Genomic DNA, 72089 nt, shown 5'->3' on the forward strand with positions numbered 1-72089 from the left:
TTGCCTTTGTTGGTATTTTCTTTCTTCCGCTGGAGATATGTGAACGAGGTAAGCGTTTGTCCACTGGTGTGCTGTTGTGGTAGACTCTGCTTGGAGGTACACGCGAGCACGATTGTGTGACTGTTAGCATTACTCAGACTTTTTGTTGTTGACTTGGAATTTAGTTGGTATCGTGAAGCGTTCGAAGCCGGTCGTCGGTTGGCGGCACTTGCAGCGTACATATTGAGACTTCATTCGGTACGAAATCTTGAAACATTGCAGCCACATATCGGCTGGACGCTCGCTTCGCGGTTAATATTTGTAGTGCAAGCGAAATTGTTGTTGCCGTCATCTTCGTCGTCGTGAAAGTTGTGTCTACTATTTAGCTTTATTATTTGGTGGTGTTGTTGCCATCTGCAAGAAATTATTCACCAAAGTGACACACATGCATATGTGTAGTTGTTGTTATCATAATTGTTGTTGTCATTCCAGAATTCGTGTGCGTGCGTGTGCGTGCGTGTATTTGATCGCCTCCTGAAGCGCTCCTGATGACGCATAGCGCCGTACGGTCGTAAACTCTTTAAGGAATACCTTCAAAATCGACGCGAACACACTTACAACTACATGCATGCGTCCGCACCAATACAAACGCAAGTGCTGCGTGCATTCCGCATTACGGCCCACGGTGAAGTGTGTCACTTGTGAAGCAGTGAAAAGTACGAAAATGCATTTGATTCGGCAAGCGCCGAACGCGAGCTCCTATCGGGAAATAAAAATGCGCAAAGTTCATGGTCAACTGTTGTCACAGAACGCGTCTACGCGCCGCTACAGCGGCAGCCGTGGTGGCATACGCCCACGCGTGCAATTTCGTGATTGAGCCGAATCGTGTTCATAATATTTTCGACTAGTGCAACGCGTCCACTTCGAAGAAAAGTAGTTTCGCTTTATCAAGCGCTGTGCGATAGTGATGAAAAACTCGTTCGCGGCCGCAGAGCGCGAAAACGATAAAAAGTAAGCGCCATTTATAGATTAAGCAAAATGCACACACATCGTAAATCGCCTTCCTTTTCGACTTTATAGCTTGTTTATTGCTTTGTAATGCCAAATATTTACGAATAATCAATTCACGTGTAAATGTTTGTATGTGTGTCTGTGTGTGTTGTGTTTGTGTAGACATGTTTTGGTTTTAAATTTATTCTCCACCGTTTCGGACACCTTGCATGCCAACGTGCAAAATAAGCTCATCGCAAGTAGGCAATGGGTGCACACATATGTACATACACACGTATGTATGTACATGCGTATTGCATACGACATGCCAACAGCAACTAGCGCAGTGGAATTGGGCACATTCTCGGAATATTTAGATCGTTGCTTGCACTTTTCACCGCGCTTTGGCTTGCGCTTGATAGATAACACCTCTTGCACTCAAATAAGTTCGCTTGTCACACATTTCCATGACATATGCACCTACATACATTTAAGTATATGTATGTATGTTGGAGAAAGCCAAGCAAGTTTTTTTATTGTTGGTTGGTTGGTAGTTTCTGTTATCCGAATATCCAGGTATTACGAGTATATTGGAATCTCCATTCTTACCACAGTCGGGTTTAAGTAAGCGGAATTGATCCGGATTTTTATCCGACCAAGTATTGTCAACCTGGCACCATTCCTCGAAATTACCTTAGAAATTTTTTGTGTCGTTACAACAACAACAGTATATTGGAATGTCATAATAACCAAGGTTTTTCCTTCGGTAACTGTGGCGGTAATATCTACACACAAATGTGTGCTATCTTGGAAGTAAAATTCAACTGTGATATTTACATATGAAAGTGACGTATTGTCGGTCTTCGGTCACCAAATCAACAAACCCCGGGCGGAAAGTGTGAAAATTGCTGTTATCTGGGTACAGCTGTTAATGGGTTGTACACATCTTTTTCCTTTTCTCACGTAAGGTTCATCAATGCTTTGGCCATCAGGCCGCATTACTATAAAGACACTAAATAACGTGAATCGATTAACATGACCCGGACTGACAAGCGTGCAAATCATCTAGTTTATGTCCCACAAAGGAGGCTCCTGAGCCAATACAAGCTGGCTAACGCTTAATCCAATTTTCAATAAGCTTGTTATAAGCCTCGGGCCGTGTCTCGTCACAAGTAATGCTGCGTTTATGGATGTAGGGTTCTCAGCTACGTAACAGAATTTGAGATCCTCTGCTATCTCTCTAATGCCAACTGGACTTTCTCGACGTTATCGCAGAAGTAAATTTCTCTCTCAACGAAAAAAAAGCAAACGCTATAAGTTACTCATTATTCCCGCCCTGCTATAATGATGAGTTGACGTTGGGAGTTTTCGAGAGAAAAGTTCTGCAAAAGATATACGGTCCTTTGCGCGTTGGTCACGGTGAATATCGCATTCGATGGAACGATTATCTGTATGAGATATACGACGGCATTGATATTGTTCAGGGAGTTAAAAGACAGCGGCTATGTTGGCTAGGTCATATTGTCCGAATGGTATTCGACGCTCCTACCCGCCGGGGGATGCAGAGGAAGACCTCCAAGTTTAGGAAGACTGCAACTTTAAACACATTTTATTCGAAACTGTCCCTTTCAAAACGATGTCCAAGATTTTTCAGGAAATTTACTGATTTGACTTCTCTATGTCTGGAACTAACCATATCGCCAAATTTCAGTTTTTACTATTTAAAAAAAATCGTACACAAATGTTCTACTATTTTGCCAGACATTGGCGATTTAGATCAAATATTCATCAAACTAGTCCTGAAATATACAGTATTTCCACCAAAAGTAGTAGTAGTTGGTTTATTTTGACAAAAGACTGGTCATTAAAATCATGTTATGACTGACATTGAAAATAGAATTTGAAGAGGCTTCAGCGTAACTGCTTGCCTGATTTTCATTAATTCCCATAAGAATTGCAATGTTATTATTAGTAGTTGAGAACGAATCGCTCAACTATTACAAAAAAGAACACGTTAATTTATCTGCAGTCATCTATACAACTTATGTATATACATGAGTATGTACTCCAGCTCTACTGTTTCGCTTGAAACAACTGAATTACGAGTATGCGAGTGCATTAACGTTGGGCAACATTTTCCCATCCATATTGACCAACATTCTACTCTGTTTACCTATTCTCCTCCTAAAAGATCCCATCACATGTAACAATGCTCATCAAACGCTTGAGGCGTCTCAAAAAACCAGTGCTCGTCTCATATAAACGTTGCAACACAACCCACAACCGGTGGAAGATACGAATATAAAGAAACAACAATAACAACGGCAACATACAATGTGAAATCAGTAAACAAAAACTTAATTTATGCAACATTATATGATTACTTGTATACTGTTACCGTTACGTTAACGTTCTCTACTAACTCACTGTTACGGTTAGAGTTAGTGCGGACAGGTTGCTGTTAACAGTTTCGGACGACTTTTGTCGTTGTTTATTTGTTGTTGGGAAAATTTGTGGCACTTTTCGAGATTATAAAATTGTATACCCTTCGCTCGAAATGGACTACAGACTATTCCATAAAAATGTGGAGTGAAAACTCGTAAGCCAATGGCTTTTGTAATATTTTTCTTTGTCATTTTCTGTTTTTTTTTTGTCTAAGCTTCAATGGGTATTAACTATTGTTGCAGACTGTTATGGAATTTGCATATGAATTAGTAGTGTGTTTTTAGTATTTTTAGTTTGATTTCATTTCGCCAAGTAAATTATAATAAACAAAGTTATAAGAGGAACCTTTGTTGTAGCATAATGTAAAATCCGCCAAAATGTTCGCTTGGGCTTTACAAAGATATTTCGATTGAAACTTAACTTGAAATAAAAAACTAGGCACAAAATATCCTTTTGTCCCCTAAAAACTGATCGTTTATCGGTACGGCCGATATCGGTCAACTAAGGGATATAGTAGCTGCCATACAAACTGACCGATCAAAACCAAGTCCTTGTGTGGAAAACTTTTTTATTTAACAAGCTGCCTTCACAAAACTTGGCATGGATTATTGCCCAAGTCAACGGTACATTTTCCGAAGGAATTGTTCAGATCGGATAACTATGGCAATACAAACTGACCGATCAAAATCAAGATAATGATCTTTTTATATCCTTTTATGCTATAAGAAATACGCTTGTGAAGGATATTAGAGCATATGTGAACATTTTTTCTTGTTTTTTTATCATTGAAATTCAGCTTAATAATCATTTTTATTTACTTACTAAAATACAATTTTTCTGTTTTCTTTCAGGTTTGTATTTTGGTGTTCTCAAGAGATGAAAAATGTGACAAAATGTACTAACAACCTTCTGGGACCAACTATGATTCTCAGCCGTATAATACTTCGAGAGTGTAATGACTTGCATGGATTCTTTCCTCACACTTGTGTTAATATTAGACTCCATATGTAAAAAGAAAATCTTATTTTTAATATGACAAAAATTATAGATATTATTAGGTGTATAGTATTCAATACGCTCGATATTTGTCGCGTTTGATTTTTATTATAATTTTTCTATTTTAATCACGTCCACATGTTCGCCTTTCCAATGTGTCTTTTTTCTTGTTATTATTTGTATTTGTTTTCTTGTTTTTCGGCTGGTGAATTCGCCAATTTGTCCGCGAAGTGCGCGTATAGCTTTAAGACTCAATGTCGCCCGAAAATTTTTCCTACCAAATCGACACTTTACGAACGTCAATAGATTTGTTTATGTTTTATTTTCCTTAATTTCGCCTTTTCTGCGCTGTTAAATTCGTCAATTGGGTTTTTCTCAATATTTTTGTATTTTTTTGTTTTTTTCTTTCAATATGTTGTTCGTACTTTCGCCACTGAATTTCAATATTTCAGTACATTCGAGTATTATTTTGGGCGTCTACCCACGCCATTATTACAATTTGCGCTTCGTAAGCGTTTTCACACTTCGTTTTGTGTACTTTTTCGAAGCTGGCGGAATCATTGTTGCGCGTAATTTGCCATTTAGTATTTGCTTTGGACAATTCTTATTACAACTTTATGGTCAAATCAAAATAATGAAGCGTTCAAATACGTCATTTGTTGTAGTTTTACCTCTTAGCACGTACGTTACTGTACAGTTTGTCAATTTGTGGCGACAACAACACTTGCGATTGGCGAAAATTCGTGTTGCGGAAGACTTTGAAAAACCTCAAGTGGTCAGTGTATTTAATTTACGCACAAACATACTAGTGTATATGTACATAGAAATGTGAGAAGTTAAAAAAATTACTATCAGTGCTGGAAAGTTAAGTCAAATTATATTTTTATATTTAAAATTGTTTATTTCGTTTAGAAAATGTAAGGAAATTTACTAACCAAAAATAAAAATATAAAAAATCCTCAAAAGCTACAGTTGAACCATACAATTATGTCCAAAGTGCTGTGTTTATTACGTTTAAAGCTAAAAATAATTTTTACAATACCAATTGCTGTGATTAAGTTTGAATTATGACGTCCATTACAATGAATATGGTTTTCTTAAAGGATTTACGAACGCGCATCAGAGGATATATACACGTACGTACAGATATTAGTTCCACTACCACTACTATTTTTAGGTTATTTCGTATGTGTATGAATATATCAAAAAAAATTTTTACAGCATTTTCGAAACTTGCTCAAATTTTTGCTTGCTCACACATTTTTTTGGAACAATTCTTTGTGAGGCACCAATATATCTCTAATACTGGAAGGAGTGTTGGATTTGTGAAAATGCGATTTGTATAGGCATTAGGAGTAAAGCCTCCTCTCAGGCAATACTGTGTTAAGATAAAATGACAATATGACACAAGACATTAAAAATCCGAATTTAAGGCAGGTATAGTTTGATTGTCCCTTAGTTTCGATATTCTTGATCAAGGTCTCCATATTTGAGTTATGCGAGAGTGAGTTTCCTTCCAAACCGTTGACAGATTCTAAGAGTATCTCTTTCATGGTACGAATATGCGCGAAGGTGTCATGTCGCCTGTGGACAGTTATCGCAATACATAATATTAACGATGAACCGCGACGGGAGAGTACCAAGTTTAAATAATTTTGAAGTTTTTTGATAACTTCCGGTTGTCCTATTTAAGTGCAATTAGTAAGTCTCATGGTGAGCATTCACACTTGGAACTCGACTTTCCTAAGATACCGAACTTTTTCTGTAATAAAATGAATAGGAAACCTGTTTGGTTTAATTATGCTTTTTTTCATAGTCCAAATTGTGCAATAATAATAACGGTCACACGTAATATGGTGCCACAGCTGTTATTGCAACCGTGTACAAAAACATGTGTCCAGACACATGTTGCATTGTGGACTGCCACATCCGTAAATGTTGTTTTTGTTACCCATCGTAAAAAGTGAAAAACAATATTTCGTTTTATTGCTGTCATTTTCTTTGCAAACATAAAAAAATGTTTTACACTTTAAAAAGTTTGAACAGAAATATTTCTATATGTACCTACTATTACCATAGCAGTCGAAAAAGTATTTTCGTATTTTGTCAATAGATGTCGTTGCAGTCGCATATCTCCAGTACTACCAATTACATACATTGTGAGATTGTATGTAATTTATAAATTTTAAATGAATACATGTAACGAATCATTCTCATTTAAAAATGTTTATACCGTTACATGCAAACATTTCCGTTGCACGGGCGCACCACTAATTGGAGCAGAAGCTCAGTGAAGCCCCAAGCGAAGGTGTAAATGTCAGTTATTTGTAACGCCAATGTAAAAATGAACCACCCTAACGCATATGCACAAATTCATACATACCTATTCACATTTCCAGACACGTGTTTAATCAACATTTCGCTTCAAAAAAGTCTTAACTTCTGGAATAAGCAATTGTAGAAAAATTAATACGAAAGTAACAAGCAAAATGTTGAAAAAATTACTTGAATGCATGTACACACATACATATGAATGGGCTCGTACATTGTACAAGTATGTTTGTGTTGAGGAAAAACGCGCACTGCATCAGGCACGCTTTCGTGTGTGTGTGTGTGTCATCATCGCATTTGCATAAGTGTCTGCGCATGAGTGGGAATTTATCACAACACTTCCTCCAAAAGCTGATAGAGGGCAATACAGAGCTGCATTCATGTACCCCATGAATGTGCATATGTACGTATGTGTGTATGTTTGTATATACAGAGTGTTTGAGTCATGTAATGCGGATGGTAAACAGTGGAAGCTATAAAAGTGGCAGCCCCATCGGGGAGCTTAGAAGCACTGCGCCAACATCACTAGTTTACAATGTGTAAATATGTGAATGCAATGGTATTAGGGTTGTACTTTTTTGTTGACATAATTGAACTGTACATATAATAAAGTAGACGTTGCAAATAGTGCATTAAAAAATAATTGAATTAACAACAACAAGTTGCTACAGCGTATTATAGTTTTGTTCACTTAACGGTTGTACGTATCGCCAAAAACTAAGCGAGATAGATATAGGGTTGGAAATGAACAGGATGACGAGAAAAGTTGAAATCCGGTTAACTGTCTGTCTGTCCGTCTGTCCATGCAAGCTGTAACTTGTGTAAACATTGAGATATCATGATGAAATTTGGTATGCAGATTTCTTAGTACAAAAAAAGTTCGAGTTCGTAAATGGGCGTAATCGGACCACTGCCACGCCCACAAATCGCCATTAATTGAGAACATGTAAAGTGCCGTAACTAAATACTAAATTAAGGCATAAAGCTTTAATTTGGTACAAATGATCCCAGTAGCAATGGGCACCTATGGGCAATTTTTTTTGAAAAAGTGGGAGTTGCCAGGCCCTCCAACAAGTTTAATCTACATATCTCCTAAACCACTTAAGCTACAATAACCAAATTTGCTTATAACAAATCTTATAAGAATTTCTACCGACAGTGTGAAAATGGATGAAATCGGAGGATAACCCCGCTCACTCCCTATATAACGGTACTGTTAAAGCAACTAAAAGCGCGATTAATCATTAACTAAATACGCTAGAGACATTAAATTTTACTACCGCGATGGTATAAGCGAGTTTTATGGGAGCCGGTGTGAAAAGTAGACGAAATCCCATATCTCGTGATCCGACCAACCGATTTAGTACGAGGCCTTTCTCTTACTTTCTTATGTTACAGTGTGAAAATGGGAAAAAATGGATAACAACCACGCCTACTTCCCATGTAGCACAATTTTAAATTCTACTTGATTCTTTTCAAGACCTTATGTACCGAATATTTGTACCCCAGTAGCTATAGTTGACTTTTGTTAGAAAATGTCAGTCAATGTGTAATATATATAACTGAAATTAAGGGATAATTTTTCTCTTACAATGGTATGTTTGTATGTCAAAAATGGGTTGAATCGGACCAATAATTTCCTTAGCCTCCCATATCGATATACTTAATGTAAAGAATTTCCAACTTCCGGTTGACTTTGTAGCGCACATATCGGCCAATATGTGAGTTATCCCAATGAAAATAAGAGAGCGTATTTTATTCATAACAGTGCATCTTTTTGCATAAAATAGACGAATTTGAGCGAAAACTTGGCCTAGCCCCTATATAACTAATATCAAGATTTTCGAACATCCGGCTGACTTTATTCTATATGATTGGTTTTATACCTTAAAGTAGCTAAAGCTAGGGAGCTTTGAAGTTTCAAGAGTATAAAATGTTCGGTTGCACCCGAACTTAGCCCTTCCTTACTTGTTATTGATCGAAATTTGGTTCATGTTTTGCGAAAAGCTTAACATTTAAGGATTACCCTATCATAAGTATGTATGTGTGGAAAAGTACATACATATTAAAAGTGCCATATGTAATTTCGCAGTGTTTTCAACTATTGTTACATGCAATAATCGAGCTACTGCAATTTCGTTCATAGTCTTACTTATCGTCTTTTGCTTTTGCCTTTCTTCTATGATAATTACGATTCTGTTTGTGTGCGGGCTTTTAGTTGGGCGAATAATGATCATAATTATTTGGTTTATGGGAGATTTTACTGATGATTTCAGGAAAAATATATATAATAGCATATTCTCAGAAGCAATTGACATGCTAAACTTTGATTAAATTAGTCACTTGCCATTTCGTAATGTGAATGTACATTCACAGACACATACTAAAAATACCATATGTGTCCGTCCGAGTATGTGGGTTCACACATTTTAATTTAATTTTCCCAAACTTATATATCTTTAATAATTTCCTATTTCCTATATAATTCCATTACAACTTTGATGTTGTTGTAAATGAACTGAATAACAATTAGTTTTGCTTAGATTACAATGAATTGGGTGCAGTGCAAGCCATCACCAGCAGTTTTCCCTTGCAAGTGCAGTCATTGTTGACAAATTCAGACTAAAGTACCTCCGCACAAACATACATACATATATACGCGGAGTAATCCCATTACAAACAAATTTTCACTTAAATATAAGCATATTTACCTCTCTAATAAGAGCACCGACTGCACTGCTGTCGTTGTGGCGTCTCGGCTCATATTTCTTGCTGCCTCTTGTTTTCATTCATCTGTTTTGGTGCATCGAAATTAACCTAAATTGTGACAGCAGCAATTGCACCACGACGGGTAAATATTAAATTTCTCACTACAACGTTAAACACTCTTTTGTTTCGTCTCTTAAAGCTTGGCTGATTGATTGCTTAAGACGCAGTTGTAGACTAGAAGATTACATACTTATGCGTTTAACCCAATTGAAGCACTCGCTTAATTTGCAAGTGTGCAGGTGCATTACTCTAGTACAGGGTGATACAAAAGCATTATTTTCCAATGTAGACAAATTACCGTGCCGCGATGGAAGAGTTTGGAACAGTACAACATTGAAGTACTTAAACTTCGAAATCGTTGAACTTAAAGAAGTTACGAAGAATTGTTGAAGTAGCTTGTGGTCGCCTAAATATATTTATGAATCTGGGAAGTGTTGTAGTTTACTTTCAATATGGCATCTTCACGTATTTGAACACAAAATTTTTTTATCACCTTCAAAATAGGATTCCGAGGCAAGTAAGCATACTAAAGCTTAATTAAGTTTTAAGTGTCAGTATGTTTGTGTTATCGGTGCGAAATTGAGCTTCGAATAAAAAGCCAACATTAAATTTTGTTTTAAAATTCGTAAAACTTTTACCGAAACGTTTCAATTGATAAAACAAGTTTATGGCGATCATTGCCTATCCCGTAGCAGAGGGCACGAGTGGTTTCAACGAAGGGCGATTATTTGACCAAAAATCACATTTTAACCATTGCTGGCTGAATGGCTATTCCCCGTATTCACCTGATTTGACACCTTCTTCCTTTCGGGAAAAATGCATTTGCACATGAAAGGAAAGCGTTATGTAGACGTAGAGGCCATTCAAAATGCTTGTACTGGTGTACGAACTAAAACACACGTTCGACATGCTTTTGGACCGTGCAAAAGGCTATATTTTGAATAAAATAAATTGATTTTGCCGAAAAAGCCATTTGCTCTGTTTTTTTTAAGACCTATTTACTTTGGAACACACCTTGTAGACCGAACACAGTCTGTCTGCTTTTTTTTGGATAATGATTTTAAAATAATTATAATATTAGTACAAAGCTTACAATTTTTCTATGAGTTTTACTGAACCTCTGTTTTGCTTTCACATAGTTACTTCGATCAAAATTCGTACCAAAACTTTTTATGCATCCATTGATACGTTGAACCTCTAATGAGCTTATTTATTGATTATCCAACTGATTCTTATCCTGAACTAGTATATCAATGGTATTAATTTGTATAAAAACTAACCAAGAATTCATCGGTTTACTCAGTAGCTTCCACTAACCAAACTTTAATCACTCTAGTAAGCACGCCTGATGACCAGAGCAAGGAAGCGTATTTATGCGGAATGTTGTTTATTTATATAAATATATATAATATATATATATATGTATGTATATATAAATTTACAGCCGTGTTCATTAAAATAGCAGTTTTAGTGGGTTCTAAGTAGAAAACAAAACATAATCAAGTTGCCAATGCAATAACATTTAAAAGTCATTTTTCCCGGAAATAGAAAAATATGTGGTTAACAATTAAAATTGCATATTGTTAATGTTTTCGTATGACTAATAATTGGTTATAAAGCGTTTATTTCTGTTATATATCCATACACTGACGTTCTATAGTCTATTTGATCCTGACAACCATTGCTGGGGATTTGAGCCCATGGCTCCTTGACAACTAGCAAAACTTTTGTTCTACTTGATGGATTTGCTGTTGCTGTAGCTCGTATAATATATCCCCTTAAATTTTCAATTGACTTCAGGTCCAGTGATTGCGCTGGTTAAGACATTACATAGATCCTTTCTGAAACAAACCACTCATTTGTTAGTGTGTTCGTATGTTATCCTGCCCAAACGTCTTTTTAAGAAGCATTTCCCAGCTGGCAAATGGTAGCATAAGATCCTTGAATATACTTATACTGCACTATCTATGATGCCATTGATCAGATCTGATGCCGTGGTACGAAAATCAATACCGACCATATTATGTGCTCGCTAGTGGACGGAAGCAAATGTGCTTTCATCATGAAATGACCTTTTGCGAACTTTGTTCTTGTAGACACATCTTTTTTCGTCTAAAGAGGTATTTTCCGGGGATGCTTCAAATGGTTTTCAAATAGTCTTCCTCATTGCATATCATTATGGTGCTGTATCCCCCACATAGATTCGATTCCATGTAGGTTCTGTCGTGTTTCCTTAGCTTCCCTACCAATTCATGCTTCTTGATGGAACAAGGTGTTATTCGAACCAATAAAAGGGAAAAGCGCTGGGATTTCATAAAACTTTTATCAAAAAATATTTAAATTCCTTAAATATATGTACTTGCTTATCGTAACTATCTTTTCATAATGATTTATCGCCCTCTTAACGGCCTTGTTTTTGTAGAAATTACAAAGATGAGTCATAGGAAAGACCGCGTAGGCAAAAGCAATATGATTTTTTCCGTTCTATATTTTGAAGTGTCAATTCTACCAAAATAATCCCGCTTGCTGACTTGGCAAGTCAGTTTATGTTAGAAAAAATCTTGAAATATAGCAATGCGTTGCACTACTATTTTTATGAACATTACTGTATATAAGCTGCCTGTGTGGTTATGAAAGTATCCTGCTAAGTGGGTGGTTTTTTGCACTGATTGTGTCAGTTTGCGTTTTCCTCATATGACGACTTTCACCCAGCTCACTGGCATAAAGGCAATGTTCCCCACAAGAAAAGAATGGCTTAGCTGAGCTGTGAATCCAAAGTGTAGTGTATCTCCTCGAACTCATTCACAAAAATCAGTTGTATTAATTTATCACTAATTGTTATGATTGGAATGATTTTACAACTTACAATTAAAAATTCCAAAAACCGAACAAAGTTTTTGGGTTGTAACTAACAAACGATGACTTCCCTTAAATATTCTATACTCAACAATATTAGTTTTTTTCTGACATTGAGAAGAGGTTTCTGCTCTGTTAATTTATGTCGCCGATGTATTGCTGGAATCCTACATCTTAGTCCTATTAGATGAGAATTGGGAAGGGATCCTGCCTTCGCCTACTTTGCCGTTAATTTTCCTGCAGGGCAGAGACAAGTATTCCACTTATGAATGTGCCAGTGTGTGCACATTTATAAATTCTCCTTTTCCTACACATTAACGAGAAGGTGTTTGCCTGCCGCTAATGGCGATTTCATATTCTTTACGTGCGAACTAACGGCAGTTAGAATGTCGTTCAAAGGAAACGATTGACACAGCGCGCACAGTCATATGGAGATTCACTGGCATATCGGACGTATCGCCGCACTTCGCGTCGTCAGAAGTATCATTTGATACCTGTCAGCGGGCAAAAGTCAACAAATACTACTACAAATACCATTTTAGACAGCAATGGCAGGCTTAATTAATAAGCAAATAAAAATATATCAAACTTAATGCGAGTTAAATTATTTGTGCTGCCGGAAAGTGCGAAAAAGGTGAATATTTTCACTTGTGTTGTTGTTGGCGCCGCCAGTGTATGCCTGCTGACGGCAAATAGAGCACTTGATTTGTTTGCTATTTTTGTTGCGTTGCCTTATCGCTTCACCATTGCTTATACATACATACATATATACCTACATATATGGATAGTAAATGAAATATTTACCCAAACGCGATTACAATAAATGAAAATATTGTGCAAGTGGAAGAATATGAATAAACGAAAAAACACATTGAACAGTGGAAAAACAAAAATGCAAAATATTATCGCAAACGTTTGAAGTGAACAAAATACACCGACTGGCGCAAGACGGTGATGAGACGCTGCGAGAGAGGAGGCTTTTCGCGCTTCGTAATCTGAATATTACGATTACGATAACGATTTTTTGCTTGCGGTTTGTCGGTCGCCGCGTTTTGGTTAATTGAATTTGCTGCGCCTACACTATCGAGCGAGAATTGTGGTAATACGGACACGCCGCTAAACAGAATCTCGTAGTGTCGCCGCGTAGTGCCAAGTGTTGTTTACTACTTTGACAGTTGGCTAGTGGCATCGTGGCGTCCAGTTTTCAGTGTGTAACCGGCAGGCGCAGGTGAAGCGGTTCGCAGTGGTTTCGTCGGCCTCTCGCTCTTGGACGTGTCGCGATCGCTAGTGATAAGCGCAAATACAGTGATAAATGTAATTAAATAGAATAATAAGAAATTTATAGATAGTTCGGGTGCCTTTCTTTGTGTCGGTGGCAGTGAAACTAATTAAGCAATTGTGTATAATTCAACGTAATAGTGCTTTTTAAAACAGTTATGTGTAAAATATCACTACCGGCTCAATAATTAGTTGCCTGCGACCTGCTAACGGTCCATGCGCACACATAGAGCGTGTGTGTGCTTTAATTATGTCAAGTTTTCATTGATTATTTTATAAATACACATTTTAGTCGATGTTTTATAAATAACTGTAACCAACAACAACACACTTGAGCACAAAACGCAAAAACTGCTAACTTGCTAAGAGCTTGCTGCCAACAAATCTTGCTTCCGCCCTTGTTGGCGTCCCTTCCGGCTTTGCCTGCAGAGCCAAGTGCTGAATGGGGCGATGCGATGGCGTGAGTGTGCATAAAATGTTTGTGAGTACGCCTGACAGGCCACTGAAGCCACGTCCGTCCAGCGCCCACCGCCTCTCCGCCATCCACACCCTGTTGAGTCGACCTGCTGTCCTTTGCTTTAAATTACTGTCGGAAATTTAATTGTTGAGCCCATGAAGATGACGCTGATGCCGGGTTGCCTGCATTATCAGTCGCCTTTGATGTGAGAAATCGAATGTTGTCGGGAAAGTGTTGTGGGCGCGTTGCCCGATTGTAGATGAAAATAGTGCGCAAACACATACATACATACCTTAATAATCATCGAAATATAATTAAATTGGAAATGAAAAAATAAGCTGATTTTGTATGTGTGTATATGCGAATTCCTTTGTCAGTGGCAGAGTGTCAGAGTTAAAGACATGAGTAACACTTTTTCATGTTGTTTCGCTTTATGAGCGTTTCGTAGTCGAAAGTGATAAATAGTGACAAGCTTTATCGGCTATAGATAAACTTGGGTGTGTGTTCAAGTACAAGCATACATATTTGAATAAGCACTAATTTATTTGTATACAGCTACATAAATATCTTGTGACAATTGCTTTATTTGTGTACTGAGTACCGTTACTGATGAATATGCAACAAGTGGCTGAATTTCTAAACGCACTCTACCAAATAATTAGTTTAACAGGCTCGTGAGTAAATTTTTGGCGGAATAATAATAAACATGAATTATTTCTGTTGATCGGTTCTGGCCGTTTTTTTCGATTGCTTGCTTCAATGTCATCAGTTGTTGACAGTCTCCTTTACCATTCGCTTCAGAAAGAATCGGAAATGTTAATTCGATCCATTACAAACATTCAAAATCGTTTGAAGATGAATATTAAGTTCTTTAGCGATGTCATGGCTGCTTATGTGACGATCCTGGTCAATCTTTTCCATAATTTCATCGACTTTTTCAACGATAGGTCGACCAGAGCGAGGTGCATCTTTCACATCGAAAAACGGAAACGGGCGAACCATTGTGCTACACGAACTGATACAGCATCGTCTCCGTAAACTTCACAAATTTCATTGGTGGCTTGCGTGGCATTCTTCCCTTTTTTATACAATATTCTTCATTAATTTCACTCATTTTTGAACAGCTGTAACTTTTTTTGAACTTCCCCGAATTTATTTATTTTTTGGTTAAATGAAGCTTAAAATTAACCATATTTCTAGACAAAATACGAAAAGCCGACTGCACGATATATTATTTTATGTTCTCCCACGTTTTCTTCTGGGTGTCACAAACTTCGTGGCAAACTTAATATATCCTGTTTAGGGTATAAAAACATAAGAAAATAATTTACGACATACATACATAGCAATATACATTGTACTTGAAATATCTCACACAAAACCGTATCTTATCGGACGCGCCTTTCCGGGGGAATGTTGCCGTTCGTGTTTCTGTTTTATTATTATTTATTTTGTCCGACATTTTCAAGGGAATTAGTTTGCATGAAGAATTAGTTGTATGACTCACTGCAACTATTGTTGCCATAAATAGAAAAATTGTGCTATTTGTTCGCTTAAATTACTTAAAAATACAATGATGTATTGTATTATTTCTGACAAAAAGGAAATTTTTAAATGTTTTCATTGGGGATATTTTTGTATCATGTGTTGCTTGCCTTACTTTCTTCAGCCATAGTTAACCAGTTGTGCTGACAAAAGCTGCGAAATATTTTAATTAATCATTAATTAAAACCAATTGAGTCTACCTTTTTCGCGGAAGGTATATTTACACACACATGGAAAGATACAAACCTTAATAAACATACATAAATAAGCATTCATACCAGGTATCTATGTATGTATGTATGTGCGAATTTTTACACATAAATACCATTGAACTCGCCTCAATTCGCCGAGATGAAATTTGTGCGCACCCAGCAACAACAACGATTCAGCAATTTAAAATGTCAAGAGATCCGAGTTAATTAATTCGAAAAGCCAAATTAAAAATGAAGAACAATAGAGTGAGAAAAAACGCAAAAAACACGACAAAATAGAAGAGAAATTTCGAATAGTTTAGAAAGTGAAATCAAAATCAAAAGAATGCTAATAAAAATGCGCACGTAGACCTACTTACATACATACGTACATACACGTGCACAGGTATTCATATTAAAATGAAATTGCGTTGATAGTGACGCCGCACGAATGTCATAGAAAGGGAAACGCAACAATAATTGAAATGAAGTTTTAGCGCCATAAATTGAGAGTGAAAAGGTTCCATTTATAAATCGAAGCATTGTGCACAAATGTTGACAGCGCATGTTTACAGTTACATACATGCAAACATATGTACATATGTACATTCTGTATGTATATATATTTACATATGTTCAGAGGGACACAGAGGTAAACGTGTTAACCGAGGTTTTACACGATTCACTGGGCGACCGTTTGCTTCCATGCAAAACTAAGGTGGCACACCTGTCAACATGTACATATGTATGCAGTGTCGAATAATGAGGATGACATGTGCCTCAGGGGTGTAAATCATGTTTAGAATGGCGAAATATCTGCATTAGAAAGTTATTGTTTGCCTCAAATTAGAAATAGACAGAATGGAAAACCCCAAAAAGCGAAATTCAGAGGTGAAAAAAGTATTGAGCGGTCCGAAACGCTCTTTGATGAAACAATATATAAAATTATTTGGTTTTTCATTAAACTTTTGGTTGTAAATATATTTAAATGTAGGTGAAATCTAGCATTTTAATACTATAAATCTTGTTTTTCGAAAATGAAAGTCAATTCCAAGACCACACATGGCAGTAGTTGCGATATTCTATTCGAGAAAGAGTTTATTTTACTTTTAGAAATGCGTAAATGTCTGCTTATTTGTTGTAGATTTTTTTTTTACGAATTCCAAAGAAAAATCGTTTTTGCTATTTTCTTTATCCATATACAACATTTCTAACAACAAACGTTGTTTTTGATAAGATAGCAGGTTCACCAGATAACAGACCCTTATTGACTTAAAAAACGTAACTCAAGTCGCTCCGACTTAGCAGCCGCAGTAAATGCCACTTCTGCCATGATATGCTATTAGATTTGGAAAAAATGTTCTCATTTGTCTCTTGTTGTAAAATTAGCACTCTAAATTTACATTCGTATAGGCTGTGCATTGCAATGTTTTAAGCGGCTGAGAAAGCTTTAGAAAATGTTCCACTTTGGGCGTTCCCACAAAGCAAATTGCAGCTCAGTGCTTTATTTTAGCAAAATAGCGTTGCCAAGCACATTATTAACGGCGCAGGGTTTGGGGGGAAACACCAAACGTTTGCTGAGGTGCGCGTCAAATAAGTAGTCTGACACCTGTTTCATGGTGTGGTGTCAAGTTCAACTTGAATGGAGTGCAAGGCAACTCATTTAATGAATTTCACTCACAATTCGGTTTATCTGCTTGCTAATTGTGTAAGTAGAAGTACTTCGCATTGCTACCACGCGCAGATTTCCATTTCCATTTCATACTGTTAGGCCCCGGAGTAAGCACTCATATGTCTCGAGCAGGGTTTGTGGCTGAAACACACTTAAACTTGCATTCATTGCCTCGTCGCTTCGTTTGTTTTTGCATTCGTTAACTTCTTCATACTTTTTCACAGGAGTATGCTTATTTTAATTCTACTTCTCAGCAATATTTTAATTTACACTCATTGTTTTCTTCAGTTCAAGTTCTTGCAATTTACATCATATATGTATGTTTACATATTTACATAAATGACAACGAAAGGGTTGCCACACCTTATCACAAAACAAACTACAAATAGTCCTATTGTATGAAGTGCATCTTTGGACTTTTGTTTGCATTCAACGGAAAACGTTTTGTTTCTCCAAGGCCCTATGTTTGTAAAAACAACCTTTAGGTGAAATTAAGGTCTGCTTAATATTGTAAAAGAGATCTTGTATCCCGATATATATGCTCTAGTGATCCAATAACGACGGTTCTAACAAATAAGCAGTTTCTCGAGGAAGGATGTATGCAACGTTTCAGATCAATATCTCAAAAACTTAGAAACATACAGACGGACCTTGTTAAATCAGCTCAAGTCGTCATGTTGATCATTCACATACATACATATATACATATGTATTTATAGTCTCCGACGTTCTGTTCCGGTTATTATAAACTTCGTGGCAACTTTATACACTCAGCGCACCCTAATGTTCTGGTATAAGTATACAGTATACTCTCGAAAAGTAAATCGATTGGTATTTTGGGTAATTTACTTTTTCGAATAATTTACTTTTCCAAATATATACATAAATTATCTGTTTTTATAATATTAAATGCATTTTTAAACTTAAAAAATTCATTCATTTATTTGCTTCAATAAAACATATGGATTTACATGAAAAACATATGTATTTATTATGAAGAGAAAAAATTTTGAATATTCTTTTGTTTTTTTAGTTGCAATATATTTTCTGACCATTTACATATGTACATATCTCAAAGTTTATTTACTAAACAGACGCGATAAACAAGAGAGTAAGTGTTTTTGCAACATCGTAAAAAATGCTGCTTGCTTCGTTTCGAATTTTTTATCACACTCTCTGAAAAGTAAATTAAAAAATTTACTTTTTCGAGGTGCATGTGTAATCTTAAAGGTGATTTACTTTTCCGCGATTATTTACTTTCTGAGAATTTACTTTTCGAGAGTATACTGTACTGTATTATACTTAGGTGCATACATAAGTTCGAATTAATGTTGCAAATAGTAGCAAAAAGCAATATTGCGGAGTACAACAAACTCATTAAAGTATAGGAACTAAAGAAAGCAACAGAAATAGCAAAACAAACAAGAGATGTATACAAACGTGCTTGGCAAATGCCCACAGTACACTAAGTGACAATTGGAAGTTGACCCAGTTTTTATCTGCAATGCCAAGTGTTTTTTACTAAAGGTAGCTCATCTTTAGTGGATTATATTCTAAATAGTCTAAATACACATTTCGTGAATACTGTAAGCACTGTAATAAGAATCTATCTACGGAATTATGGTTGGAGTTGGTAACAGAGTTGAAGGTTGATAAGTTGTTCCATTGGCTTGTTGCTTTTATGTCAAATATTAAGTCTAATTTTAATATTCTTAATAGCTTTTTTACCTTAAAAAGTTATTGAACTTTTGTCAACAATAAATAAAGGCAAAATCTGTGTGAACCTGAATAACTTTTGAGCTAGGCGACTTTTCATTTTCACTATACAATAATTTGCTCAAGTGTATTATGGGATCTCAGTGTGACCCTAAGAAAAATCTCTGATTTTCGCCATTTTTTTGAGAAATACAAAATAATTTTTTTTTTTTATTTGTTTATTGGGTGTATAATAGCTAAATAAATTGTTGAAATGATACGTAAAAAAAGGTTCTGTACGATGTTCAAAAAGATGATTAATCTGAATCTAATTTTGAACAAAAAGTATCGAATTTGGCTCTTTTTTTAGTATATTAACCATAGTCAGACAGAACAAAAACTTAAGTGCATAATTATTTCTTTTTAGATGTGAACTTTCCTTTGTCGCTTAGTGTATATTTACTAGCCATATCATTGTAGCTTTGTAAAGGAAAACGAAAACAGAAAAACATTAAAGAAGAAGAAGAATATGTTTCTTTCAGTGGCAATTTTTGCAGTTGATTAATGAGCATTGTCTTGACTCGCTTCCTCTGCTGGTGATTGTTATTCCTTACTCAGGTCGAGCAAGATTTTCTTAACCGCACAAATACGTAAATATGTATGTATAGACATGTATTCGCAAGCAGCTTTAACAATTAAAGGCATTGTGTTGTGTTGTTATTGATAAGAAACCGTATTAGGCACGCTCAAATTTCACAGGAAAAATCTTCCACTTTTTTTTGCCGATAAAACCATTATTTTTCAAAAATTCCATTGTTAGTCACTTTTTTTGGGAAAGCTCCCAACTAGACCCACTGCATTGACACATTAAAAGTGTGCCCTTTGGTCGACAGGTGGAACGAATGCCGTGCGAGTTAACAGAAAATGTTCTCGTAAATTTATAGTACAAAAATCCAAAATAAATTCTGCAAAATTTAATGAATACAAAATTTGTAAAACATCGACATCTTGAAAACCAAAAGCAAAATAAAATAATCGCTAAAATTCGTCACTCACCAATAATTGCAGCAACACATACCGGCAGCCGATCCTTGAAGTAGCCTAGCCTAGGCAGCACGCACGCGAAATTAAACGCGAAATTCTGCCACATGCATGCCTTCTTTCTGCGCGTCAAGGCCCACCTCAGTCTGCATGGACCGTCGGCGACGACGGCATCGAATACACCGCGCTCCACCCCACCCGCCACACCTGAGCCAACGTACACGCCGCCGCCCATGGAGCTGCAACGCTCGAAATCGCTCAAATCCATACGCGTGCGCAAAGTGTCCAAAGGATCGCTGAAGTCGCTGCGTCGCGGCACCATTTGCGTCACGGTCAGCTCGCATGCCTCCTCGGTATTTTACAGTGACGAGGTAAAGACATATTTCTAGACCACTTTTACTTTTGTTGGCGTGAGCCTGCTTGTTTTGGGGTATGTGAATGGAATGAGAGTCTCCTTCACCCAACGCACCCATTGCAAAAACTCAGAAAATTTAGTGAATAATCGTGTGTTTAGGCCGTTGGAAACCTTTGAAGTGAAACTAAAGCGCATAAAACGGCATTTGGCTTCGTTGCACTTGTGTATGTGTTTGTGTATGCACCTAGTTATATGTTGCTAAGGATTTTTGTTTTTGTTCATATATGTATGTACATATGTATCTGTGCGTGTTCAGCAATGTGCCGTTTCTGTTTGTGCGTTTTCATTGCATATTTTGTTTTAATGTTAATTTATTGCAAAGTATTTTCTTGGCCGTGAAAATTAATTCAATTATTCCACCGTTTTTGTTGTTGTCGATGTTGCTCATTGGCAAAGGTTTTACGTCCATTCGCCTTCTATTCATTCCACCGCCAGCTCATCTGACCATTTGCAAACATTCATAAGCACGCGCACACGTACACCTACACATATATGAACATATCTGTATATGTGTGTGTGTGCTTAACTATTGTATTTGGTTTTTATTACATTTATTCCCATTTCCATTTTATTAACTACATCGCGTTGGAAATTACATTAGCTTGTTTGTACGTGTTCATGTATTCAAGCGTTTATGTGTGTGGGTGTTTAAGTGTGTTTGTGCTTATTTACGTTTGTTATTAATGCCAAGTGCATGTTACCGTTTTGCTGTTTTATGGTTCAAGTGCCTCTGCGATTACGTGTACACCTTCGCCTAGCGCTGTGTCTGTGTCTGTGTCTGATCGATCGCCTTTAAAAATATTTTTATGCGTTTACGTATACTTACGATACATACATACATATGTACATAACATAATATTCACATGTCCGTATGAATTTCATAAGAAATAATTTCATCAGCTATTTATGGGTTTGTGTAAAATGTAATTTATGTTCTCCAAACGAAATAAATTCACGAAATTAATCGTTAAATTATAGGTATTTAACAATAGCATAATTTAATAGATCGTCGAACTTTCGATTATGTTTATTGAGTTGTACATACATACCATGTTGTTCAATAAGTTTTCCCGTTTGATAAGAAAAACATAATTTTATGATTCAAAATACACTTTATTATTCAGCATAATCTCTCTGAACATTAATACAGTTGCTCCAACGATCCTCCAATCTGTGGATCCCATCGCTGAGATTAGAAACCGGAGGGTCTTCAAAATACACTTCAAAAGTTATGACCTCTTCATTTGATGAAAATGTAGCAACGCCCTCTCTTATCGAACGACAAAGCTTATTGATTAACCTGGTATATGGGTAACAGTTTCTGGCTCTCTAAGTTGTTTAAAGGGCCTTTGGGGCATCATGGCTAAGGGAATGTCCTGCTAAAATGTTGAAAAAGAGTTTTCAGTTGGAATTCAATATTTTTAATGCTAGCCAACCGTGAAGGGATTATCTGGTTAAATTGCGATTTCAAGCCAGAAAGAGCTTTTACAGAATCAGAACCTTTAAATTTGTGCGACTACGTTCTATTGCACCTGCGTAATAATTATGATTTTTTAATAATTTTTTTTTTTGCAGTTTTGGCAAAATAACTTTTCAATAATTCAGTTACTAACATTTAAGCGTTACATTTATTAAAACACGCACATTACCGCATACTGAAAATACATAAAATAATTTTGTTTCACTGAAAATAAAAATTAAGTTTCTCTTTTGTTTGCTCTTTTCTCTTCTAGGGTGACTACATTAAACATCCCGTCCTTTACGAGCTCAGCCATAAATATGGCTTCACCGATAATCTTCCCGAGAGTGCACTGCCTAACCGCCTCGAGGAAATCAAAGAGGCGATACGGCGTGAGATTCGCAAAGAGCTGAAAATTAAAGAGGGTGCCGAGAAATTGCGCGAGGTAGCCAAAGATCGACGCTCCTTGAACGACGTGGCTTCAATTGTGAAGAAAAGCAATAGCAAATTAGCCGAGTTGAAATCGGAGTTGCAAGAATTGGAGAGTCACATTCTCCTAACGCAAGGCAACTCCGTGAGCAATGGCAGAGGTACGTACATTGAGAATTTAAAATTATAATACTACATAGATAAAATTATAGCAATGTAGGCCTTGTGCAATTTCAAATGAAAATATTTTCGTAGTTCACAAAAATATGTCTAAAAATTACCCATGGATTCAATCTCAGAACAAAAAAATAAACAAATAAACAATATTTTTGTTGATCTGTCGAACTGTTTAAAAATCAATTTTGCATGAGGATCCTTTATATATTTATCAAATAAAGGCAACACAATAACAAAAAACAAATAAACTTTTCCAAATCTATAAAACACCAAACAATGCGCCATTGGCTGCTCATTCATGAAAATGAACTCTATGCTGCGTAAGGGCCAACCAAGTACACATATTGGAATTCTCTCTTCATACTCATATCTTTCTAGGCATTTTTATGAATTGGAGCAGCAGTTGGCAAATGGCCAAGCATAATTTAAAATAGTCCATTGTTGCTGTGACCTCGGATGTGAAAAGGCCTCACATATGTGTCCGCCTATTCATGATTTGTATGAATAAAAAATTAATTGAAGCAATGAATGACTGGACGTAGGGCTGGCTGAAATACTGCATAACACGGCACAGTGTTGTATTTGCATGCGGGTATTATGTAATTCATATTTCGTCATCGCTGCTGCTATTCTCAACATGTGCGCACTGGTAATTGTAATGGCTTTTACATTCTCGCACACAAATGCCGAGGTATTGTCATTCTTCTGAGATACGAAACTTTCAAGCGGTAAACACGAAAATGGCTTTGCGCAACATAACATATTTACTCTTAAAACAATCGGTCTGTGTACTATTTCGACTAAAAACTGTTCAGAAGTAAGAAAAATGGTATTGGAACGTTTAAACAAAAATTCCAATCGTCTACAATATATACGGGGTTTGTTCGAAAAGTAATGCGACTGAGTCGATTTAAAAATTGAACCAATCGTTACAATTCCTTAAAAACTTTCAAAATAGGCTTCTGCGATTTCCACGCATTGAAGGCGTTCTGCGCAATAGTCTTAAGAGCTGAGGTGCTTGCTGCTTCGATCTCCTTTCATCGGCCTTTTCAGCCAAGGAAACAAAAAAGACCGGGGGGGCCACATCTGGGTTGTAGGCCGGCTGCGGAAGCGTTGAGGTCCCAGCGTTGGTTAGGTTGCTGTTCCCAAGAAATGCGGAGTGAGCCGGGTCGTTGTCGTGGTGCAACTTTCCATCGGCTGCGATGTCTTGTCGGACCCGATTGACCCTTCGTTTGAGTCTCTTGAGGAAGGACTTCCACGTAAAACTTGGCGTTGACGGTTTGTCCAAGAAGTACAAATTCATGGTGGACGGTGCCTTTGATGTCAAAAAAGACAATGAGCATCGTTTTCTCCATGGATTTACTCATTCTTCTGGTCTTCATCAGCGACCTCTTCCCGGCCCTCAAAAAAGGCCTGGTTCCACCGAAACACACCACTTTTTGCTAAAGCAATACTTGGGTAAACCTGTTTGATCATATTAAACGTCTCCGTCGCAGATTTACCGAGTTTCACACAGAATTTAATCGCACAACTCTGCTGTAACGAATGCTGCATCTTCGGCTTAAACCACTCACAGAAACACGTCGCTTGAAAATGTTTGTCTTGACTCTCCAGGTGCTCGTTCTTTAGCTATCAACGTCCTCTCCGAATCCCGTCGGTGCGCGCACGTTTCGAAGCACAGTCGCGGCAGAAGAAAATCAGTTCTATTACTTTCTGAACAAACCGTGTATTTCGCAGAAACAGGGCGACTAATTGGCATAATCCCTTAAAATAAGAAAATGAATTGGAATCAGAAGATCGAAAGATACTTGCTACGTATAATTATTTACTTTTCAATAGAGTTTGTTACATACGAGGTTTGACAATTAAGTAATGAGACTGATTTTATTGCCGCGCTTGTGGTAAACCTGTGACCTTGAAATTCCCTTTCTCTTTTTCCGGCATCCCTCCCCTCTCCATTGATATATGTATCATCGCTCAATCGTAAGTTTCAAAGTTCGGTCCAAAACATTACGGATGAGGTTCCTAAAACTGTCAACTCCATATTGATGATAAGGCAGGCAGTTATGGCCTTAACTAAATCATGATGTTAAGTGCTCAAATTTTGTTTCTATAAACAATATACAACATCAAGTTATTACTGGAATCTTGTCGAAAGCAAGATTGCCTTTACGCTACTCTAAGAATTTGTAACTTAGTTAAAATTTGCCGGAGTTATTTTAAACTAGAAGTACAATCCATTTTGCATTTTCTTTCAGATGGCTATTCTTCGAATTTATCCACGCCAACGTCAACATTGGGCGGCAGCGTCAGCAGCTTGGGCGGTGGCAATGGCGGCCTTATTGGCGGCGGTCACGAACAGCTTTCGACGAACGACAAAATGCTCATCTCACTCGAGAAGCAACTGAATATCGAAATGAAAGTGAAGAATGGCGCTGAGAATATGATACAGTCATTAGCGAGTGGCCATCATGGGCGTGACAAAAAGCTCTTGGCTGAGGCGCAACAAATGTTGGCCGATTCGAAGGCGAAAATTGAGTTCTTGCGGTTACGCATCCTCAAAGTAAAGCAGAACAAGGAACACGCTCACAAATTGTCCGCGCAGGCAGCCATAGCGGCCAGCGGCGATGGCGAGAATGGTGGACAGCCGCAACGGCTGGAGACAACGCTCGAGGAGCGCATCGAAGAGTTGCGGCATCGCTTACGCATCGAGGCCGCCGTCGTGGATGGAGCAAAGAATGTGATACGTACCCTACAGAATAACAAAGTGCCCGATAAGAAGGCGTTGCAAGAGGTGAGTGGGCCTTGTTTTTCTTTCTTAGTATTATTTTAAATATTTTATTGATGTGAGATGTTTTTGGATTGGTTATATGTATCTCTAGAATTATAGAATTTAGCATTATAATATTGCTTATGATCGGTGATAAATTTTATCATGTGCTGGAGCGAACCGGTTTATTGCAGGTGCAAAGTTCAAAATCTGTGGAATTTTGCATTTTTCAAACTTATAACTAAAAATATGGACGAAAATTCATTCCGGGTATTGTTTATAATTAAAGTCTCTGTTTGTAGAATGTTTTCGCCGAAATTGAGAAAATAAATTTTCGCCTTATTTTCCTCATTGCAATGAGATGTTTTTAATGAGAAAGTGATTCATAATCATACTATTTTGTAAAAGTAATTCCATGTGCAAAAACATAACACAAAATAAACCCCGAATCTATATTTCACTCTGCTCTCCGTAGTTGGCACCGACAGAGAATTGGGCTAATTGCTCTGCTCCATTTTTAATCGTGCGATCGCCAACAATTGCACGTCACTCGAGAGTAGATCATGTCGTCCGCCGCAGCAAACGAACCTTGGCTATTTATCTCGGCGATTTGCTACGTTGGGGAAGACGCATAAATTATGCACACGCCTTTGTGTGTGTTCCAACATATACATACGTATCGCTTGGCTTTATTTTCCTCACTGCTATTTATATATATTTCGGCCAATTGACGATTTCTTTTAAAAAGAGAGAAAAAGTGGTAGAGCAAAGAAAAAAACATTTTAAATTAAAAATATTGAGCTTCAAAATGATTGTATGTACTTTGTGTATATATAACTATGTATATACTTAATACATGCAGAGATATGAAATATTTGGCACTTGAATTCGACTCTGGCACTCTAATTAGATGACGACAAATTGGCTATGCTTTCGGTGCAACAGATAATCAGACAGAATATCGGGTAGTTTTTGTATGTAATAGACAGATCACTAGATCTTTTAGGAATTAAAAAAAAAACTATTGTAGCGATTGTTTTAAAATTTCCAGGGTAAAGTTAAACACAAAGAAATTTTTGAAAAAAAAAGAATTAAATATTTTTGAAAAAGGTCCTTACTTTCGGTAAATTAAAAAATATTTTCCGTACAGTTACTTGCAATAAAAAATTGTCAAAACGGCCACGTTTTAAAAATAATTCAATTTTACACCAAATGTTCATCGTTTTTAACCTGCCTCCATTGTTGATAAGTTTAAAAGCCGATAGGCTGCTTTGCTGTTAACCAGACCCTTGATTAAGTTTTAGAATTGATTAAAAGTAGCAAGTCTCGACAAAGATCGGGACTAATGCTAAGGATCAATTTTTTTCGTGAGATATGATGGTTTCCGTTTCGTTATGTACACACAAACATAGCTCTATGCCAACTGACGTTGCCTTGTGTGGCGCATTTGATATTCTCTCTGGGTTGCAGTATCGATTGCAAGAGCTCGACTAATCTATTTATTAAATGTAGACGCGTAAATATGCTTCTGTTTATGGCATCTGGCGAACCGTTCATTGATTTCGATGCCGCTAGTTGTGAGGTATTCACCTTTCGTTACACGTTCACATTGGCAGTGTGGGCTTTGTAACACCTAGAACAGTTGTGGCACAGTTGCTCGCAATTGTATATAAGAAGTTGTGTTCGTGCACTTTACGTGTCGTGTTTATTGTTATGACCCACTGTGTTTAGCTTGTTATTTGTTGTAGGCTTTCTTTTAACTCCGTTCTATCGACCACATTGCGGTGGCGGTTACACGCCCTCTACAACCATTCGCCTGCACCAAGTGACCTACATATATATATATATATAATTAAGTGAGTGCACTTATGAGTTTATGTTTCAAGCAATTTGTTGTTTGTGTGAATAATGAGGCAAGCATTTTATTTTGCTCATAAAACTTAAGTAAAAGTTCTCCAGAGCTATTTACTAGCTCTTCGCAAGATGCACTTCTTTGTGCAGTTTTCATTGCCTCATTGAGTTCGCCGTGCCAACCATACTCGTAGCAGTACGGCTGTTAGTAGCTCTGAAAGATGCACTTTGATGCCGAGACTCCATGCTTCTATGTTTTATTACCTTCGCATTGTAATAAAGCAGGCACTTGTGAACTTAGAACAACAACTTAAATTCACTTTGTGTAAATATATTAGAGTAGGCAATCAAAGAAAGATCCATATAAAAGTAGTGTAATCAATAAGATCTAAGTAAAGAGAAAGCCACAACAGTCATGCTGCACTTAAGTAGTTTTCCAGCTGATAAAAGTGCCGTAGTTATTGGATTATTACCTATACTTTTAGTACTGAGTTAATATTAAACAGAAAAATCATTTAGTGGCAGATTTATCAGATTTTTCGAAAGGCATTTTCAAACACTGCGTGTCTGCTGAAAACACAAACGTTTTGATTACCAAACTTTGTATAACAATATTCTGGACGATATGGACGATAACACTCTAGCTCTGAAAGTTTTCGACGCAGTACCCACCAGGGAAACAGAGGAAGAGAAAGACCTCCACTCCGTTGGAAAGACCTGGTGGAGAAGGACCTGGCTTTGCTTGGAATTTCCAATTTGCGCCACATTGCGAAAGGAAGAAACGATTGGCGTGCTGCTGTTAACCCGGCTATAACGGCGTAATCGGTGTCTACGCTTGTAAAGAAGAAGAGGCATTTAATATCATGGAAGAAGTCAAAATAAAACATTTGCCGTATCTGAAGAATTAAAATTTGTATATTTGTTAACATTGAGATACTTTAATTATATTATATTAATTTGTATTATCTCTCATAGTTCGCGGGTGTTCTTCTACCCTCTCACTAACGATCTACAAGCTAAACTCTCTATTTCCTTTTCTCTATGCTTATATACGATTTTCCTATTCACATCTCACGAAAATGAGAGGAAAATTCCTAGCAAACACAGATTTTCACGGCGCTTTTCGCTAACCAGCCGCCTGTTTGACGTTTTTTCACTTGTGAAGCCGATCGAGCGGACAGTTGGCTGGTTAGTTGTGTTCGTGCCGTGGTGTTGTTGAGAACGTTTTCATGTCCGTGCTGTGCGCCGTCTTGCGTGTTTATGCGTTTTGTGCGTAATGTTGTTGTTAACATCAACTATATATATATATATAAATTTAAATAAAAATTCTCAACACAACAACACATAGCTTTGGGAAAAAAGGAGCAGCAAGCATCACATGCCTGCGAAAAACTAATGTTGAAACGCCTTAGTAACCGTTACCGGCAGCTACTTCAAAGTGAAATGCGAATAATCGAGTGTTTATTTAAGCTTTTTATATATTTTTTTACTGTGTGTAAAAGAAAAAGTGATAATTTCTCATGCTGAAGAAGACGTTTATTTAACATTAATATCTGCTCTTAATTATTTTGCTAAAAATTTGATTCAAAGTTGCGCAATCGGCTGTGGTGTGCGCATTATGTAGGCGATATGAACGTATCGTTGAAGTGACCTAAAAGGTGTGGAAGGGTTCTTTCGTTCTTATATAATGCATTAATATATGTCTGTACAGGATGTGGCACCGTCATTTCCTACAACACGCTCAAGCTCTCGGTCGATCGCTTGCAAAGTTGCCAGTTTTTATAAATTTACATGCGTTGTTGGCGATTTATTTTCGTTTGCGACCTCAAAAGTCTTCTTACCGCCCATCCACTGTGCCGCGAATTCGAAACATTTGCACCTGTAATGTAAATATGTAATTGTGCGAGGCATAAATGCAATGCCGTTGACTTGACTGCGCATAAAAGATATTTTCCGTCGACTATACTGGCTAATAAAAATGTTTCTTCGCCGCTTTATTTATACATATGTATGTATGTATGTATGTATGTATGTATGCAGATGTGGCGTATGTGTGTGCCCATTTTGCTTGCCAGCGTCACAATGTGTCGGTCGAAAACTTAAAAATAAAAATCTTAAATTGTAATAAATTTATAAAAGAAAAGTATTTAAAAACGAGAGTGTTTTTTGCACCACGAAGATTCAGGCGAACGCCGTGTGTGCGTCTGTGTCAGCTGTCGGACGTTGTAAAATGTGTAAAGAATAAATAAATTCGTATTTTTAAACGCATTATTTTAGACGCACAAACAAAAGTAGTTGGCAAATATTTGACGCACATATTCCGTGTAATTTAGGATGCGTGCTGCCTGTAGTTACTCATAAGTTGCATGTAAAAATACACCAGTCTCAGCTCAATAGATCGGTTATGTGGGTGACGAGAGGCGATTATCATGATTTTTTTTATGATAATTAATATTTTGCTCCACAAATTCAACATTACTTGATATGCAACAGTTTTGTACTACACTGCACTGCTACAGTACAGACATATAAGTTTATCTAAGTTACGATTGAACAGAACAATTTTTCCTTACGTTTAAATCCCATTCACTCCCTAAAAGTCCTGTGATCGCCTCAATTCGCTCCAAGTTCTTGCAATTAATTCCAAATTAATTGAAGGCCGGGCAGATAATGTGAACGCTAAGTCCAAAATGCATTAAGTTTTTGCATTGAAATTTGGAGCTTCTTCTAGTCCACCTTAAGGACACCGCTTCATTGTCTTTTTCATAATCATAACGTGGTTTTCAATAAGGGAGCTTGCTTATTTAAGTAAAACAAAAACGGTTTGGGATATCAATGAAATTCTTTATCACTCCGAAAGTACATTCGATGCTGTACGGAGCTCGATTTTTTTGCATGGCTGCCACTGGTACGCTTGCAGAAGTCCAGACGCTGAACCCAATTTTCGTCGGGTTTCAAGCATAAATCGGCCGATACTGCTCCAATTTCAAGTTCGATATTCTTACGAATCTCATCAATCGTTGCTGGCTTGTTTGCATAGGCTATAGACTTAACATAGCCGCACAGGAAACCGTCTAACGGCGTCAAAATGCCCGACCGAGGCGGCCACTTGACTGGACTATTTCGTGAGATAAGACATTCACCAAACTTGATTTTCAATAAATCGATTGTGACGTTCGCTGTGTGGCTTGTGCCGCCGTCGTGTTGGATACACATATTGTCAAAGTCCAGATCATCCAATTCGGGCCAAAAATATTTGGTTATCTTTGAGCGGTAGTGATTCCCATTCACAGTAACTTGTTGGTCTTGATCATCACGACAGAAGTACGACCCAATGACGCCGCCGGCTCATAAACCGCACCAAACCGTAATTTTTTCGGGATGCAATACTGACTAAGGGAGTATGTGTGGATTGCTGTCTGAACAATAACGCATATTTTGCTTATTGACGAATCCATTCAGTCAGAAATGAGCCTCCTCGCTGAAGACGATTTTTTGATGAAAATCTGGTGGTCAAGCAGCTTCAGTTCTTGCGTCAATTTGATCTTATAAGGATGTAGGCCTGATCCTTTCGCACTTTTCTGTCTCACTGGCACGGGAACATTTTGTACTAGGCCTGTGGATTCAAATTTTTTTGATTTAACACGACCATAAATTAGACGTAGCGCTTTTAAAGTTGAAGCCACTGACTCCGAATTTCGGTAGCAAATTTTAATAACTTCGACTCGCTGTTGGATCCTATATCTTTCCATGATGAAATGGCAGACCTTACTAAAGAGAAATCTCAAGAAATCGGGAAAAATATATTGGCATCGTTTTCCGCCCCTATCGGTCTACTTTTGCAGCGTCCCTATAAATATATATATGTATATCGATTTTTTTGCTGCAAAATGTATCAACCGGTAAATACAAAGTTGATACCTAAGTAAATCTATAATGAATGTTTGAAAAATTTCCGGGAATTATAGACACTACCATAACAGCACCTCTCAAAGCAAATAGAATTGATTACGAAAAATGAAGAAAAGTTAAAAATATAAATTTTTTTTGTAATAAACATGATAAATTTTATAATAAATGTTTAGGATCTCAAATCAAAAATCTTTATTATAACTATATATCCTTTTATGAATGTGAATAAATGTGGTTCCGAAACGGTTTTAAGAAACCTTTGAAACAACGACAAAATTCGTGAGTGAACGTGAATCAATGTTATTCAAACGAAATTTGAAAAGAGTGAAAGTAGAAGTCACATGCTGACTGAAATAACGGACAAAGTTCAATATACAAATGTGTGATAGCCGTGGACCACCTGTGATTTTCCTCCCGCAATCATGAGTGATACCGGTGATCGCGATCCGCCGGGTAAAACACCACCCGAAACAGCTAGCAACGGTAAACCACAAAGTGGTGAAACGCAAGATCCGTCTCGACAATATCAACGGCGTCCGCAAGCCGCAGTTAATCCTCCAGCTGCGACTGTATTGCCACCACAACCGCACGAGTTGACTGCCGAGTGGACGGTTCGTGCGCAGCTAACTTTCGCTCGTGCCGGCGAAAAAGTGCAGCGCGAATTCAGCTCAAACGATCCAGTGAATCCTGTGCGTGTGGTGTACAAATGGTCTGCGTTTGACTCACCACTGCCGCCGGACGATGATGCCGACGTTGACCTCATGGACGATTCTTCGTCTTCAACCTTGCACAAGCGAAACTCATTTGCCAGTCGTGGATCACGTCAATCTACACCGCTAAAGGTGAGCCACACACACACATCGGCGCGTACATACACAAATACATAAACATTTTTGTACTCATAGACCGCACAACACACCCGTCGTTGGCAACAGCAGCCACACGAAAGCTTCCGTTCGACAACCTCATCAACCAATGCCGACCTAGGTGGAGGCGATTCGGCATTCAGCGGCTCCAATACTTCTAAACAACGCCAACGACCCTACCAGCGACAAACTCCAACCGCAAGCGCCACTGGTCCGAATACAATGGGCGCTATTTACGGTACGCGCTGCCGCAGTACGTGCAACATTGTCGTCTCGGCCGTTGCGGACTTTCTGCCCACAAATCAGGCGACTAGCGAAGGCGCGACGTCCACACAAACAACGACAAATGAAGACTTCATGATGAGCAGTGGGTCCGGATTAGGAGGCGCGACAACACATGTCAAAGCATCAGCGACAGACTTCATTCCGGAAGAGGAGGCTGATCCATTTGTATTCAATACAACGGCGTCGTACACTGTTTTACCTCAAGCGGTAATAGTCAATTAGAAACGAAATGAAATAAATAAGAATACAAGCAAAGGCATCCAAAGAGTCGGGGCGGATGTACATATATGTAAACTTGTGAAATCATAAAAACATTCGATGTCTTCTCTGATTTCCAAATATTTGAGCTGCGGAGGATTTCAGTGGTTCAACAAATCAGTGGGCGGGCGGCAAACAGGCCTTTTTCTACATCCATCCATTGTTGTGCTTCAACGCCAACACGCGTCCGTATGTGCATATTTTGCGTGTAATCCGTTTTAATCTCCACGCTGTCTAAGCGAATCCCACAGTCCCGCTGATCGACACTTACCACCCCGCTCCTCGTCTAATTAATTACGCGCTCATTGCGCGCAAGCAACCACTTGAAGACAATGAATGTTTATTGGACTTTGTTTTTGTGGCTCTTTTTTGGTCTTTTTCCTACTATAATTTTCGCAGTGCTATTTTTACTCTTCGCCTCATCGGCAAAAAGTGCCAAACAAAACAGAAATGGCTCGTTGTTTCGATGATGACTTTGTACTCACGTTGCGAGTTCATTCGCATTTGGCACAAAAGCCAAACCAAAAACCAAAGTGTATCCAATAGATTTTTATGGATCGATTTGATTCTATTCATGCAGTTAACAATCTGTTTCAATAGCACTGTGAAAGTGTCCCATTGATTAGGTTTAAGCATTGATTAATTCTTTGGTTCTCCGCCGACTCTGCGTGATGCCATACGTGTGCTTGTGTCATACGATATGTATATTGTATATGTTGTTGTTTTATGTTTGCATTAGTCCATCGATTCTACCATCTCCACCGGCTCGAAGAATTTCACCACAATTGGTAAAGTACTGGCTCTTCGTGACGCTTTCTCACAGACAAGCGATACGGAGACGAAATATTTTGAAGAGCGTGAACGTGAATACGAACGACGCCGGTATGCTAATAGCCGTAGTCCGATTGATCGTCGAATAAGGCAGCATCATCAGCATCAACAGAAGGAGCAAAAGTCATATGAAAGTCGTCGTGCCACTACGGAAGGTTTACTCCTGTCGCCTAGCGGTCATTCTGGTGGCGGTGATTCCTATGTGGACGAGGCAAACTCATTTATGGTAAGTTACTTCGATGATGTTCGGAAATTCACACCGGACCTTTGACTCGGACCTTCCTTAAATACAATACGAGCTGGAAAAATTTCTTTACTTCAGACACTTCTCGGCACTTTTCTCTTTCAAAGATTTTTGGCATTGACATTTGGCTAAAAAAATAGCCTCAAATACTCGTAGCATCCATTTTTAGACAAGACAAGACTGTATTACAGACTGCTCCTCAAAAATATTCAAAAAAATTTATACAAATTTCTAATGGCATGCTTTTCATATAGCCTTCGTTCTTAACTTCCCCATCACATACGTTCAAGTCTGCCTCTATGCCGCGTATACCAACAGTGCCGGAACAGACACGCTCCCAACAGGAGCAGCAACAACAAACACTTGCCTCTAAGCAAAAGTCAAATTCAAGTGAACCACTGAAGAAACCGCGAACGGTACACATTGACGTCTATTGCACGGGATCTGAAGATGAAGAAGAGGAAGAGGAGGGAGCTGAAGGAGAAGATGAGGGCGATCATGCTGATGCCGAAGCATCCGCTAGTTCAAACGACGAAGATGAGAATGCAAGTAAACGTTATGAATTGGAATCAAATTCCACGCCTCAAACCGTTTTTGACAATGAACAGCTGTTGCTGAAACACAAGCGCATTACGGGACAAACGCTACCACGGCGTTTACAACAACCATCTACACGCGTCGATACCCAAACCACAAAATCGCCGAAATCGCCGAAAACGGAAAGCACAGCTGACTTGAGCCTGGGACATGCCATAACCAAGTCCAGCACTGCTGAGGAGGTATCTGAATCCAAGCAATTACTATTTCGGAAACACATTGGCGATCAACGTGCCGCCAAATTGGCAGTACTACGTCAAAAGTATATGCGTCAATCAAGTGATGATGCTATCAGCTCAAACTATCCGAACTCATCGCGTTCTACGGTGCGCGACGCCACATGTAGTAGCATTGCCTCGAGCGTAGTCACACCATCCCAAGCTGAATGTCCCGACTCACCGTGGAAGGACTCTGAGGATCCAGAAGAAATATACTCACTTGCGAAGTCGGACAGTTTTGAATATGAAAATACAACCGATCGCTTGCGCATAAAGCAGATGGAGCGGTTCTGGTCACGCACATCCTCTATGGATGAGCCAAGCGCTCAACGGCAAATGTTATCAGGCTCTCCAGTACGTGGTCATATGCAAGGAGCTTTCTTACAACCCATATCGGAAGTTAGCTCACAACGAACCTCACCTTTTAAGACGCCTTTCACACGCTATGACACTTTGCCTTCCGAATCCGAAATCTTTTCGGAAGCATCTGACATTTACTACACATATCCTGGCGCAACAGCAACAACCACAACCCTGCATTCTTCGCCTGCATACCTGCAGCAAACATCACACTTTCCTCGCAATCGTCCCGGATTTTTGCAGTTTTTCGGCCCATCTACCTCACCGAATCAACAACAACAAACATATGTTTCCTCTCAGTCGCCAAACACTGCACGCGAGGTGACATCACCACCGCACGCCCAATTGTTGTACACAGGCTATCAACCGTTCCTACAGCGTTGGAAGAGCGAGACGCGTGATAATCTCTCCACACACGACACCTCGTCGCCTGCAGATCACAGTAGCTGTGCTGGATCACCGCCGCTGACGTCACGACAAATTTCGCCAGCATTTCAAAGAAGTGGCAGTGAAGCGCCGCCAACCACATCTTCAGCGGCGACATTCCATCAGTCGCCAATAACTGCGCGACGTTTCGAAATGAAACACGAAAGCTCTGCAATAAGCGAAGCTTCTACAACCCACTCCGGCTACACGCCCGAGCACTTGTTAAAGGCGAAGAAATTCGGCACTGTAGTAAGTGCAGCGCGTAAACCGGGTCATCATGTGGGACCAACAAAGAACCCGAGTTGTGCTTGTGAGAGCTGTCAGCGTTGGCTTGCCGAACGCTTTCAGGTACGCGGACGTGCTTTCTCTTTGGGAGAGCGCCCCATATTGCGGCGTCCCACTTGAGGGACTGGATATCATAAATTAAGAATGAATGCTCACTGCCATATATTAAATTAAGGTTTAAATATAACTGAACTTCAAACCCAATATTAAATTGCATTTATGTGACATAAATGAATACAGAAAACGTAACGATTAGGTCTGGATGTAATGCTGATTAACTCGTAAAATAGTTGAGCAGCTTTCAAGCACATTTCAACCTCAATACATACCAAAATGAACTTTCATTGAATCCGAAATACTAAATACTCATTTATGTACCGATTGTTTGTACCTTTAACTTAAAGAGATTTAAGTGAAAAACTAATATTTGTCTAAATGTTAAGAATAAAATGGAGAGACTTATTAAAGTTTAAACAAAATGTTCCTCAATTTCCCAGCTGAATTGTAAAAGTACCAAATAAAATCTAAATTCTTTATAGAAAATAACTTTTGTACTTTTTATTTGGAATTATTCAGTAGCTTTCAGATCCAGATATTGCCCAGTCTTCGTGAAATTTCCAAAATTTTTGAAGTACAGTATAACTATCTGATTCAGCTCTTTTGCGGTTCTTCCGAAAGACCGTTTTTTGAAGTCTTTTGCGACGGCAATCTTCGACCCAATGAGTACTGCACAGGGATTATGGTGTCTTCATTGATGAGCGATAATTTTGTTTGAGAATTGAGGATTATTTTCTTGATCTCTATACTGTGAAGATCATCCACGGACATACATCTTCATCACAGACAGACTAAGTTTCGCGAGGTAGGTACTCAAATGAATCAATGTTCATTCAGAGAGAAAATCACTGTTTTGAAATGGATTTATTTATACTAAGTTGAAACCAAATCTTGTTCAAAATTTTTAATAACATATCCTCAGCATTTTTAGGTTTTAATATAAAATATAACAAGGTAACCAATCCAAAAACATATATTTTTTTACTTATTCACTTAAATTTTATTAAAAAATTATGTATACCAACTGATATGCGATTCATAACTAATTATTGTCATTCTGCACTCCAATAACAGGCAAATATAAGTCTTAGTGAGTCTTCACGCAAGCTGGATCTCCTAAGGCACTCGCTTGACTTGCGACGTCTGGAATTGCCCGTGGATTCACCGGCCGCACACCAACTAAAATCGGAGTTGCAGTCGGTACAGCAGGCTTCGTCGCCAATTCCAGTCACCTACACGTCTCTGCAACCATTTCATGGCGGTTTGTTGGGCGGAAAACCATATCAGCAGGTCTCCTCACTCGGCCGTTGCGCCAGTGTATCCGGTAAGCTGGAAGTGCGTCTAATGGGTTGCCAAGATTTACTCGAAGATGTGCCTGGACGTTCGCGACGCGATAAAGATAACAATTCCAGTCCGGGCGACTTGCGCAGTTTCGTTAAGGGTGTAACGTCCCGCAGCAGTTCCAAAAGTTATTCAGTCAAGGATGAGACATCGTCTGAAATAATGGCAGTCATAAAGCTAGATAATATAACGGTGGCGCAGACTTCGTGGAAGCCTTGCTCGCAACAGGCTTGGGATCAGCGCTTCTCCATCGATCTAGACCGTTCGCGTGAACTGGAAATTGGCGTTTACTGGCACGACTGGCGTTCCTTGTGCGCTGTGAAATTCTTGCGTTTAGAAGAGTTCATCGACGATGTGCGACATGGTATGGCATTGCAATTGGAGCCGCAAGGTCTACTCTTTGCCGAAATCAAATTCCTCAATCCGATGATATCGCAAAAACCGAAGCTGCGTCGCCAGCGTATGATATTCAATAAACAACAAGTGAAGAATATACCACGTGCAAAGCAAATGAACATCAATGTGGCCACATGGGGTCGTTTGCTGAAGCGCAATACACCCTCCAGTTCGCACCTCGCCACCGAAGGCACAACACGCGGTAATTCACGCGACAGCGAATCGCCCATTTCACGTTCACCATCGTCCGGCACCATCGATGCCGAACCCGAACCGTATTCACCCGGCCAGCAGGCACGTAATTTGGAATACGATCCCGATGCGGGTCTGCACGATCACGTTGAAACACCTGGTGAATGCCCTGACCCCGAAGTGAGCGGTCTGAGTGGCATGCGACCACTTTCGATGCAGGGCATTGCAGTGCTGCCACCGGAAGTGCCTTCACAAACTACACAATCTTCTACACCACAACAACAACAGCAGCAACAGCAACATCATTTGTCTACGAAAAACAATAACTTGCATTTGCAGATCGCCGGGAAGCATGGCTCAATGACGACTGCTGAAGTTGTAGGTGGCATGCCGTTGGGCTCGAGACCCACTTCGAAATTGCCAACACCCACGCAGACGCAGACGCAGCCGCCACCCATTCCGACCACGGCGCCACCTAAACTCGATCCAGAGGTAAGTGATAACGCGCAAACAACAACAAAAATAAATGCTTCACTCATAGAAAACATCGAAGATTGTATGAAGAAAACTTCAAGCAGGATTTTATTTACTGTTGTGTTTATGAATTTGTAATTTTTGTTTATATTGCTCGGTTCCGTTATATATACTATTAGCTTGTTGAGTAATTGTGTGATACTTTGCCGTTTTAAGTGGAATTGGTGTTAGTTGTTGCTCTTGTATTAGGCTATTGTAAATATATAAATGTATTGAAGTCAGTAAATGTAACGGTGTTGGAATATTTTTGAACCAAAATTATTATTTTTTAACCATTTAACAAAATTGATCACATTTATATCGAAATTAATACATTTCCTAAAAATTATTAAGTAGACTTTTGGCTAAAAACTTATTTGAGGTTAGGTACCTTTCTTTTAAAGTTTTTAATTTTGAAATTAGCATCGAAACGAGCAACTTTGTCTTAAAAACTGTAGATAAAACTCAATTCTAAATTTTACGTTAGACTCGAACTCAAAATAGGACAATGGCGATTTAACAGACGCTGGCGGTAGCTCCTAGTTGCATGCCTCATACATGATTGTGTCATAAATTTCATCAAAACTTTGTTGAGTACTTTCTAGTAATCATGGTTAAACTATGGAAGGTTATATACTACCAAAAGTTGTTGTGTTTGACCAAGATAAGTTGTGCCTACGAGCTGTCTTTGGCCCAAATGGCGAAACTCTTGGCAGCCTTATAAGAAATCGAGTTGCAAATCTACTTTAATTTTTGCGATTTTCTAAAACCTAAGAGCCCTTTGAAGTAGCGTAGATCGGCGTTCAGTAGTTTTCATTCATAGTACATTTATTATAAATTGAGACTGCTGTATCAAAAGCCATCAAATCTAAATTTAAAACATTCCGTAGGAACCTTATTTCGTCACTTGGGAATAATTTATTTACAATTTTACTAAATTTGGCAAACACTTTTTTTCACTAACAAACAACAATTTTTGTTGTTTTAATAATTTTTAGCAAAAGTCCATTTTTTGATTTCAAAATTTATTGTCAAAGAGACTATCAAACGAGGTCTGGATTTAATGTGATTGAGACCACCATATGAAAAATGTTTTCATCAACAATCGCCAACAGTTTAACCATGATTGCTCAGAGTTTCGACTTTCATCCACTTTATACATATTTGTAAATATATTTTTGTAAAATGAAATCTAGGAATATTATTGAATGCAATATAAATATATATTTATATATGTACTTAAGCCCATGTACTTTAGTTTATTACCTGTAAATCTAAGTTAGAGTTAAATAACCCATTGTCTCTTCGTTAGCGATCCCCGCCCTCTCATGCATTTCGTACGCATTTTAGTTTTGTGTCATTTTTTGTGTTTGCGAATATGTTTTCTTTTTTTTTGTTGTTAATCGACGACAGTTACAGAGCGCATTGCGTGAATTCGATTTTCTCAATCAAATGGACTCACAGCCCAATACACTGCAACGGCCGGTGCATCAATACAATCGACAACAACAACAACAGCATGGGCAACAGCAACCACCAACACTGCAACCGAAGCCCCAACAACAGCCCATGCAGCAGCAGTACATTGCCTCGGCCGCCCAACAAACACTCCAGCCATATCACACACCACTGCCCACTCACCAGCCAATGCCATTGCACCAGTACCAACCACCGGTCTCTGGTGGTCAGGGTCGTCAGCAGGGTTCAATGCCAACAACTCCCGAAGCCAACAGCCAATCGGTGGTGGCGCCGCATTTCGTTAATGCAGCAGTGGCGAATAATAATAGTAAATACAATGTGCCGCATGTGGCACGCCAAACTAGTCAAAGTAGTTTCAGAAACCAGCAGCAGCAGCAACAGCAACAGCAAAACTACAATAATAATAATAGCAATGCAAATGCGACGGTCGGTGGCATGGCCAACATGTACCATCGCCCAGTGCTGGCGATGCCGCCGGTGATATTGATGGGCGGCGAGTTGGGCTCCGGCGATATGACCAGTCCGATAATTGAGATGCCACCGTCACCAGCGCCGAGTGCATTGCCGATTGTGGAGTATCCCGATGACGATGAGTATGCGGCGCTCGATGTTGCGGCGACGAGTTACAGCACCGATGCCGGTGATCGTTTCTGTGTCGAGGTTAGGATTAATATTATTTTTGTGTTTTTTATGTTTCATTGTTTTCCTGCACATTTTATGTTTGTTTTAATAGTTTACAGTTATTTATGTTTGACGAGTTTTTCTTCCACACGATATAGGCGAGGCTGTAAAGCTTGTTTGAAGTTGGTTTAACTTGTCCAGCATGTAATTTACACATTTTCGATGAAAATCTTTAACACTAAATTTAAGAAAATTCAATTTCGGTTTATACTCAGTTCTAAAAATCACTAAAAAGTCTAAAATTATTTTTTGCAATTTACTTGTTTTTTTTCGATATTTTATTAATTTTTTTCGTTTGGCTTGTTTTTAGTATATTTTATTTTTATGTTTTTCGTGAAAATATTAATATTTTGAACACAAGCAAGCCTAAAAAGTAACACAAATCCCCAATTTTATCACTCACTTTGTTTATATTTAAAATATTACGTTTTTTACTTGTAAATAATGTGAAACAGTCCACGGTTGTCCTTTGCTGTTTATCTGTAAATAACCTCACTCGGAAAACCGGGCTAGAAATCCACATCCTCCACAGCAGTTTGTGATCATCATTTAATCCCTCGTAACCACTTGTACTTAGCGTCCTAACTCCTTAAATGTTGCGTATAAATTGTTGAATTGTTGAATTTTTGAAATAACCTGCACATAGTTATGTAAGCATTGCATATAAATCACACGCCAGCGCTACCACACTCACACACTTAAGTTTTGAAATGCTATTAATAATTTTATAATATAAATATTAATATCTGTGATGCTAAAACCGTTTCCGTTTCGTCAAACTAATTCTTATTTTTATATACAATTTTTTTTTTTGTGATGAAAAAATCTGATTCGAAAATAGTAAAGGTTTTCGAAGCCCTAAATTGATTTTAATATAAAGAGATTGTTCAATAAGCTTTGTCGTTCGATAAGAGAGGGCGTTGCTACTAGACACATTTTTTTTTGTTTTGTTGGTACACTCTTCATATAAGCGTAGGTGTAGTTTCAATTCAATCTGTCAATTCCATCTTTGTTTACTAGCAATTTAGTGTCGCAGTGTGACAGTATATTTTACAATGGAAAATATTGAATATATACTATATTTGAAATGAAATTTTGAGTTTTAGAAAAGCTGTGTGCATAATGGGTGTCGCATCCATTAACAGTGGAACAAAAACATATTCAAATGCGACTTTCTCAGCAATATTTGGAGAGTTTTAAAAAGGATAAAAGTCGATTCATCACTGTAAAGAGTAGTGTGAACCTGGTTGTTCGGCTTCGAAACGAATTCTGTCCGGAAATTTGCCAAGAAGGTTATGGCATCAGTGCCAGTTTTTTGGGATGCGAGAGAAATTTTGTTTGTGGATTACTTGGTAAAACAATTAATTCTGAATATTATTGCAATCTTTTGAACCAGTTAAAGGAAAAAAAATAGTGAAAAAGTACCTGGTTTGCAGAAGAAAAAAATCTTTTTTCATCAGGACAATGCACCGTGTCACAAAAGCATTTTGACAATGGCTAAAATCCATGAATTTAAGTTCGAATTGTTGGAGCATCCACCGTATTCACCAGATTTGGCTCCCAGCGACTTTCCTCTTTTCACTTCAGGAATGCGATCCACAGATTGGAGAATCGTTGGAGCAAGTCTTGTGTTTTTCTTGTCAAACGACAAAACTTATTGAACAACCTGGTACATGCTTGTAAAGGGTGATTTTTTAAGAGCTTGATAACTTTTTTTTAAAAAAAAACGCATAAAATTTGCAAAATCTCATCGGTTCTTTATTTGAAACGTTAGATTGGTTCATGACATTTACTTTTTGAAGATAATTTCATTTAAATGTTGACCGCGGCTGCGTCTTAGGTGGTCCATTCGGAAAGTCCAATTTTGGGCAACTTTTTCGAGCATTTCGGCCGGAATAGCCCGAATTTCTTCGGAAATGTTGTCTTCCAAAGCTGGAATAGTTGCTGGCTTATTTCTGTAGACTTTAGACTTGACGTAGCCCCACAAAAAATAGTCTAAAGGCGTTAAATCGCATGATCTTGGTGGCCAACTTACGGGTCCATTTCTTGAGATGAATTGTTGTCCGAAGTTTTCCCTCAAAATGGCCATAGAATCGCGAGCTGTGTGGCATGTAGCGCCATCTTGTTGAAACCACATGTCAACCAAGTTCAGTTCTTCCATTTTTGGCAACAAAAAGTTTGTTAGCATCGAACGATAGCGATCGCCATTCACCGTAACGTTGCGTCCAACAGCATCTTTGAAAAAATACGGTCCAATGATTCCACCAGCGTACAAACCACACCAAACAGTGCATTTTTCGGGATGCATGGGCAGTTCTTGAACGGCTTCTGGTTGCTCTTCACCCCAAATGCGGCAATTTTGCTTATTTACGTAGCCATTCAACCAGAAATGAGCCTCATCGCTGAACAAAATTTGTCGATAAAACACATTTCGAACCGAACACTGATTTTGGTAATAAAATTCAATGATTTGCAAGCGTTGCTCGTTAGTAAGTCTATTCATGATGAAATGTCAAAGCATACTGAGCATCTTTCTCTTTGACACCATGTCTGAAATCCCACGTGATCTGTCAAATACTAATGCATGAAAATCCTAACCTCAAAAAAATCACCCGTTATATAAGTAGTCAGAATCGGAATATTTATCCATAAGGTATATAATAGGTGATAATACTTCAGCTGTCAAACAAATGGTTCATTTTGTTTGTGTTTTGAAATAGTGAAAGAGTTTCACCAAGCTCCGTTGTTTTGCTTTCAACAGAAGGGCGCTTATCTAGGATGATGTTTTAATTAAAATCGCTAAGTAAAACAAAAGTCGCACCATAGACAGCATACTTGTCGGATACAGTTCCTTAAGCGTTTTGACACTAGAAACTAGAAATGAACAAAAAATTGCAATAGTTCAAGCTTGCAACTCTTACTCTCTAATACAGTTTCCAGACATATTTACATACATAAAATCATTTTATAAACCGCGATACATAGCTTCGGGTTTTTCGATCACCAAATACGTCACAACTAATGCCATAACTACGCCCACGTCTTGTCAGACTTCAGTCTTTTGTTTTTATGTTGCTCTTAATTGTTTATGACCCTGTTTAAAAATAACGAATGCAAATAATACAAAATATTTATTCGTCGGTTGAGAAAGTCTTCGAATCGTCAATATTCAGGTGTGAAGATGCCGTGTCCACTTAATTTATATTCAATGCGCCAATGTCAAAATTGTTGGAATCGGCATTTTGCGCCATGAAATCGCTTAAAGATCATATACAAAATATACTAAGTATAGTGCAGTCGACGCTGTGACGACAGCGCATGAATCGGCGACCACCGTTCGCCCACTGCCTCAGAGCTACAGGCGGCAACAGCACTCTGGCCAACAAAAAAGTGAAATTATTTTTAAATCATATAAATTTATAATATTTGTTGTTGCGTTTTGATTGGCGTTCTTTAATACAAAAAAAATATTTTTTCATTTTTATTATTAATATATGCAAGCTCTCTATTTTTCTGAAATTTTTATACATTTAACTTAGTTCAAAGACAATCTGCGTCTTATAAGGTACGTGTGCCTATCCGAAAAAGAAAAAAAATATTATTTCTCTCTTGTTTAGACATTTAAAAACAAATATTGAGGTATATACATATGTATGTGCTTTTCGTTTAGGTGCGACATTTTGAAATGAGAAGTTAAAGAGAGATGGGTCGAAATAACACTCGAACGCAAAAGCAAAGTGGCCTTCAAAAGAACATTTTTTTTTAGATATTTTCAAAACAACCAACTTTCTTCCGCAAACAATTAATTTAGAAAGCGAGAATATGCGCGCACTTTAGGTTCGAGAAATTTATACAAACAATGCTTCGGTGAATTTATTTTAAATAGCTACACAGAAATCTATCATTTTTTGTTTAATTACTTTGCGTATAATTCTTCATTTTAGTAATTTTGGAATTTGCGACTGAGTCACTACACCCATACTACATACGAGTACATTTATTTTTATAGTAATCAAGGAACCAACTCACATCTACTTTAGGACTAAAACATTTGGCTAAATCAATTTACCGTGGGATTCTGTAACGTGAGACAGTCTCAAGTCTCTAAATTTGAGATTTTGAGTTAGAGACAATTTTTGAGACTTGAGACGATTTTGCTATTCTGTAAGTGCCAGTCACAAAATCTATTACATTTCATTATTCAGAGATGTTTTTACACTTGAATGTTAATAAATATGTCGATAACAAATATTAAATTTACTATAACATCGTCAAAAAACATAATTATCAATAAAAATGAAAATATATGTTGACTTTGTTTCATAATATTTACGAAATTTATGTAAAATTTATTTATTTTTAACTTTTTCGTGTTTGAGTTGCTTACAAAATATAAAAATACGGCAATCGATTAATATCTATGATGATCTCTATTCAGTATATTCAAAATGGCAGACAAGAGCTCTTTTTAGTTTTGTGACCGGCTAACTACCAGGTCTCAATATTTTGAGACTAACGCTAGAGACTGTTTAGTGAATAGTAACTAGTCTCAAATTGAGACTTTGCCTCAAAATGTCTCAAATAGAGACTAGAGACTGGTTACAGAATCCCGCTATTAGTGTTCAAATCGGGAGCATCTCCACTTAAATGCACAACACTGTAGCTCATTTATTATAATAACCGCCTCCACTTTTATGCCGCTCTTCTACGGCGCGCGTGTGCTAATTCTTTTTCTTTTTTTTTACCGCTTCTATGTAGTCAAGATTTCCCTGTGACAAAGGCCTGTTGAGTGAAGAAGTTCGATTGGCGGTGGCGTTTGCCGCTCTGCTTTAGTTCTTCAAGATCACGGTCGTTAACAGTACAGTGTACGAGATTCTTCGCACGTCGTTTGTAGAATCTCTGTCTTTTGTAGAATTTTTCGCAAACATTCATAAATAAGTTTTTTTTTCGCCTCACAATCTATAGCGGCATACATTTAGGCGCCGCTCTCGCTAATTAGTTTGCGGCTACTACTTTTGCTTTTCGTCGCGAAAATTTTCGCGTCTTCGGTTCACTAATGTGTATTTTGTGATTGCATTAGCAGTTGGGAATGCTGGACATGTTGCCAACCCTTCAATTGGTTGCAAGCGTCGTTAAGCAGCTGTGCACCTCCCAATTGCAGCAGTATCAAAGCAATTCCAAGTCGAACAACAAACTGCTGAAATTCAAACGTTCGGCATTGACATCAGCGGCCGCCCTCCTCTGCCCAACAGTCTATGCGGCTCACGCGCCGCCAGCTTTATTGCAGGCCTCTGCTGTAGGTTGCGCATTATTCTCCCACACCCACACCATCGCCTCGTAGTACTATAAGCTATGTCCCATATGTGTGTGTGTGTGTAAAAATTGTGTTTAAAATAAAATGACTAATAAAGCAAACTTGAAAGCTAGTACCAAAACAAAAATAAAAAACATGTAAATTATTAATAAATTAGCGAGGTGCTCTCCATTAAAGGTGCTAAACTACGTAATTACACGTTTTGGTTGTATTTGTGTGTTTATGTTTTTTGTTATTTATATAAATTCTTGTGGCCATGTTTGATATTTTCGTGACCGCTCTTCGCACCCATTCAACGTTTCTTCACCGTTTTGTGTTCCTAAATGTTCATCTGTTCTGTTCTGTACACATGTGTGTGTGTGTGTTTATTGTTGTACATCTTGGCATATTTCATGCAGATTTTAAGCTCAGCAAAAAGCAAAAACAAAAGTCACCAAGTGTAAAACGCTTAATTTTTCTTTCGCCTCTTGTATTCTGTGCATTTATACCGTTCGCAGGCGCATATCAATGTTGTACACATAACAATTGAACCTTTAACAACAACATCAACTACAACAACAACAACAATATATCCAACAACAACAACAACCATAACAACAACAAAAAGCATACACATTGCCGATAGTAAACAGAATGAGATTAACACTTCGCCAACAACAACTACATCGGCGACACTGACTGATAATGAAATCGAAACCGAAATCGAACTTGAAACGAAGAGTCTAAGCGATTGCTTGGAATCGAATAATAGTTCACCTCGAACTGAATCAGTCACGGTGACGGAAGTGTACGACTACACAATTGAAAGTGAGAAATTAGGAACGAAATGTGCTAATGAAAAATCAGTGCAGGTAAAGTGATCACTCGGATACACACATACATATGTATAGTATATACATACAACCACCTGTAAGCGCCGTCTAGTGTTCGACGCTCCACATTTTGCAGTAACTTAAACTTAGAACGCGCCCTGATTGTGTTAAATTAGTATTTGAAAGACTTGAGAAGTCCCCCACAAGTAGTCTCTGCATTGTAGATTTTGCGTGAGTTTACACCGCGTCTACCTCGAAGATTTCATATCGCGAAGGGCGCTCATTTTTAATGTCAATCTATTATTTCATATTCTTTGAACATTTGATGAAAAGGGTTAAGGAGGTATTCTAGTCTAGAGGCCCGAATTTCGAACATTTTTTGGCAATGATATTTCTAGCATTCGCAAAATTAATTTCACAAATGTTTTTCAATTGACTTATGCTTCCTTGAAGTTTAGGTGAAGAAAGGCCTTGTCGCTATCTCAAGAAGCTGCAAACTGAAAACAAAATGTTTCATAAAATGGTGCCTTCTCAAAAGAAAATGTCGACTTTTTCACGATTTTTTTTAACTATGTATGTCGAATTTTTTTGAAATATTACACATTTCAAATTTTAATTTTTTGTTGTTTCATGCGATAAAAAGATATTTAAAGAATATACATACATACATGCCACATTTCAAGTAAATAGGCTGATTATAACTTGAAATTTTGTGGCAACTCGGATCGGAAATAATTAGTATTTTGAAAAATTCTTTAAGAGGGATATTTTTAAATATATAGACTAAAATACATTTTTCGATTTTAAAATTTTTTTTGTTTTGTTTTTTCTAACTACTGCCCGTTTTTTTTTAAATTGTGCCCAAATAAAATCTTAGCTAAGCATTGTTGCAGACTGAGAAGTCGTTTGCCTTTCACAGTCAATGCTTAATTTTTATAAAAATTTATGATATATAGTATGGCAACGTTATGGGCAACATAAGTTTTACAAATGTCATCCATAAAAATATGTTCGAAATATTTATATTATAACAGACAATACATAATTTGCGAGGAAAGTTATATCGAAAATGGATGAAAACAGCAAAAGAACCCCGAAATTCACCGCTAGCGAGTCGAAGCACCTATTGGAACTGGTGGAAATCCCAATCCGATTTCATATTTTTTACAAAAAATAATTTAATATTTTGTATTATTCTTCTTTTGACAAATAACTGAAAATTCAAAATAATTCAAAACAAAAATTAGTTGTTACTGTAAAACACTATTTTCCTGTTAAGTACAACTTAAATATGGACTGTGAAACCGGGCATAAATACCGCCTTAAATAAGTTTGCATCTTCTTTTTAAAAGCGGTAATATTTGCAGTGGTAGCATCAGGTGAAGACTCCTTCGTCTACAAAGTAGCCAAATTGTTTCGGTTCGGTTGTACTGGAAAGCTTCGGCATAGAAAACTGAGTTGTGGTCGCTAATGTTTATGTAAAGGAACAATATTTTAGAATCTTCAAATTCGAAATTGAATTAAATTACTTATAAAAAATATATATAATAAAAAAATTTTCTGGTCCATCAAGACCTACGCGAATTCCTGCATCTAAGTTGTTTGTATAAAAACATAACTTCATTTTAGACAACATTCGAAGTGGAGTATCAATGACAGGATTAACACGAAATATAATCTTAATTTATTTTAGAAAATGTAGTACGTTACGAATTCGCAATGATATATGTACATATAACCTTTTCTAAAACAAAACTAATTGCAGCTTTAACACTTTTTATGCCGTTGACGCACTGCGCTGCCTTAGAAAGCTCTATAAATATTTACATGTGCCTTAAAGATTGATAAGTAGGCAGCTTTCAGCTTCGCTGTTATGTTACAATGTTATATATATATATAATATAAATTTTGAAAGTTTTTTTTATTTAATAAACGAAAGCATTACCTTTGAGCGTAATTGAAATTACGCAAATATTTCGTTTCTAATCCAAAGCGTGTACTAATGATGATTCGTACCTTTTAGATTATACCACAATTTGGCAATTTATCAGTCAACAGCAACAGCAACAATAACCAACAACAAAAGCAATATGTGCCCGATTCACCGATTGTACAGGAGCCGCCCACACCCACCGTCTACGGACAGGCTGCGGTGCAGACGCCACATTTCCCACAGGCAGCACAGCGTCAAGGCTACGCAGCGCCACCTGCGTCTGCTGCCTACCAGCAGCAACCCATCTACCAGAATCAGTACGAGCTCAATGCGGCTGCAATGCCGCCGCCGCCAGCCGTGGGCACAGGCGGACGTCGCAATGTGGCACGCGGTTTACAGTATCGCGACTCTGCTTACGAGTCGCGTCGCCAATCGCAGGCCATCGGCGGTGGCGGTGTGCCGCCAGGCATGTTGTCCATTGACAAGTTCCGACTGCTGAGCGTGTTGGGTCGCGGCCACTTTGGCAAGGTCATATTGTCGCAGTTGCGCAGCACCAACCAATATTATGCCATCAAGGCGCTGAAGAAGGGCGATATTATAGCACGCGACGAGGTTGAATCGCTGCTTAGTGAGAAGCGCATCTTCGAGGTAGCCAATGCGATGCGTCATCCATTTCTGGTCAATTTGTACGCGTGTTTCCAGACTGAAGTGAGTTGTTGCTAATATTATTTTAGTTTGTTTTTGTTATTGTAATGTTATTTGTTTAAATTTGCTTTTGTAGCAACACGTTTGCTTTGTTATGGAGTATGCGGCCGGTGGTGATCTGATGATGCACATTCACACCGATGTGTTTTCGGAGCCACGAGCCGTCTTCTACGCCGCCTGTGTGGTACTCGGCCTACAGTATTTGCATGAAAACAAAATCATATACCGTGATTTAAAACTGGATAATCTACTTTTGGACACAGATGGTGAGCGCGTGGTCACATGATGAGCTGCCAAACATCATATTCCTTCTAATCCAAACTAATTTTAGGTTATGTGAAAATTGCGGATTTCGGTTTGTGCAAGGAGGGCATGGGCTTCGGCGACCGGACGGGCACTTTCTGTGGCACACCGGAATTTTTGGCGCCCGAAGTGCTCACAGAGACGTCATACACACGCGCCGTGGACTGGTGGGGTTTGGGCGTATTGATATTCGAAATGCTTGTCGGCGAGGTGAGTAGGCGAATCTTCGAAAAATTTTGTGCAATACATATATAAAACACTTTATCAATTACAGTCTCCATTCCCTGGCGATGATGAGGAGGAAGTTTTCGATTCGATCGTTAACGATGAAGTGCGCTACCCGCGATTCCTGTCACTGGAGGCGATAGCCATTATGCGTCGGGTAAACTGAAATTATATTACAATAATATTTAAGCAATTATATACATGTGTATATCTTTAATGAAAACTTTAGTTATTGCGCAAGAACCCAGAACGGCGATTGGGTTCTTCGGAACGCGATGCGGAGGATGTGAAGAAGCAAGCGTTCTTCCGTTCAATCAGTTGGGATGATTTGTTGTTACGTAAGGTGAAACCGCCTTTTGTGCCGACTATTGTAAGTATTCACTTTAAAATGTGAAAAATAACGGTAAAAACAATCAAAAACTGTCTTTTGCAGAACCATCTTGAGGACGTATCGAACTTCGATGAAGAATTCACTTCCGAAAAACCGCAGCTGACGCCTCCAAAGGAGCCAAGACATTTGACTGACGAAGAGCAACTGTTCTTCCACGATTTTACATACACCGCCGACTGGTGTTGATATCTCGCAAAAGCGGAGCTCATTTGATTGTAAAATACAGAGGAAAGCAACTTGTCTACGCCAACTTGGAGAGCGAGAACAGTGCGAATGAATTTTCCGCTTTGGTACTGCGGATGTTGGCCGTTTAGACACTTATTTTACCGTTTGAAATATTCGATTTTGTGAAATGCTTCGCTCTAACCTGTTCAAATGTTTGGTCCATCGCTGTTTAATTCGATTGTGTATTGGTTTAAGTAAACAGTAATTTGAATAGAACACATAGCTCGGCTAGGTATACAAAACAATATGCATTATTACATAATAAAAGAAGCATGTTATTTAAGAGAAGCATTATTTAAGAGAAGTTGAGAAATTATTTATAAAGAGAAAACAACAATTATACATACATATACACATATATTATACGCGAATAAACAAACAAAAATATTTCAATGATTTATGTAGAGTTCATTAAAACATAAAAAATCGCGAAATTGAAGTTGGTTTAACTAAGAAAAGGATTTTCAATGTTTGCTTTAAACAAATTTATTTAGAAACTCAACTAATTAAGTGAAGATAATTTTTTAATGTTTGCCAACAAACAACCGACTAACAAAAGCAGCTATTTGAAAAATGTGCGCCTAAGAAAGTATACAAAATATCGCGAGAAAGTTGAAGAAAACTTCTATGCATTTTTGTTTTTTGCAAAATTTTGTAAAATGGGAGATGAAAGTAGATTTTTAGTAGAAATAAAGATATTGTATTATGTTGAAGTCAAGAAATGTCTGCATGCCTTTAGATTAAGCGAAGTTTAAATTAAGTAAATTGTTGATTTTAACAGAAAAAAATGGATGCTAAACAAAACTCATTTTACCGTTGCAAGTTTTTTACGCCATTTACATAACATAAATGCAAAAGCAAACTGTTTTTGCTAACAGAAAGTAACTGAGTTAGTAATTCTGCATAGCATCCACAAGCAAAAAATTGTTGTAAATATTTTTTTTTTGTCATTCTTACAACAAGTTTTACACACATACATGCATATACACAAGCAATAAATACTAAAAAGTAAAGTAAAGCGATAAATACGTATATAAATATACATACTTACACCTATATTCATATTATAAGTATATACAGAGAATATGAACCGAAAATTGAAATGATACGACTACCAGTCTAATCCACAATCTAATCTTATATGTAAGGTTGCGCTTTTCAGAATTTACAATGCAGTTAAAACAAACAGTTAACGGAAAAGAAGTTTCCGATTTGAAGAGTTCTATAAAAATTTGCTCAAACCCTAAACATAGATTGTACCTTTGGTAATAAGGAGTTGCTATTCCAAAATCACGTTTTTGTTGTTTGTGAAAAGTAAAAATTTAAATTTTGAATTAATTTTTTTTTAGAACTTAAGATGCATTGAATTAAACGTCGCCGAAGTATTTTCACCAAGAAAAATAACAAAAGTCCAAATTTTGTCTTATTTACGGTTGGTTTTCAAATACTTTGGTTATATACATATTCAAACACCAAAACGGATTATTGTAAAATTTTTTGAACTGATCAAACACACTTTTGCTTGCTTTAAGCTATTTGGCGTATCTTTGCTTGCACATGCATGATAATAACTGTATTCATCATCTGTTTGTAATCGCATTATTTATAATTATTGTTTATAATATACATTTTCCCTATTAGTTATTACTTTGTTTTTGAGTAATTTTAGTTTCTTATTTTATTTATGCTTAAACACTTATCAATGAAAATATTAATTTCAATTGTAATAAATACGTATTAAATTAACTGGTTTTTTTCCGATGAAACATGTGTTGTAGAGATAAAAAGTGTATAATAACTGGCAAGTCTGACAGCACTTAATTTCCATGCCCTTCAAATATTTATAAACACATGGGAGTGACGTACACTTTAAACCTAGGAGCTAAACATATGTATGTAGGAAACGATTATCAAAATCTACAGACATGACTACTGTGAGCGCTGGATTAAAACAAAAACACGAGCAAATGCAAATAAACATATTTATTCTCACAAAAGTAAAATAATTTACATAAGGTGTTAGAAACGTCGTCAATAGGGTATGTTCCACCACGTACTATTCAAATTTTCACATGCTTCGGTGGGTACATTGCGAAAGTGATAACCGGTGATAGCCTTATTCGCTCCCCAGTTTGTTAGCTTGCCATCGGCATCATAGAACTTCACCAACAACCAGAATTCGGTAGGACGCAGTGAATTTGCCAAGTTGCCATATGAAATGACTAAATGCCAACCTACGTGGCCGCCAGTTTCAGCTACATAGTTGCGTATCAAGCGCTCTACATCGAACCAACCTCGTTGTGGTACACGTATACTATTACCAGCCACCAGCAGTTTCCGATTAATCATAGGACTTTGTGGCACAAAATTATACGCCTGCAATGTACCACCTAAAGACGGTGCCAATAGATGACCAGTTTCATCGTTTTCGTCCTGCTCCAATTTTCGTACATGATCACGTACGGCTTGAGAGTCTGCCGACTTTTCGCTGGTCAAATGCTTCTGATATATTTCAGCGTTCATTGCCACAGTTAAGTCAATTGTTGCACCTTTTTTTAACTGCGAATAGGATTTGAGGGCAGTTTTGGGATCATTAACCTTTACTGTTACATAGTAGTCATCTTTCATGATATCGGCTATGTAATCGTTGATGAAATTGAAGTCAGTGCAGGCCTCACTGGAGCCACCATAGTTCAATACTCGCTCTACTCGAGGATATAAAGGACCGCATTTCAGTTTGGGTTCCTCGCTACAATATGATTGTGGATTGACTAGAATTGGACAAAAAGGTGGAGTTTGTTTTACTTTTCGTGTTATGTAATTCTTATCATTCAAAAAATGCATGAACTGAACACCATCGGTTGTAAAGGGTAACGCCACATGGTAATAATCTTCCCATAGACCCAGAGCATGTACACTTCCCATTTTGCCACTTGGTTTGAATTCTTGAATGAACCAATCCTTTTTAGATTGGTTCAAGCCATAATAGTATTGCTTTCCGCGCATAAAAAACGGGTAATAAAGCAGAGGTTTCTTTCTACATTGTCCATTTACGATTTCTTTACCCATTTTACCACCGCTGATCACTTCCCTTGTGGACCATCTAGCCGTATCGGTTAAGTAAATAAATTGCCTACCCTGAATTGAAAATGGAAATCCAAGGGTGTAATATTTTATCCATTTTCCTTTATCAGTTTGCTTACCCACGGTTCCAACTGATGTCAATTGTTTCATGTACCAATTTTGAGATGAAACAGTCAGTACAAAATATTCACGATTAACGTTAACTGGGAATATAAGATTGGGTGTTGAATCCCAACGTCCCTTGGATGTCTCTTTACCTAAGCGTCCGCCTGTTAAGATTTCTTGAATAAACCAATAATTCGTTTCGGTAATGGCGTACACATATTGTTTGCCTTGAATATTGTATGCGAATCCCTTATTATAAGTATACGCGAATTTCCCTTTGTCCGTATACGGACCCAATGTTCCATCCTTTAGTAATTCCTTGATGAACCAATAAAAGCCACCCAAAGCGAAGAAATAAGTTTTACCATCCATTTTGAATTCAAAGAATATTTCGTACTTTTCCGAATAGGAACCGTTTTCGGTTTCATTACTGATCGTCACTCCAATACAACCGACATGAGCAATCGCCGTAATAGCATATAAAAATAACAACAACATTCTGGAGTTTGAAAATGAATTAATTTTGTTACTACTGTATCACTACAGAGTTTCGCACTGGCTTTTAATAACTTCGATATCAAGTAGCTAACGGTACCGTCATCACATTGCACGTAAATTTTATTACAAATTGTTGGAGAAGTGTCGTTTTCAGGTAAACTTTCGGAAAGGAGCAAAATAACGTTGCTGCTGCTTTTGTTTTAAAGTTTCAAATTGCAAATTTATTCACAGAATTAATTTCAACTTGCTAGCGCTGTAGCTGTTCAACCGATCTGTTGGAATAATGAAATAATGTTTAGGACCGTAACAAATATTAAGTTCGTAATAAAAATCATAATGAATTTTAATGGAATTTATATGTATTCGATAAAGCTAATCGATTTTTTCGTCGATAAATAAAAAAAAGTAAAGAAAAATCATAAAAAGTTCCATGAATATTTGCTCAAAATAGACATATTTAGTGTACCAGTTTTATTTAATTTTGAACATTAAAGTTAAAGTTATTTCAATATAGTTAGCGAACCATTTAACTGTTCGAAAATATTTCTTAATTTGATTTTAACAACTTTTTACGAACTTAGTTATTATTTTTTTAACAGTTAAGTCATGGATAAAGTAGTCATGTTAATACTACATTAATCCATTCCAAGGCCAAATTTTCCGTTATAAAAATGGCGTACAACACTCTTGCTTTAATCAGCAGGAATACGTATAAATTTCATTATTTGATAAATGTTTTCTCTGGCTTTTTGAGTAGTTAGTGTTAAAAAAGGTGAAATTAATTTGATATTAAACGTTATAATATTATAATTACGTGCCTAATTGCATATGAATGAAAAACCTCACACAAAGTGTATTTAAAAGTGCTAAATATTATATGAAACCCTTAAAAAATAAATTTCAAATTCATATTAAGTAAGAACAGTAACTCCAATAAAGCCATTAATATTTTGCAAAGTTAGATCCTATATATATAAATATATACATACATATATAAAAAAATAATAAAGCATATTTTTACACTAAGATCATAAACGTATTAATTAAAAATAACATAACTACAAAAGAATTAATAAATAAATGATTGTGAAGTTATAAGGATTATAAATGCTTCATTTAAATTGTGAAAATTAAGCAAATCAAATTTTCATATATTATATAGTCATTGCGTATTAATAAATTTAAAAAAGTGATTCATTTTAACACCAAAAATAATACGTTTTTTATTATAAAATACATATCAATGAAAATTTTGTTTTAACTAGGATGAAGGTGGGATATCGGGAACAATTCCTCTCGGGTTCGGAGTTTTTAGCTACAATTCTATGCAGATTTGTGAACAACAAATCATTATAATCATCTCCGAGGTCCGCTTTTCTGCTACGGATCTGCATACACACATATCTAGCCAAGAAGTTACCGTTAATGGTTTTCTTATCATTTGCACATCAACTGGACGTGGATGTGTGTTATTCTATTTTTTGATTATGCCCGAAGATATTTGGTAATACAAAATATTTGATGATGTATCGCAAATGGCAAGTGAAATGCATGTGCTGAAATATTAAGTTAATGTAAGGATCATACTTCAATAACATTATTTTGCATATTTTAATTAAAAAAATGTGTCGCATAAAAACAGAAATTGTGAAAAGGCGGTTGCTTACCATTTTGTCAGACATTTCTGAATATTTTCAATATCGAGTAGATTTAACGGTTGACTTGACAGCACAGGAATAAATGCTACGAAAGCGTCGTCACGTTGCCCTTGTAAATAAACCAAATTCAAGTCGGAATTGTAGCATTTTTCCAAATTCGTTACCCGCCTATCTGTCAAAACAATCTTCACATTATGTTCATTTCTAATTGGATTTAAAATCCATTGAGCAAATTTACCACATTGCAAGTCCAAAAACACTCGGGCGCCCAATGCACATTTCACTTGATCCTTGCTGCCTAGTACTTGGAAATCTCGCAGCTGTAAAATATAAACAAAACATGAACAGTTTGAGAGGCTTTGTTTCCTTGGTCGATAAGAATGTAACAGAGCACAGCTGTTCAATTCGTGACAACCACTCACCGTGTCAACAAAATTCATCGCAAATCTAGCTTTAGTTTTAGTCGAGTTGACAAAACTGTATAGGATAACGAAATGGCAGTTGCAATTTCACGAGCTGAACCTTATTCCGAAAGCGGTAACATCGGCCACGACTTAAAGAATGACAATTTATCACGGAGAATCTTTCGGCAACTGAAATCCTCTTTACTTCACTTTGCCTGCTATGCCGACAATAAGCGTTGCCAGTGCGTGTTGTTGGTCAAAAAATGCACATGGTAAAATTGTTACTTGCAAATTTCGACTTACTTCATTTTCTTTTTGTTATTTAGTGAAAAGTAGCAGGTTTTTGTTGTTTTATTGACAACCATTTATCAATGCAATTTATGAAAAGCAAACTTTGATGAATGGAAATGACGAATTGAGTCGATTTCACCATGTCCGTCTTTACATACGCGAACTCAGTTCTTCAGTTTAGAGATATCGATCTGAAATATTGCGCATATTTGCTGTTTTTATCCTCTCGCAACCTCTTGTAACAGAATATAATAGCTTTATTCACCTTGTGTAAAAATATTCCTGATTATCCTTCCTTTATAAGAAAATCTTTCCGCAATCATCTTATAATTAAAAAATACTAGTGAAGGTGTGAGTCAAAAAGGGGGTCTCTCCTCCGAGGCCGGTTTTTTCAATGAGAGTACTTTTTAATGTGGCGTGTCCCAAATTCAGCACACTATGCTGGGGAAGGATATTTCGCCATCTCAGTTCGGTTCCACTTCAAAAGGATGTTTTTTTGGCAACCCAGAGGATACTTGGCAACAACCGGAAGTCGTAAGCTTCTGGCCACTCATATGTGAATGACGCTCAGAGGACTTACCTCACTTACGTGAACTTCTACACATGACTCCATCCTCTTATTCACCATGCGCAGAGTTTTGGAAAAGATCCGTGAAAAGAGAATTGACTTCGATCACCACCTCTTCGTCGATTTCAAAGCTGGTTTTGACAGCACGGAAAGGAGCTGCCTATATACCGCTATGTCTGAATGCTGCTGCGTAAACTACCGTGGAGCAATAGGAAGAGCTACATCAGGATTGGCAAAGACCTCTCTGATCCATTCGATACCAAAATGAGGTTTCAGACAAGACGGCTTCTTATCGTGCAGCTTCTGGAGATAATAATTCGAGCTACAGATCTGAATACTCGTAGAGAAGGTACAATCTTCTACAGGAGTGTACTACTGGTCGCGGATGACATCGATATCATTGGCCATAACAACTGCGGCTACGCTGACTAGGTCATGGTACTACATTACAGCCTTGAGAATATTCAATTTTCCACCCCGGGGGGAAAGACCAGGTGCAGAAGGAGCTGGCTACACGCTGTTGTAAACTCGGCTATAAGGTCTGAGTAAAATACGATCGAAAAAGGTTGAGAAAGGGCATGGGTTTATGGTTTAATACTACTTCTGAATAAAACTGAAATGCTTCGTGGGCTCGTTTCGCCCTTTCTACCTCTCTTTATATGTACATTTATAAATGCCGTATTCGCTGCTACTATTTTTACTGTTAACATACCTTCAACAAAAATATAAGAGTCTAAAAATAAAACAGCAACTGATCGAATGATAAGAACATCGCTACAACAATATCATAAATATTGGTAGTCGGTCCAACAACTTGCAACCAATTGCGTGCGCAACCGCAGTTGCACTTGAACTTGCGAAGCCATGCAGATAATTAAGAACATTACAGCAGTTCCAGCCGCGTAACGCCAATAACACAGGCAATTTAAAATAATTTTCCAACGCTTGGCCAAGTTCAAAATAGGTATGTCCAATGGCGGCAGACTTACGGATTGGCATGAATGTGCGCAGCGCAATGGCACGTACGCTCATTACCGATTTCGCAAATAGCCGCTGCTGCAGCAAAGGCAACAAACAGGCGACCGCAGTAATAAGCGAAACTTCTGCGACCATTCACTTTTTGCGATTTGTCTTCCACATTCGAAACTACCTTGCCTGCACCAAATCCCAGAAGCCAGAAGTGTTTATGGAGATTTGCGATGTATGTAAGTAAAAAAATACGTTCTTCAAGATTCCCGACGCTCTGCTCTTAGTTAACGCAGAGTCAATTTAGATTTTTTAACAGCTGCCCAATTAGAGAATGACAGTAGGTTTTGGTATAAATACGATTGTCCAATCGTGGATTGGGCAACAGTACGCTTTGCGACAACCGACGTGTGCAGACCATTTCTGAATAAGTTCTTCCCTTGCAAATTTATAAGAGACGAGAAAATGTTCAAACTGGTAAGTGGTAAAAGCGCACCCAAAAATAGGTATTCATTAAAAAGTACTTTTCTCCAATAGGTGGCACTCTTTTTATTCGTTAACGCCGTTGTAGGCAAAGTGACCGAAAAGCCTAATGTCTCGGATGCCGTAGAAGACACCGAATTTCACTTGATCCCAACACTGCAGGCCACTTCGATAATCCAGGAACCCACTTTGGCCAAAGTGGGCGATTTGATTCACAGTGTACCCACCGCTGTTTCCCATCAGAGTTCGACCATAGTTCACGATCGCGCCAATGTAGTCTCGCCGATTGTAGCACCAGCAATTAAGACTCATATCACTCCGGTTATCAACTCGTACGTTTCGGCACTGGCACGTTCTTATCCCAGCTTCTATCCGTATAGTTACTATTATGACTTCCATCCTTATACCTACAAGACTATCTACTAAGCTTGGATCGATCGTAAAGAATGTACCATAAGCATAAAATTATTGAAGTCTCGTAAGAAATTGACTATTATGACATAAACTCTTATTAAAAATAAATGCTTTTAAGACGACTTCCTTGAAATTTTCTATCCTCAACTAGAGTTGACACCACAATACCACCTATTGAACAACAAAAGACGAAACCTCAGTTTATTTTACGCATAATTTATACAAATAGATTTTTATATGAAAAGAGAAGAGAAAAGGACGTCTTATAGTACCATAGATGTAGAGGAGACTATCCGCATACATGTTTATGATGAATCGGCTTCAATACTCGTATGCAGATGTAAAGTTTTAATATTTATGTAGCTATTATAGTGTTTGTGTGCAGTAGCTTGGAATTGAAAGGCTCCGTTTAGTAGAAACATTTTGTTAGTCATATAATACGAAGTCCTTGAAAAACCACACGAAGGTGTGCAAAGCAGGTGGTTATGCATTTTCTAAAACGTAAATCCACTTGAATGAGCGCTTTCTAATTCCAAGCCACACTAGAATTATCATAAGAGCGAAATTAAGGGGCAGGTGTAAGTGAAGAGCAAAAGTGCAACGCAAGAGCCACAAAGTTCTTATAATTTACGTGCGATTTTTTTTTATTTTTCGCGTATTTGCTTTCTTTATGTCACATTCATTCGAGCAAAAAAATCGACGGGGTGTGATTTCAACGCCACAAAGCAGACGTGAGGAAATGCTGCAATGCAAATACATGGTATTTTCACGACTGACATCGTGCAAGGGCGCACACACGTGGCACATATGCCTGCAGTGGACTGCAATTCGCTGTGTGCTTTCGATGTGTGTGAGGTACCTTCCTCACAACATCGGAATGTGCGCGTTGTGGATGAATTTTGTTTCCCATGCACGGAAATATAACTTTTTCGTCAATGAAATCAGGCTCTAGCACATCTTTCTTAACGGTTGTACTCGATAATGTTTTTGCCTATCTACATATGTACATATGTATATAGTTTTCTGAAATAAAGCGAAAGTAGTTTGACACAACAAAATTAAATTCAAATATGTCAAGACCTCGAGGCTTGAGAAATATTTATTTCAGTCTTTTTCTAAGAATTCAACATTTTCGGTCCACCAAATTGAGTAAAAGACCTGCACCTGTGCATTTTTGTGTGAAACAGTGTGTGCCTTTAGTTTACAGACCATTCCCTTTTTGCAGTGCGGCAAGCTTTGCTCACCAGTTTGTGAACCCGATTCAATACTCTATTTGTTTTGGGATTCTAAACTCACACTTACGAGCACATCTCATATGCAGTTGTACCCACGTATGTCCGATGGAAGACACTTGAATGAGGTTAATTAGCATAGCTGCCTTGGGCAAGTGAATTTGGCTTGCTGCGGAGACAGGTGTCAATTGGCTGTAATGAACGGAAAATTTCAAAATTCATCAGCATACAAAAGCAAAAATACTGAACTAACGGCTTATTATCATAGGGAAAGGAAACATTCGAGGATTGCACTCCTGACACGGATATGCACAAGTGTACGTGTGCACAGAATCATACACTCGCATTAACGCAATTCTAAATTTTCAGAAACGGTCAATTGAAAAAGTTCGTGATATCGCATGGCACCAGCAGTTGCGTCCGCTAATCAACGCTTCTTCATAGCCTCGGTGGTCATTAGTCAGTGCACAACAGTTAATTTATTCGGGGGCATTTGTTTGAGCACTTGCTTGCAATCAAGTGACGTCGCTGGTCATGGATACAACTAACAGGAACACTACAAAAATATACATATGTGTGTACAATGTGACAAAAATGCACCCAGAAATTCATCACGTAAATGATATTTCAGAAAAAAATATATTTGTTAAATTGGTAGCACTTTCCTTAATTACTTTGCCAAATATGAGCATGATCTGTTTACTAGATTGCTTACTGCATCTGCTTAAGTCAGTACACTTCGGTAGAGCGTTGCGATTTGTACAATAGTTAAAATGGTTGAAGAAAGAATTTGTCTCAGATTTGTATTTCTAATCAAATTAGTGTGGGGAATCTTTTTAAAAAGACAAGCCTACGAGTTGTACAAAGCCTTCAAAGACGGTGGAGAGATCGTTGAAGATATGCCTCGTTCTGGATGACCTTCGACCCCTTCAACTGATGGAAATATTAAACAAGTGAAAGATATGGTGCTTGAAAATCGTCAGGAAAGTGTTACTTGTAGAAAGATGCCACTAGAGCTCGACATCTCTCTCGAGTCCGTTCGAAAGATTTTGGTGGATATTTTGGATATGAAACACGTTTTTGCTCGACTCGTCCCAATAAAGCTGAATATCTATTTTTTTAAAATACCGTAAAGTCTCTTTGCGATTCCACATTCATGGAGAGCTTCATAACTGGCGATGAGACAAGGGTTTATGAGTTTGACAAACAAGTCAACAATCATCGGAATGAAACGTTTTCAGCGAGCCACGAGCCGAAACCAAAAATATCACGCCAAAGCCGCTCAAAAATCAAGGTGATGCTCATTGTTTTTTCGATATTCGTGGTTTAGTGCATCATGAATGTGTTCTTGAGTTAAAGACGGTTAATAAGAAGTTGTATTTGGCCGTATTGAGGCATTTGCGTGAAAGCATCCATCGAAAACGCTCGGAATTGCGGAAGAACAATTCATAGATTTTACACGATGATAAAGCACCATGGCATTGAGCCACGATTGTGACCGAATTTAAAGCCCAAAACGCAATGAACACCACCGATCAACCATCGTATTCAACAGATTTTGCACTATGTGATTTTTTTTTGTTGTTCCCCAAACTGTAATTGCCACTCTGTGAAACCAGTTTTCAGTCGATCGAAGTGATAAAACAACATTCGTTGTTTGTTATTTCAATTTCACACGTTAAAGTTTAAGAAGCAGCAATTATCGTGTTTGCGAGTAACACGACTGCTTGCGGACTGGATGGATGGGTTTGTACTTAATTTCAGAGGTTTTGAGATATGTGAAACGTTCAAGTGCTGTGATCTACTCATAAATCATGTGTATTTTAGAATAACTCGTTAGAGCTGATGATTTGTGGATTTGTGTGAAGCGGGGTGTCTGCTAAAAGCATTTTCAACTTTAACGGTTCGCGGACGATGGAATTGATATTGGCTTATATAAACATATCACCAAATAAACGGTGTTTATAAGGTCCTATTATCGACTGATTAAACGTTCTCGCTGGCCTAGCGTATTTTTGTTCTGAAAAAAGCTTCTAAGGATGCTGATATAACACAATTAAATCTTTCTCATTTCTGAAATCATGCTACCAAATTTAGACTGTTTGCATTGTATTAAATTAAACTGGTTTTGGTAATTATCAAAACACCGAATCCCGAAATAATCACATACACATAATGTTAATCAGAAGGTGGTAGATATGTAATTATACCCACACACATGCTACCCTACTCAATGAGAAACTGGTTAATATACATACGAGTACTACATATGGCAATGAGTATTGCTAGAACATTGAAGAAATGTCGCTTTGAACGCATCGTTGTCAGTCTCCATTGACCGCTAGTGACCCACGTGGTTTGTGCTGAAACCGAATTGTGGTTTCCTAATTGAGTTATAAGCTGGCCAATTATGACATTTCCGTGATCATCATTTGCAGCCACAAAGCATTCGTTGTCTGCTCGTGTGGCGACTGAGTGGCCAACTATAGAAACATCGATTTTAAATTTGCTGTTATTACATACGGACGTGGAAGCAGGTATACATTGTTTTGGACTTGAGTGGAAGAGACTACATAAATAGAGGTGAGAGTATGCACGGGGATACATATCAAAATCTGGTTTAAGAAACACGCAGAATTATGAATTTTGGTTGAAAGAAGGAATTATTTGAATCTGTTAAATAACATTTCTCTCATGCAGCTTAGATGGATAAGTTTTAAATCTACTTCAAATCGGGTAATGTAGATCTGAAACGCAGTACGAAATGCATATAAAATAATTATTGGATTTGTGTATATGAAACAGTTGAGCACATCCTTGCAAATGTTCTGAAAAGTTAGAATAGCCTCATCGCACAAAAGTCTAATTTACCTTTTACTTTATTAGGCATAAGAAGGAATGGAAAGAAATGATGGAAAACATAAGAGAATGTGAGCTATAATGGTTTCACAAAGAAATATGAAAATATTCGCAAAATTTAGAAGTTTTTAGAACAAAAAATCCTTGTTGAAACGTGATCTAGTCAGAGACCAGACTTTTTTCTCACCATACCAGAACTGTGTTCAAAAACAAAACTTGATTCGCTACATAAGAACTGATCAGCTTGAGGTTCATTCTAGTTACAATAAAGTTTATACTTTTGAATTTCACTGAAGAAAGGTTTTTGATAAGCCTCGGAGCCTGCAAGTGTATTCATTCATAAGAACAGACCATGCTTAACCTCTCTGTCAGTTTCCTCAATAATACCCACACATGTACGGTTCTGTGTATGGCAATGTTATTCTGTGTAAAATTAATAACAGCTCAATTAGTAGGTCGATTTGCATAATTAGTTTGTTTGTTGTTTTCAATTTGTCCATTTCCCCAAAACATTGACACAAACAATCATTATTTTGAGAGAGTTGTGATGTCAGTGCCGAATTTCATTTGAAGGCCGAAGCGTTGGCAGTAACAAGTGCATGAAATTAATAATAACGGTCACATGATTGTATGTGTCACAGTGCTTAACTACTCTCCTTACGGCATTAGTGAGTAACGAGGTCGTTGGAAGGAATGCTTGTTCCTTGTGCAATATGAATATTAACTACACAAATGACTTTAATTACTGCTGTAAATAGATAAGATTTCAACAGAACTACAATGTTAAGCTATATTCTGTCCAAATAGCCACAGGATATGCAAAGACAGCAACACAGTACAAACAACAGGAAATTCTTGAAAGTAAAGAAGGTAAGCTGAGTTGCTCAGTTCTGCATTTAACGGCATTTCGAATTGTTTAGAACAATTTTGTGATAAATGGGAGGATGATAAAGTCTTTATAAAATGCTATTCAAGCAAGCCACATGGATTTTCACTTCGAAAATTCCACACACATCATTTATATGCTCACAAACCCATGTGCAGGAAGCCAATGCATTGTTGTTATGGGTCACTTGGTGTGGCACCAGCAGGATATGTATTTGTCATTTATTGCACTGAATGTTTTGAATACTAATTGCACTAACAAAACTTCTGAATTACTAACTGGAAGTGGAGAAATGCAATCATATACTGCCACAGGACGAAATTCACACACACATACATCATACAATCGCGTGAGTTTCTCTGTTCAACTGCCTGTATGTATGTAGATACACTTGTATGCAGTGAAATATTAATAGTTTATTGTAGTAGCCAGGTAAAGCTTCTTCTTACTTCTTTGTTCAAGTGGTGCTTTAAAACAAAGGCGAGGAAAATTAACTGCAGAATTTATATAGAACAATAATTAATGATGGGTTGGCCTGTTTTTCGAATCTAGAATAAATTTTTATTATCGAATTATAGCCAAGCGCCGGCATATGGTACTTTATCCAACCGTCGAGGTGAAATGAAGTGGAAAAGAAGAAAGTATATTATTTTCAAAACGGTAAAAAAAATGAATACTATATGTACATTCTTTATTTATAATGTAAATTGAAAAATATATATACATTATATTGACATTACCTCCGCTGAGTTGGCTGAGCACTCAATTGAGAGACAATCAATGTGCGGATTTTGGCCTCTTTTTTCACTTTTTAATATATTTATTTGTCACTTGGTACATTATATCTTAAGTAGTCACTGCCTGCCGTTGGACGTCAATCCAGTTATTTTTGAGGCACTTCACCATTAAAAATTTCGCTTATTTCGCTTACAAATCCCTAAGCTGCTTATAAAATATTTTGCTTTGTAGTAGTAAGCTTCTACTCTATATTAACCTCACTTCCATTGAGGACGTTTAGGCAACTTAAGCATATTTTGTGTCTAAAAGTTTTCCTACCTGCGTGTCATTAATTTCCAGTTAGGCACCAAAATTATATGCAAATTGGCTTGCTGACTTCTTGTTGGTGGAATAGGCAGCGGTTGGAAAAGTATATGAGTAATTGCCCAAAAAGTGACTTTCATAGAATTCGTTAAGAAACTTAGTGGAAGTCTTGTAAAAAGTATCTTTAAGTTACAGTACTTGGTGTTATTTCAAAAACTCAAGGGAATTTATGGATAAAAAACATGAATTAAAGCAATCGAACTTTTCTTAAGCATACAGTATACTCTCGAAAAGTAAATTCTCAGAAAGTAAATAATCGCGGAAAAGTAAATCACCTTTAAGATTACACATGCACCTCGAAAAAGTAAATTTTTTAATTTACTTTTCAGAGAGTGTGATAAAAAATTCGAAACGAAGCAAGCAGCGTTTTTTACGATGTTGCAAAAACACTTACTCTCTTGTTTATCGCGTCTGTTTAGTAAATAAACTTTGAGATATGTACATATGTAAATGGTCAGAAAATATATTGCAAAAGAAAAAAAAACAAAAGAATATTCAAAATTTTTTCTCTTCATAATAAATACATATGTTTTATTGAAGAAAATAAATGAATGAATTTTTTAAGTTTAAAAATGCATTTAATATTATAAAAACAGATAATTTATGTATATATTTGGAAAAGTAAATTATTCGAAAAAGTAAATTACCCAAAATACCAATCGATTTACTTTTCGAGAGTATACTGTATTACACTTTTATAAAGCAAAAAGTGCCTTACAGCTAACTTTTTATAATAGCGTACTCATAGGACTACTCGTAGTGGAGTGAAAATATCGAAGCCTGCTAATTGGCTTCAGTCTTTCCATAAATATAATCAAAATACAAGTTTTTCGTCTACCATTTTGAATTTGAAGGTCTTTAAAGTTTGAGCAGACAATAAAAGGAAAATGTGTTTGAAAAGCACGTTCGATTTAGGTAATTGCTTCAGCATTTTCCAACTCAGATATTTTACATTGCTACCACTGTTTAGACCTCCAAAATAGATAGGCATAACTTATGTATACCGTGCCGATTGCCTTTTCATGCGAATTAGTTTAAGAAAATGTGCTGAAAGATCGCCGTTTCAATGCCAAAATTTAAATAGTAACTATTTGTGAAGAAAGTGTTGCGCCAACTTCGAGCTGAGCTTCAGTAAACAAACAATTCCGCGTCCCTCGTAATTCCGTAAGCTCTTTTATGCACGCAAACAATATCCTCAAACAGCAACAAGAACAAATGGCCACAGTAGGAGAACAAAAATTTACATACAAATTGACTGTGCGATAAGCTGGGAGATGAGATGCGCTGTCACTTAGTTCAGGATACGGACTAGCTACTCCGCACAAGGTTGAAGAAGAAATTTCCAGTTTGGCTGGGTGTTCTGTTTGCCTTTCGCGATTTCGTTGAATGCTAGACTGCAGTGTGCTAGTTGCCATAGTTTGAATAAAAGTTTATCCAAAGAAAATTTGTTGGAAAAATCGTTTTGTGTATAAGTTACTAACAGTTGTTGTATTAGTTGTTGTAAGGTTAAATTTAATTTATCTGTAAGTTTTGCTAAGTGACCCTAATCAAAGACAGTTTTCGAAGGTACATAATTCGTGAGAATATTTACATTATTTAGGAAAATTCGCTACCTACACTTACTCTTTGTGCTTAGCACTTCTTTCAAGTCCTACATTATAGAAATATCCTCATATATATATATATGTTCAACCGGCGACTGTGTGTAGATTGACTTTTGTGTGCCACGCTTCCATACTAATTTTCAGGCTTATGGCAGGAGCAGGTATTACTTGATTATGACGAGATTGCATTGACAAGATGACATATGCGAGTCTTTATCTATTGTGCAAAGGATCAGTGATTAACACATACCTTTCAAATAGAAAAGGGTGCGTGTATGGCCGCTTACACTTAACGTATGTATTGCATGACCTTTAAGGGATTACCTACTCCGAGTGTAGTGTATCATTTCCATTCACGTCTGCTTATTCACCTTTGCAATTGACCTTTTTCCCTTTGGATTTTGGTTATTTGCTAATGTCCGCTAAATTTAAATCCTTTGTAATCTGGGTACTTTGCTCTGCTTCAACCAATCTGTCTGTGCCAATCCTGATTTTATACAACACCAGCATTTTATTAATCATCATTTGTTCATATTTTGAGGTTAAGTCCTCAGCCTTCACGTGAATTCCTTTTCCAAGTTAGAAATTGAGTAAAATGTGAATAATCGTGTAGATTATGGAAACTGACAAAAAGTGAAGTGATAGAATCATAAAAATGTATTAAAATTAACAAGATTTAAAAGCTTCCCCTCAAAGGATGGAAAATACTGGAAGCAGAAAGCTTCTAAAACTTAGAAGTGATCGCATGACATAACATTTTCTCAATGACTTTAAAATTTAAAAATATATTTTTTCTCCTTAAGCTAAAATTCCATCAACAATTTCTTATAAAACTCAAACTAAAAACCTTAAATTCTATAAATATGCCTTCCAACGACACCAAAGAAAGCCTCTTTTATAAGTAGGTATGTAATAGTATTTTGCGAATAAACACTTCAATTACAATGAAAAATTGTTTCAAATGTCGCGGTGGCGTTGACAAGTGCTTTCTTCTCCGCTGCAGCCTTATGTAAAAGCCAGACACCAGACTGAATGCTAGCACAAAGATAAACAACAAAACAATTCACATTGTTGTGGTATTTGTAATCGTATTTGCCATTAAAGTCGGGCTATTTTTAACGGCGATAAGAGTCTGACTGTCAACAGGCCATCAACTGCGAAGAGCTTATTGTGATGTTGCCAAATAATCGGTGAAGTGTAGTGTCACGCTTCTTCTAAAGGGCTGAAGACATATAATGGCTGTGTGAGAGGTGGAGTGTGCGTATGTCACCGACTGTTTTACACTAGTAAAGACTGCATACAGTTTCCCACGTTGTGGTCTATAGAAAGCAGTGCTCCTTCTTCTTCTTTACAGTTTGGCATTTGCTCGTTGGGGAGAGAGTCCAAAGTAACAGGAGGCAAGAGTGATCTCCGATCCTGATGGAGCTTTTGGTGTTGTTTAACGTCACTTTATACAGCCGTATTAGCTTTGCGGGGATACCAAGTTTAGACATAGCGGCATATAACCAAGAGGTGGTGGGTGTAGATCTTTTTTTCACGGGTCTTTTCTTGCGAATTGTGAAATGTATATTGTCGATAGTAGATTTTCCAGGTCTAAAGCCACGTTGATAAGGTCCAATAAGTTTGTGGACTGTGGGCTTCAGTCTTTCACACTCCACGTTCGATAAGAGCTAATATGCGATATTGAGTAGGCTAATTCTACGGTAATTGGCACAGATTGTGGGATCCCCCTTTTTGTGGATTGGGCGGAGCACACTTAGGTTCTAAACATCGGACTTGATTTCTTCCTACCATATCTTGCAAAAAAGGTGATGCCTGCAACTTGTCAGTTGTTTGCCGCCGTATTTGAATAGCTTGGCCGGTAATTCATCAGCGTCTGCCACTTTGTTGTTCATCAGTGTTAAGAGCGCGTTAAAAAAAAAGAAGTTTAAATTTAGAAAAACAGAGCTTTGTTGGAAAATCTACAAATTTACTGAATAATATTTTTTTTTTACCCAACTCACAATTTTTAAGAATTTTTTTCTGCCACCATGGCCGTTATCAATTAAAGTTATAATGGTGTAAAAGTTCTCACCACTTTCACTCGCGTCTTAATTTAACTACTTAGCAAGGCAACTAAAAGTAGAAAGTTGGATAGTTAGCATTTTTATAACAATGGCAGCTATTTTTGCACGCTCTAACTGTAAAAACTAACAGCGTGTCGTGGTAGTTTAAAGAAAAGCTACCGCTACTTGTGCACTTGTTGGTGTTTGGCACCTTAAATTTATCTATTTTTTGCCCACATTTTTTCATACTTTTGCTCTGCCTCAAACTCTGTTGTCATGGCATTAAAAACTTTAGTTTCATTTCCTTTCAGTTTTGCATAAGCAGACCGGCAAGAAGATTTAGAAGAAGTTTTCTATCTCTATTATCTGCCATCATTCTTTCCGGTTTCCTTATCCGCCCTACGACCGGCAACTCTTCCGATGCTGCTCAAATTTCACTTTAGCGCTCTTTCTTTGTTTGTGTGTGTGTGTATGCCTGTTCTATCATAGCACGTCTTCATCGATGCCCGCAACACCAGCTATCACATTTCATAGTCTACTTTGCACGAGGGCAATTATTGCTAAACAGTTCATAAATGTCCGTATGAATACAGGATACTTACAAATATAGATATTATAGATCTCACATTATGCCATTATAGTGTCCGACGTAAATTACACTAATCGTTTTTGAAATTCAATTAGCTGAAGAGAAGGAAATGTGATGCGGATGTACGGGAATGGACGTGCCATGCAAATTCGAAGGCCATTACCGTTTACCGATGCTCTTGCTCTTGGATTACTGAGCATATAATCAATATATACTATATATGTATATAAAAGAGGCAGAAAATGTGTTTGATAAAAAATGCGGAAGCTATTTTATGGCATACATATGTACGGACCTACAACAAAAAGGATTACATGTATAATACAAAACATTGGATTTAACAACACATTACTCCATTGCGAAGTCATAACTTACAGGTTCTAATCAATGAATCTTTGTTCGCCGAATCGCTTTGATTCTATCACCAACTGATTGAGGTGAATTCCAATTTGTTTACCCGGAACAAGATATGTTAAGTTCGACGCGACATTTGTCACATCCAAAGAGAAGCGAAGTAAACCCTATAAAGTAGTATGTAATAAAGGAGCACCATGACGAGTTAAGTCGCTTTACCATATCCGTATGACTTCAGTTTGTGACATATCGATCTGAAAATTTTCACCCGTCCTTTTCTCTCCAAGAAGCTGCTCATTTGTCAGAGCTGCCGATTTTAGATGAAACAGCTGCCTTACAAACAGAGCGATCAAAATAGAGACAGAGATTTTTGTAACATACTCGTATGTAAACCATTTTATGCCATAGAAAAGTATTTGCAAAGGTTGCGAAGGTTGGTCCAAAGCTTTTTTGTTTTATTTTATTTGGTGACGATATTAATTTGTGAGTTTCTGTTAGGCAAAGAATACTGTACGGAACGTGTGAATTTAGCAATAAAGATAACAAAAAGACAAAAGATTTAATGATTTGAGAAGATTAGATAGCAAAATTATTGCCCAAGCCTGAGTAATAAAAATTATTACACCAAAACAAAGGAAGCGCGAAAAATGAAATAAAGCCAAACAAACAAAAATTGAAGACGCAATAAAAATTCACTGACCAGTGTTTTGCATAACCAATCATATTTTTCATGAGTTTTAGCAGCTGCTCTGGCGATTCGTGTTGCAAAAATATCAATGTGCAAGTATGTATATTAGAGTGGGTCGATTTACAGGGAGCCAAAAATCATACATTTTTACATATAAATAAAAATTAAATTAGAAAGAGTTGCTTATTCTAATTCCAAATGTTCGATTTTTGAGTTAGGTTTATGTCGAGAGGAAGCGATAATAATTCTAGCGAAGACCGATACTATACATACATAGAATGTCAGAGTTAAAGTGGCAAAGCGAGGCGAGCTGCTGCATTGTTTTTTGAGATGAAGAGTTCTATATTCCGAAAGATGTGGCTAATATGTCTTGGAATACCTCCACTTAATGAACAATGAAATGTAAACAATGAATTTGACAACTTATTTTTTTAAAAGCGTCAATATTCAGATAAATTTTATAACTACGGAAAAATAAACACTCGACAATATTCTTAGTAAACAAAATGTCTGACTCGAAATCGGTTTTAGATGCATAGTCACTTGAGTAAAATTGTTCAGAATGATCCCTAGAACACTTTCCGCATACGCGATTTTATAGAAAAAAAAACGACCCGCTCTAATGTCATACATATGTATGTACATACATATACGATTCCGTATTTCTTTGCAACGATTAGCTCGACTAACTTTATGCTGATGTTTTCCATAGCAGATATAGCATCAAGGCTCTGCTAGGCATATCCATTAAGGAAGTTGAATTAGCTTATTGAAATAGTATACTATATATGTAAGTATAATTCATCAGTTTTGAGTTAATTAGCGCGCTTAAAGAAAAACGCAAAAGAAAACAATTTAATTAAGTGGCACAACTTGTTGAAAATGAAAACCTCTTGTTTGTACGTTAATAAGAGTGTGCTGATTACTTGAAATAACGATTTAGTTGGACTTTTTAATTAAAATGCATCGCGGAGTTGACACCGAAAAAGAACGCGCTCATTTGCTGGACAAGTGACAGCCGACAAGCTGGCCGGCCAACTGTGTCACAAACATCTTCATAATGGATACTCATTTAGCATTAGAAAATAATTACTTAAAGGCGTTATAACACAATAAGATAGCAGGATAATCACTGCTAAAAAAAAAGAAGTTTCAGTGAAATTTTAAAGCCAGTGAATTTGGTGCTAAAGTTTGTAGAAGCACTTATAGATTTGCTATTTCAATCATTTTTTCCCAAAATGAAATATTTTACATAATGCACACAAATTTAGCCTTTACCGTTCAAGAAATAAATTCTTCGAAAACAGTAATTATAATAGCAATGTACACAAAAAAATTAAATATTTTACAGAAATTACTAGCGAGTTTACTTATACATATATTTATTAAAGCATTCCCTCATCAGTTTTTATTTAACATTAACTAAAGGGCAAAGTCAACAACCCTTCGACTACCGTTCGTTAATGTGTGACATACGAAATATGCCGTTAGGCGTCAGCTGAGAACTGAACAGGTGTTCTGCCTTCATGAAAGTCAAGTAATTTCTGCAGCCGAAATTAAGTTGGCTTATGATTTAATTTGCTCTTAAGTTGTCACCAGTTGCTGCCTTACGCTTCCCTGCGTCACGCAGTTCAAAGGCTCTTTGTTTTATCACGACAACCTTTTTCAGCCAAAAGGAAGCCGGTCTGAATTAAGTGACTTTCATTGAATTCTTAATTAAATATAAGTATGTAAATATCTTGGTGTATATGTATATACTTATAAGTGCATACACATTTAAAACGAGATACTTTCGAGTAAGTAACATGTACACTTTAATGAGTTTTAATGAAAAACTGTGATGGGGAATTTTTGTGTGTAAATTTTTAAAGTTTATATTCGAGTGTAACAAATACTTACAAAAATATTGAAATATGTATTTATAACGATACTCGGAGTGTCGGAGCATCTACTTGCCTTAAAATTTTCGTCAAACTATTTATTTATATATATATAATCAATATATATTATTGTGCCATTTGCAAACCGGGATAATGAATAAGTAAGGAAGAAGTAAGTTCGAGTA

At 37.2% G+C, this 72089-nt stretch overlaps 4 protein-coding genes across 15 annotated transcripts; 3 read left to right on the plus strand and 1 right to left on the minus strand.

Annotated features, from left to right (window-relative positions):
- The first annotated feature begins 4857 nt into the window (after positions 1-4857).
- LOC105230517 (serine/threonine-protein kinase N) lies at positions 4858-51941 on the plus strand. Of its 9 annotated transcripts, none has more exons than XM_049453367.1 (13): positions 12784-13000; positions 20273-20616; positions 22394-22709; positions 24984-25519; positions 36760-38106; positions 39541-40266; positions 46099-46452; positions 48437-49054; positions 49128-49317; positions 49383-49564; positions 49629-49736; positions 49809-49949; positions 50013-51941. In XM_049453367.1, the coding sequence occupies exons 2-13, from the start codon at positions 20353-20355 to the stop codon at positions 50154-50156; spliced, it is 4926 nt and encodes a 1641-aa protein (XP_049309324.1). In that variant the 5' UTR covers positions 12784-13000; positions 20273-20352; the 3' UTR covers positions 50157-51941. The 9 variants fall into 9 exon arrangements, with proteins under 9 accessions (XP_049309326.1, XP_049309324.1, XP_049309322.1 ...); XM_049453365.1 differs by lacking the exon at positions 12784-13000 and adding an exon at positions 13168-13680; XM_049453368.1 differs by lacking the exon at positions 12784-13000 and adding an exon at positions 13168-13680 and having other exon boundaries at positions 39547-40266.
- LOC105230516 (uncharacterized) lies at positions 26895-36174 on the plus strand. Of its 4 annotated transcripts, none has more exons than XM_019991875.3 (5): positions 26895-28619; positions 31432-32100; positions 32164-32616; positions 33407-33724; positions 33997-36174. In XM_019991875.3, the coding sequence occupies exons 2-5, from the start codon at positions 31681-31683 to the stop codon at positions 35746-35748; spliced, it is 2943 nt and encodes a 980-aa protein (XP_019847434.2). In that variant the 5' UTR covers positions 26895-28619; positions 31432-31680; the 3' UTR covers positions 35749-36174. The 4 variants fall into 4 exon arrangements, with proteins under 4 accessions (XP_019847434.2, XP_011209607.2, XP_011209608.2 ...); XM_011211305.4 differs by having other exon boundaries at positions 26895-28615; XM_011211306.4 differs by having other exon boundaries at positions 26895-28615; positions 31512-32100.
- Positions 51942-55075: 3134 nt separating the features above from the next.
- On the minus strand, positions 55076-56179 carry LOC105230518 (uncharacterized). Its single transcript, XM_011211308.4, has 4 exons — positions 55963-56179; positions 55779-55860; positions 55550-55712; positions 55076-55438 (listed from the first exon to the last, which is right to left on the minus strand). Exons 1-4 carry the CDS (start codon positions 55978-55980, stop codon positions 55357-55359), a joined length of 345 nt encoding a protein of 114 aa, XP_011209610.1. The 5' UTR covers positions 55981-56179; the 3' UTR covers positions 55076-55356.
- A 1905-nt stretch (positions 56180-58084) lies between these two features.
- LOC105230519 (uncharacterized) lies at positions 58085-58786 on the plus strand. The gene is made up of 2 exons (XM_011211309.3): positions 58085-58246; positions 58307-58786. The coding sequence occupies exons 1-2, from the start codon at positions 58235-58237 to the stop codon at positions 58676-58678; spliced, it is 384 nt and encodes a 127-aa protein (XP_011209611.2). The 5' UTR covers positions 58085-58234; the 3' UTR covers positions 58679-58786.
- The last annotated feature ends 13303 nt before the right edge of the window (positions 58787-72089 follow it).

The sequence above is a fragment of the Bactrocera dorsalis genome, chromosome 3 (genome assembly GCF_023373825.1).
Source record: "Bactrocera dorsalis isolate Fly_Bdor chromosome 3, ASM2337382v1, whole genome shotgun sequence".
NCBI classification, from domain to species: domain Eukaryota; kingdom Metazoa; phylum Arthropoda; class Insecta; order Diptera; family Tephritidae; genus Bactrocera; species Bactrocera dorsalis.

What these genes read in the sequence shown, in the direction of transcription:
- LOC105230518 (XM_011211308.4), bottom strand. An exon ending in GTTTTTGGACTTGCAATGTG is followed by an intron (nt 55,713 to 55,778) that starts GTAAATTTGCTC and finishes TTGTTTTGACAG; the next exon opens with ATAGGCGGGTAACGAATTTG. An exon ending in CAGAAATGTCTGACAAAATG is followed by an intron (nt 55,439 to 55,549) that starts GTAAGCAACCGC and finishes TTAATATTTCAG; the next exon opens with CACATGCATTTCACTTGCCA.
- LOC105230516 (XM_019991875.3), top strand. Translation starts at nt 31,681, where the DNA reads ATGAGTGATACCGGTGATCGCGATCCGCCGGGTAAAACACCACCCGAA. An exon ending in GTCAATCTACACCGCTAAAG is followed by an intron (nt 32,101 to 32,163) that starts GTGAGCCACACA and finishes TTGTACTCATAG; the next exon opens with ACCGCACAACACACCCGTCG. An exon ending in ACACTGTTTTACCTCAAGCG is followed by an intron (nt 32,617 to 33,406) that starts GTAATAGTCAAT and finishes TGTTTGCATTAG; the next exon opens with TCCATCGATTCTACCATCTC.
- LOC105230517 (XM_049453367.1), top strand. Translation starts at nt 20,353, where the DNA reads ATGCATGCCTTCTTTCTGCGCGTCAAGGCCCACCTCAGTCTGCATGGA. An exon ending in GTGATCGTTTCTGTGTCGAG is followed by an intron (nt 40,267 to 46,098) that starts GTTAGGATTAAT and finishes TACCGTTCGCAG; the next exon opens with GCGCATATCAATGTTGTACA. An exon ending in TCTACTTTTGGACACAGATG is followed by an intron (nt 49,318 to 49,382) that starts GTGAGCGCGTGG and finishes AACTAATTTTAG; the next exon opens with GTTATGTGAAAATTGCGGAT.